Below are 72,089 nucleotides of genomic sequence, written 5' to 3' on the forward strand. Positions count from 1 at the left end.
CCGGCAGAAGAATTATTCTTACCGACAATGCTTCTATGTGAACAAGGGCAAGAACAGCAAGCTGATCAGGCTTCACCTGATATTTTGACGGGAGCAGATAGATGTGACCTGATGCAACCACACACTGATTACCCGAAGCCTAGCACTGTTGTCTCATCGGATCCAGTGAGAGTGGCTCCGGCTATTGCCGGGAACCTTCCCCAGCTATTTACCTATCAGCGACACCAAGAGGCTCTCTTACCTTTTCTCTTCAAGTCTCCAGGAGGCACAGGCGGCTTTGGCAGACAAGTCATGGAGATCTTATACTCCCCTCTCAAGGCCGTTCTTAAAGAATATAGATGCCTGCCGATACTCGCCGAGGTAACACTGATGCCACAGCAGGAGTCTCAGCACGGACTTGGTGAGTCTCGGTTCCCTTCTGATGAACGGCCAGGCAGCTACTCGCCGCCTAAACTGAAGCGCTCTCCTCACATTTGAGACTGCATGTAAATTGATCTCTACAAGACATGGTGTGGGGTAATCTGCAGGAACCCTACAGGCTATCACTAAGAGCCCAATATAACGCTTGATGTAGAGAATCGGTCATTTATATCAACTAAAAGAGACTTGTTATTATTATGTACTTTGGTCCATCTAGCTCGCTGGGGACATGTCACTGGTTGACATACCCCAGTAAATACGAAGCCGTTCCATTTTTTCTCTCTGGCCACATGGCTCAAAATGTACTTTATTGTTAGGCAGTGCATGTTGTATTAAAGTTGTCAAGGCTCGAGTCAGTTCACCTGCTTTATTTAAGTGGTTCAGTAACAGAGCCTACTAGTTATTATGGGACTTTGATGAGGTAAACAAAAAGGCATAAATGTGAACAGATGGTCTCGTGGGTTACCTTTAACAATACAATAATGTGTAATATATAACCTCTTCAGTAGGTACTTCACTACATGTTAGCTGGGAAACATGGCAAGCTGACGAATACTAGATAAAATATTAGGTCTTTATATTATATTTGAGTCACTTATGTCACCATTATATTATATTGTAGTTCTTTATCTTTCACATACTCTGTTATATTTGGGTAACTATGTTTTTTCCCCATTTTGAATCCCTGAGCTACTTGGGATTAGACACCTCTTAATTTATGTATTTCTCAAGCTCTCCACTTAGGCTTCCCTGACCTCATAGATAATACTCTCCTATGTATTTTTGATTTTTGTCGAGTTAGAAAACTCACTATAGACTCGCCAACTGTATATTAGGACACTGTAATATCTATGTCCATTGAGTGTCTCTTTCGATGGGTTCAGCATGTTAATCTAAGCATGTCCCGCTGGTTGCGGCCGAGCCAGCGGATTTGGCATTGTTTATAGGTGTTATAGAACATTATGTAATAATAGAATTATACCCTCCTAACGCTACCTTTCCTCTGACTCATGGGATTCTATCTAGATATTCTTCTTTTATTATTTTTTTGTGATGGGAAAGCTGTGTGCTATTGATATGTGTGGGAAATTGTAATGCATGCATACTTTTATCTGCAAAATGTTATTTTCTATATGCTTAATGCTCTTCAGACATATATATTAAGTGTCCTTCCCTTGCAGAGAGAGCGACTCATTTCTTCTATTACCAAGTTAGTGACGGTATCTCAGGGGGTGTAGCTACTCCAAGTTTTCACAATTAGCGTCTTTAAAAGAATAACGTGAGGGTGCAGAACAAATGACGTAATAAATATAGAAAGGCCCCGCTAGTGCTTGCTACTTAGATGTAGAGTATGTATGGCAATAAGATATATATCAGTGTACATAGAGTCATTTTAGTAAAAAAGCAGTTCATAGATCTACACTGCTTATATTCAATTCACCCCCCCCCCCCCTCCGGGTTAACGTGAGTTCCTGGGGGGGCTATGTTAACCATTCACCCAACGTGGTGAATTTTTTTTTGCGGTATTAACCCGCTTCCTCACATTAACCTAGATTTATAATTCATGCCTATAAGTGGCTATATATCACACTATTTACCTCCAGCATCATAAGATATCGGAGATAGGTTCGAGAGTGACCTATAGCATTGGATAGGGGGTACTTAAAAATGAAAAAACTGAGGTTCTTTAGCTAAATATGTTTTAGTGGATATATATCGCAACTTGCTCAAAATTATTTTACTGTATTTATATTCATATAAATGTTATGTTCATGTTGGAACATATTTCGCATTTCAATGTTATATGAACAAACCTCAATAAAAACTTTTGATTTAAAAAAAAACCAAAAAAAAAAAACCCTAATCTATAATAAACTGCCAAGGGCCCTTAAAAGGGCATTTTGTAGGCCCTTAAAAGGGCCTTTTGTAGGGCATTGCCCTAAAGAAATCAGCTATTTTCCTACAAAAGAAAAACAATCACCCCTAAGAGTATACAAACCCCCACCCCCCAAACCCACAAAATAAAAATAAAGTAAAACCTAATCTACCCATTGCCCTGAAAAGGGCATTTGTATGGGCAATATCCTTAAAGGGGCATTCAGCTCTTTTTCTTGCCCTTAAAAGGGCATTCAGCTATTTTAAGACAAGCCCAAACCCTAATCTAAAAAAAAACCCCACCCAAAAAAACCTTAAAAAAACCTAACACTAACCCCTCTTTAGGTGCTCACAGTTGCTGAAGTTCAGCTTGAATGATCTTCATCCCAGCGGCTCCATCTTCATCCAGGCAGCTCTATCTTCATTCAGACGGCTCCATCTTCATCCATCGAGGGACCGGCATCTTCTTCATCCCTGCGGAGGCGGAGCGGTCGATGCGCGGAGGCGGAGGTCCAGACGGAGGTCCATTGATCCGACGTGGAGGTCCTCTTCATGCGATCGTAAACCGCACACTGAGGATTCAAATGCAAGGTACCGCTTTTATACTAGGGGCGCCATTGCATTCCTATTGGCTGAAAAAATTAAATCAGACAATCGGAATTAGAGCTGCTAAAATCCTGTTGGCTGTTCAAATCATCCAATAGTATTTAAGCAGCTTCCTATTGGCTGATTCAAATTTGCAATCGGGCATGCTGTGATTAGACAGCACGCCCATGGCGCACTTTTGAAAAAAAACAGAGGGCAGAAGAGGCTGGTGAGGAAGGAAAGGTAAGTATAATTTTGGGGGTTTTTAATATTATTTTTTTTAAAGGTTGTGCTTGGTTAATTTTACATAGTTCTGCACACAGTGCAGAATTATGTAACATTATTTATTACATTTACTGTTCCTTTAAAGGGACAGTCAACACCAGATTTTTTGTTGTTTAAAAAGTTATATAATCCCTTTATTACCCATTCCCCAGTTTTGTATAACAAACAATTATAATAATACATGTTTCACCTCTGTAATTACCTTTTATCTAAGCCTCTGTAGACTGCCCCCTTATTTCAGTTCATTTGACAGACTTGCATTTTAGCCAACCAGAGCTGTCTCCATTGTAAATTCACGAGCATGATCTCAATGTTATCTATGTGAAACACATGAACTAATGCCCTCTAGTGGTGAAAAACTGTCAAAATGCTTTCAGATAAGAGGCGGCCTTCAAGGTCTAAGAAATTAGCCATAGCACTAAGTGCAGCTCGCTCCTGCTCTGTCAGACAGCAGGAGTGAGCTGCACTTAGTGCTATGGCGCGGTCGGGCCAGGCTGTGACTATACATCTGGCCCGATGCGCTGTTTGAAAAAAACAGACCCGCTCAGCAGATCACAGAGAGCGGGTCTGTAAAACAGCAGGTTTTTTTTAAAATTCAAAGGGGAAATTTTGTTTTATAAAGGTTGCGCTAATATAATGTTATATAATTCTGCACTATGTGCAGAATTATATAACATTATTTTTAATGTTTACTGACACTTGAAGACATGGGTGAGTCAATGACAATCGGTATATATATGCAGTGACCAAAAAAATGTTTGGTTTCATGTCCCATTAACACACAGTTATAGGCAAGAAATGGTGCAATAATCATTATCTTACAAATAAAAAAATATATATTTTTTTTATTTATTTTTTTTAAAATAATTTTTATTGAGGTAATGAGCAATAACAACAGAACATGCAATACGTCCAGATATATGTCCAACTTGGAAAGAATATCTTTACAATTCTCATCTAGAAAGTAGGTTAGTTCCAAAACATCAAGGTATAAATGTTACAATTGTAAACATTGTGTCTACTGGTTACATGTAAAAAGGGCTTTAGCCAGATTGAATAACAAGTTTACCAATGAAAGTGTTCTTTCTGAGAAGGGTTATAAAAATATGTCTGACATGTGAACCATAGAATGAATAATATGTAGGATTAAAATAAAATAGAAATAAAAACCTTGTGTGCAGGAGAAATGGGTAGCCGGAACATATAACATTGATACCTCTTTTCATAACTCTTGGTACAGTAAATATAATGATAACCCACAATTTACTATAGGAATCATAACGTAAGCTATCAAATCTGAGTATAATGGAGTAAAATGGGGGATGGTGTGATAGTTTTATTTGGGGGAAAGGAAATTCAGCGGGCAAGAGCCGCTCTTATTTGAAAAAGGGGAGAGAGAGGGGGAGGGGGGGTGGAGTCTGTTAGGGTGAGAATCTGGGCTAGCTTTTGGGTCTTTAGGTATAATGAATATAAAACATAGGAAGGGGCTTCCTAAAGAGATTGTGTATAGGGGGAGTAATCTGATATGTGCTATATGTTGCTTGGTATGAAAGGATATATGATGAGTAGCTGCCAGCCATCCTATACTTTGAATCTCTCAGTAAGGTTTACAATAGTTACCTCAGGAATATGTGTCACTAAATATCTTTGGTAACTCATGTAGCTTAGTAGCTAGTCTTGCTAACAATATGGGGAGTCCCTAATCTAGATGACAGGGAAGAGTAGCGGTGTACATATTATGTGAGCCAACTTCATAAACTGAGGGGGGTGAGGGCCGAATGCAAACTAGGAGAGGAGTTATTTAAATTTAGATGTGGCTACTAGGTATATCTCAGGAAAAATATCAAACATAGATCTCATATAACTGGACTCTCTTTCAGAGCCAAAGTACATTGTTTTATGACATGTCATATAAAGATATATGTGTAGAGTAAATCTTAACCGAGGATCGACATGTGTATATCAGCATACAAAAGCAATATATAAGAACATACCCCAGAAACAATAAAAGGTGGCATCATTTACCATATATATGAGTTTGGCGTATGTGGCCAGCATTAGCATCTACCTTAACAAAACCATGTAACACAGGAGACTGATACAGTATGTAAACAGTAATAAGCCTGTGGGCTAATATGTATACTACCTACAATACGTGTCCTATATGAGATGCATCTGGATAGATCAGTTCTTTAATCTGCTTTAAGCCATGGCGGAGGTTAGAAGCTGTGTGCAATTACATGTTATTAATAAGGTGTCTCCTTTAGTATAGGGACGGCTTATAGAGCAGCAAAACACTGTTATATCTAGTTGTGTGTGGCTAGGATAAAAAGTACCCATAAAGTATATACTTGTCTACAACCTATATCCCTGTCTCGGCCGCTGACAGAGGGTAGGCATGATGTTTAAGGGATAGTACTCCTTATCGTCAATAAATAGCTAAATTCAAAGGGTATCAAATTGCAACTATAACTCCTGAGATATAAAATAATGAAGTAAAATCTATGTATAGGCCTTACTTACTGCATTGATGACTACTTATATATTAGGCTAGATGTTACATTCAAATAGATATATGATTAATTAAACCCATTTGTGATAGCCAACTAACCTAGGTGGAGAGGTTGTTTTGCTTAGGGATTGTCTTCAGTCAATATAGCTCACAACTATATTCCAAGAAATGTATTATCCCCAAGCTAGCCCTCCAGTACTAATATCAAACAGAGGATTAGAAAGAATTAGTACTCACAGGCTCACTAGGTAAACCTCTTTAAAGTTAACCTAAGTGGAGAAGTGAAATATACCTACAGGGGATTAATGTGAAGCACCTCTGTGAAAGTGTGAATAACATCTGATATGCTGGTAATTAAGAGTTAAACAATAAATCAATATAACTGTATGTATTGAAAAGTAAACATAAAACAAAGGACTAGTCAACCTATCTAGCTTATCAAAAATATTAACGGTGGGGCAGTTTTTATCCCTATCTGAAAATAGAAATATGTGGGGTAGCCCCAAAAATCAAATGTAGGCCGTCAGGGTTTGCTGTATGAGTAATAACTTGACCCCTAAGAGAGTACAGTCATGTCCAGTTCTTTGACAAGATTGCTAGCATCACATTCAGAGGTTATAATCGATGCATGTTTGCCAAGGGGAACGTGTGCGTACAGTCCCTAAATATTGGCTTATATATGCAGTCAACCTCAAGAATATGAAGTAATGCTTCTCTAGAACTGGATGCAGAATAACATGTCTTGAGAGCGTTGTAAAGATAAGCCGGCAGCAGATAGAATGCAATGAGGATTAGTATCAGACCTGTTGGCTTCTTATTTAGACGACTCATAAGTGATAACGAAGATGTTAGAGTACTTGATTAACTCCATGTGCAGACTCAGTTGTAGGGCAATAAACAATCTATCTGTGGTACAAGCATTCAATCTAGCCCTGCTTATCAGCTAGGTTACTTTTAAAACTAGCCACCCGGATCAAAAGGACCCTGCAATAAGACAAAGCAATATATGGTGCCTCTTTTGGGAAGAACTTCTGTGTGATCCGGTGGTCGGGGAATCCAGTCTGATCGCAAGAATAGAGGAGTAAGCAGGGAGGTATTGGGAGTACCGGTGGACAAAAGCTGCGAGACTGACTTGTGGGGTGTGTGTATGATATAATCTTTAGTCTCTCTGTAGCCCAAAAATTTGCCTCAACACTCACCTTGTAGAAAAGGGGAATATAAGAACTCCCTGTGTGAGTGGTGGTCGGTCCATTTTTCTCTAGCTCTATCCCAATCGGTTGCCTCGGGTCTAGGTTTAAGTGCAATGTTGCGTTATACAGAGCTAGATCTGAAGGGATCCCTGGGGCTAGGGTGGTTGTGGGCCGTGAGTGCACAAGAATAGTCTTTTCGGGAAAGGGAGATATAGTGCCGCTGTCGTAGTCTGTGGACTCACCATGAAGACAGGAGAATTGCGGGTGGTATTCTTCCGCTGTTAGGCCCGCAGTCACGACAAAATCATCTCCCATAACGTCTGCTAAGTTCTCCCTGTCAGGAGAGAGGCATTGGATAAGTGAGTCAAACTGCATATCCATGCGGCACTCCAATTCGGCAAGCACAGCCCAAATCTGTGAAGCCATACTCTTCAGCGTCCAGGTAGTCGATATTGACCCTGTTAGGTAAGTATCGAGGAGAGAGATCAGAGTTGCAAGTACTAAAGAGCGACCATGGGGACTTGTACAAATGATGTCAGTGGGGATAGCGGGTCTTTCACTCTCTAAGGGATCGTAGCTTCTATGCGGCACTGCTAAAATGACGACCACACATCTCTTCAATGAATCGATTCTGCAGGCAGAATGAGAGGCTGGGTCAAAAAAACTATACTGTCCTCCATATTTTGCCGGGTAATTTCCCCTCTTGACAAGTTGTAAGGGTTTAGTCTGCGGTCTGTATATGAACCGGTACTCGGGAGGTCTGCTCCACTCTACCCTCTCAGAAACTGGATGTCGGTGTCTAGAGGAAGCTCTCACATGGACAGTAAGTCATAAGTCCAGTTAAATTATTGGAAACTTAAATTTTGGAGCCCTGTGATAAGTTTTAAACTATTATAAGCAGGAGCTCTCGATACCTGCGTCTGCCTCAATATTTTTAATAATAATAATAATATTTTGTTTATCCCTACTAATCCTCACAAGCTGATGCAGCGGAACACACATTTTCAAATAAGAAAAATATTATTACCATTATTATGATTATGAGTGGAGCGCTGGAGCCCAATTTAGCGATCTTACTCGAGCTTAAACTACGCTAGATGAAGGCATTTTGCGCATGTGGGGTTGCGCCCATATTACAAGTTGAAACAAAAAAGATTTGTATGGAGTACAGAAACTGTAAAAAAAAAATAATACCCATACTTGCGCGCTAACCAGATCGTGTTTATTTAAGTGCGCTCAACCCTTCATGAATTATGAATATTTCACATACTTAGAGCATATTCCCCTAAGTGAAGGACATTGGAATGTCAAATATTTATGCTACACACACAGTTAAACACATTATTAAATATTAATAGTAAATAACAATGATTTTCTTCATATTCTCAGGTATTTAACTGCAAAGGGCTCCAATGTACATATATATATATACACATATGTATCTATGTATTTATGTGTTTTACTCTATATCACTCTAAAATCTGGCCTGTTAGGGAGGCCTGAGAACAGGTTTTAAAGCCAGTGCTCTATATGTACTGTACATATTTCACATTTCAATGTTCTTCACTTACAGGAAAATGTCAAATATGTGTTTTGCACATCAGGTTTCACAATTTAGATTTAAAGTGCACTTGAAAATTTAGTAACGTAAGGCATGTTATTGAAACATTAAATATAAAATATTAAAAATTTTAAATTAAAATATTTAAAAGTATTAAACATACTGTAAAACATAGATATGTTTTATGGATCATTTAGAAAACTTTACAGTATGTAAAATAATTGGAATGTTAAATATGTATAGTACATATACAGTAAAACAGATACATATTTAAATACGTATGTACACACACACACATATACTGTATATATATATATATAGTCACACACATATTTAGACAGGTATATGTATACACATGTATGTTAAAGCCCTTTACCTGCCTTTTTTTTCTAACACCTTAGACCCCTTATAACGTTTTCATGCATTTTTTTACAATCATTTTTATTAGGGTGTTATTATGAATGTAACTGTTAAATGTATTTTTGATGTGTTTTTGTAACTTTTTTGTGTTGTGTAACAGTTAACTAGAGCTCTGAAGTTGTACTAGCTCAGCGTATATTTAATTAGATTGCGCTAATGCAAATGTGTTTACTTTCTGCTCATAATACATGCACTGTTTGCGCTGTGCATAAAGAGCCACCAAATACTTCAAATTACTTGCATGCTTCAGTTAGTGCCCCACTGGTAATCTAGCGCTTATTTGTTTACTAAGGACAAAAAAGTGAAAAACAATTGGAAATCCACTCTTTTAGATAAAAAAATGGTAAAATACCACTCTCATTTGAAAAATAATTTAATATGTTTCAATCTTGCTTATTCATATGCTTGATAGCAATGTTTTGAGATTAACATCCCCATTAAAGGAGCTGAGCAATATAGAGGTATCTGTAATAATCAAAGCAAATGTATAAGAAATTGTACTTTTCTACAGCCTGCGGTGAACTTTCTGAAATATACACAAATGGTACACAGGGTATATACTGATATACTGGACAAGGAAGGGAAGTTTTGTCTATTTTAAGTCTGTGCTGGTCATTTCAAAATATAGAGGGGTGACTTTTACTTTGACATTGTTGGGTTTTTGGGGTGTCTGTACTGGTGGAAAATGCAGCCAGAAGATTCAATGTATGTGGGATGTTTATTCCCAGCTTATGTGGGTTTCCATGCTCACTAAAGATCCATAACAATGGTCCTTAATCTAAACCCCTTAAAAACAATATAGGTGTTGATCACAATCAAATGATTTATCTACAAATATCCCCATAGACTTTAATGAAAACCATTAGATACGTTTCTCGAAAGGATTGTAATCAACCCTAAAGTTGGGTACTAAATATTTTAAAAAATTATTTTAAAAAATGTGTTACTAATGTAACATTAAAAGTCCAGAGTAGTACATTATAGTAATGTTGTATGCGTATATGATAAAAAATAGACCTGGAAAAATAGAATAAAATCATGCATATATCAATATATTTTTCAATATGGGATCATCATAACATGATTTTTGGGGTATATCACTTTACCAGTTATTATTAAAGGGAAACTGTACCCAAATTTTTTCTTTTGTAATTCAGAAAGAGCATGCAATTTTAAGCAACTTTCTAATTTACTCCTATTATCAATTTTTCTTCGTTCTCTTGCTATCATTATTTGAAAAAGAAGGCATCTAAGTTTTTTTTTGGTTTCAGTACTCTGGACAGCACTTTTTTATTGGTGGATGAATTTATCCACCAATCAGAAAGGACAACCCAGGTTGTTCACCAAAAATGGTACATTCTTGCATTTCAAATAAAGATACCAAGAGAATGAAGAACATTTGATAATAGGAGTAAATTAGAAAGTTACTTCAAATTTCATGCTCAATCTGAATCACGAAAGAAATTTTTTGGGTACAGTGTCCCTTTAATTAGGATACAACAACATTTGATGAGTCTTTTAAAGATTTTTGGAAGTAATAGCTCCTTTAATTTTTCTTTGTCACATCGGGATATTTATTTTGGAAGAATAATTTCAGCATGACCAGAGCATACCAGATAAACAAAATGCAATTTAATGTATTGATTTATATAGCCTGTGTTAGAGACAGTCTACGGCCTTTATGTAATAAATTATTCATATAGCTTGTGTTGTGTCTAGGGCATTTATGTAATTTTAATTAAAAACTCTTACTTTAAAATAGGGAATTAAAGTATAAGAATAAACAGCAGATTTAAAAAAAAGATTTTTATGCATTATTTAAACAGAAAAAATATCTATGGGATATCATTTGTACAGAGAGCTTATTTGTGAACTCAATTCTTTGTCTGTGATGGGTCCGATATATATGTAATGCCTCTGTGAAAAATAAGAGTCAGGAAATAAAAATTTTCACTGCAATGATGAGGTTCACAGGTTAAAAAGGAAACAGTCATTCATTAGAACAGTTAAGTGGCTGTCTGAATAGTGTGTACCTTCATCTGCTTGGTTGTTCTGAATTGCATAATTATGGGTTGTAGACAAGAGGTTAAAGGGACAGTAAACACAGATTGCAATATAAAATTATTAACCATGCATAGTAAAACAATACAATATACTTTCATTTTTTTCTGATGACACCCAAGTAATGTAAGTTAACAAAATGGCATAAACAGACTCAAGTCCTAATTTTCTCCTTTAAATAAGTAAAGTTGTGGGTGAAGCATTACCATAAAAAATAACAAGTGCAGAAAACAAGGTGTTAACTGTTCTGATATGTTTTATAAGGTGTTTACTGTCCTTTTAAGTATCTATAAAAAAAAAGGAACTGCCAAACTGTCAGACCCCTTCTGTGAACTGAGGCTAAATCTACAGGAAATAAAATCTCACATTTGCTGCAACATTAATTGAAGAAAATAAGTGAAGTTGTAGCAAATGGAAAGGTCAAAAGAACATAATTAAACTGTTACCTAAACTCAATTCCTACAAGGACTTGTCGTTTATTGTGTAGGAGAGGAAGTTGTCCCATCATAAATCCCACTCCTCTTTAGTGTACCAATGATACATAGCTCTGGATAACAAGCTGAGCGCAATCAATAGCACAGGGTGCGCTATCTTTTGTGTGACCTTGAAGAAAGAATAACGCACGTTGGTGGTTAAATATTTTAACCAATGCAGCTTAATGTGCCCATAATTTTTAGCGCCCCATACTTTTAATAGATAGCGAAGGAAGCATTATTAGCTCGCTTGTATTACAAGCGGTGACTTAAGTGTTGAACTCACGCACAATCCAAAATACCGCTGTAAAATGTAGCTCTTTTTTTAGACATGATGTAAACCATTATTATTAATAGTATACCATAGAACTACATGAACAACTTGAATTCGTGCCCACTATCTACCTAGCGCACCTTCAGCTTAGCATTCAAGAGAAATCCGAGATGAATTTTACTGTGCACCCCCTTAGAAGTCAACTATGTAAGGGATTTAGCCCACATGAGCTATCCGATAGATGTTATCACACTCTAAACTATTGCTCAAACAAAAAAAAATAACTTTGGACTTGTAATATGAGTGCAAAAATAGAAGCACTATTAATTGCTCTCAAGAGACATTGACGCCCATAGCAGTAAGATTTTTGTGCTCCATTCGAGCATTTCCACATGTACAGTATTTCATGCTTTGTTTTTTGGCTTTTGAAAAACACGTTTCTATCCTAATTAAACCATGTTTTCTTATCACATTTGCCCAGACATGTCCCTCTCCACCAGTAAAGCTGAGGCAGCTGTTCTCATCAGCCAGTGATGATTAGTAGAAAACCAATACTGCAGTATTCATTTTAATTTAGATTTAAATAGTATTTATGGTACCATTTTTTTAGGCAAACAAAATATTTTTGCCATGTGTGAATACTGATCCTTCATGTCAATGAGGTTTCACTACAAAAATATGTCAACTTATATTTTTCTTATATATTCCTGTAATTATTGTGTTCAATTTTTATTTTCAAAATACAAATATGTGTGGGTGATTAGCTTAAAAGGATGTTTACTTGAAACTCTATGGTCTGTATTACCTTTTATATAATAAAATATTTTTCTGAGAAGTTACAAAACTTCAATATTACAAAATTGCCTTTACAAATATAGGGCTAGATTACAAGTGGAGTGCTAAATTATTGAGCAAATTTACCCGTTTGCGTGAGTGAGATAATTAACCAGCCATTACAAGTTTCTGGTTATTGCTACAGTGAGCTCGTGGTAGCAATTAGCGCTCAGAAAATTTACCAGAGATCCGATCTCTGTTTAAGTTTAGAAGCCATTATAGTTTGTTTGTTTTTTAAAAATCTAGCATTTTTTAAAAAAATAAAAAAAAACTGCACAAGCCAGTTTTGGGGCTTTAAAGTTGGTGGGAGTGGGGTGTTAGAAAAAAAAGTCACAGAAAAGTACATATATTTATGCGCTGGTATTAAAATGTGGAGCGCTAATATCGCTTGCACGCGAGCAATATTTAGCACTCCAGTTGTAATATAGCCCATAATATTATAGGAATTAATATGATTACCTATGTAAACGCTATAAACCCCCCTACTTGGGTTAAAACCAAATATTTATTTCACAACATTAAAGAAATAAAAGAGAAGAGGACACAGAGGCGCCAAGCATGGCCTAATAACGTCAGGACACCAGACAACATAGGACCAAAACAGATGGAAATATACTCACAAGTGGGGCGCACCCTAGTGGTGCAATTGGCACAGACTGGAACTATATACGTGGTCCAGCTCACGTCACAACCAGTTAGAGCACCGACTCCAGATGATCCTTCGGATGGCCTACTAGTGGAATCCTGGAGATGGAAAAAGGCACAGAAACATAGCCCAGTACCGTTTAGACCAGAGGAATAGAATTATAAAAGTTACACTTACAAGAGGTGGAGCACCCCCAGGTGCAGTATCAGCGTTACTGGGACCTATCAGCCGCCCAGTGGCCTATGGATTCCAGCCAGCAAGATGAGGAGATCCCAATCAGAATGTGATAATCCAGTAAACGAAAAAAAATATAGCAGCCAAAGGAAGTCCGCCCCCACCAATAGGGAATGAAATAGTAGCAAGTGTATGATAAAAAGTTCTTTATTTAAAAACAAGCGACGCGTTTCTCAGCCACTGCAGGGCTGTTTCATCAGGCTTTAAAACAATGTTACAAACACTTGCTACATATAAAGGGTAAAAACAAAAAAGGGGCTTGGTCCTAGGGAGCAATTAATTCTTCATTAAAGTGTTAGCACCTGTGTTGGTAATCAGTTGGTATAGCAACCTCTATAAACACAACATACTCAGGGAAGGTTTCAAAACATTTGACAGCATTGATCATATGTAACATTCAAATCATTCAAAGTTAACATACATCTCTAAGCATTAACCATCTAAGTTTATACCATAATATGTACAAATACATTTTTACTTATAGAGTGCGACAGTTTAGGCCAATAGTATAATCCTGTGTATAGATATCATGATGATTTTTATTTGTTTTGTATTTATAAAGGTCAATTCTCTCTCTCCATGTTGGGTCCCTAGAAACATTTAAGTCGTGTTACCTGTGATTGTATTCACCAGACAAAAAAAAATATATTAACAACTACAAATATATATCCATTGTGATGGTAGGATGTTAACCTTGATAGTGTGAAACATTAGCTTTCTAGCTAATCTGTAATCTCAAGGTATCTATACCGTTCTGAATTCATCAGTTTGAGATCGTTATATTTATAACATGTGGTGACTAATTTCTAATTCAATAACAATGATCGCTATATTAATATTTTTATTTGTTGGGGAAACAGCTTACCCTAAATCTGCTGGACTGGCGTTATTTCTTTTTTCTCTCTCTCATAGTTACGTTCGTGAGTTACGCCCACTTGCCAGGCCTAAAGTTACCTCCTATTTGTCAGTTCCTACGTGTGCCTACGTGCCCTCTGACGTATCTGTAAGGGAGTGTATGTCACGTAAACTGCTCTTAGGTCCATCCCAGTGGAACATATTACCATAGGAAGACCAGAGATAGGTGGACCGTACCTTGCCCCTGCACCTATCCTAGAGTAGAACGTATGGTAGAGGGCGGGATCAAGATAGGAGGTCTATTACTGACGTTATGATCATCATTTGCTTCAAAAATTCTTCCTATATATATATTTTGAAATGGCAACTGTGATCGCGGACCACATAAATGCAACTCAAGAACCCTCATTTGTCATATGATGTGTGCAATAAAAAAACAAAAAGAAAATATTAAATGCAAATGTTAAATACCAAGCAGATATTAACTGATGCAATGCCATATTAGACACTCGTGTAAGAGAATTCATTATTAGGAAACTGTATTGTTCAGGAGATCCTTACTACGAACCAAAATAGTATTCGTGCGTGATTATACTAAAAAAACAAAAATATTGTATATAGTGTGTCTGGATACATTATCACAACTGACATGTTAGTGAAGTGGTGTAATTCAATAATTGTACTAATTCATACTTTGAGTGTGATGTTCTATATAACATAAACATAAATTTATTCATAGCTTTGTGAAAAATAGGGTGCCCTACATGGTGATATTAATAGGGTGACGTTAAATGTGTATTTGAAATAAAAAGAGCAAATTCCTTTGTTATTGTTAATCTAAAAAAATATTAAGCATAACTCAATCAAGGTGTTAGGAAGTGTTGTTATATTACATATAATTAAATTGGGTGCTATATTTCAATACCTTTGTAGTGGGGGACCTTATCTAAGTGTTGAAGTGTAACTAAAACGGCCTTAAAATATTGAATCCAATTGAACATTAAATGTTAAGCAACCACTGCGTAGAGAGTGTTGCCATATTTCATTAAATTTAAAACATACCTCCCTTTGCACCTAATTGTGAGATTATAATGAAATATAAAATAAAATAATCATGACCACAAAAAGCAGTTAGTGGTCAAACTAATATAGTTATATTAGTGTTTTAGGTAGTGAGAAGCTACTATATAGAGTAGTGTGCAAAAAAATGGTGAGTGCACTTTATATTAATTGAATCTATAAAAAGGTTCCTGGATATTAGATTTCCTGGAATATTTTATCTAATTAATGTTTATTACTATAAAATTATAGAACAATCACTGTGTAAAAATAATACACAAAGTGATTAAACAATGTATATTGGTATAATTTATGAAACTACTAATGAGTATGTTCTGCAGTGATGCCTATTATTTGATATAGTTGTAATGTGGTATTAGGACCAATACTAAAAATCCTCATCTATTCTGCAAATGGCACCCTTTCAGCTTTTGTTGGCTACATATCAGAAAGCTGCCATATCAACATTTTCGTTGAGCCCATCTGGTTGGAGAGTTCTTAGTTTTTTTATCCAAAATGTTTCTCTCCTCCTGAGAGTCATGAAAGCATTAGTGCAAGATTTAGAGATTGCTTCAATAGGTGTTATTCTCATAGGATTTTTTTGTTTTTTGTGATGAATCAGACAGTGTCTGGAGACACTATGGGATTTTGCATTCTTCTTGATGTTATGAGCGTGTTCCCCCCATCGTTTTTTGATCTTTCTGCAAGTGCGACCTACATACTGGGCCCCACATTTGCAGTTTAGAAGATAGATGACGAAGGTGGTTTCACATGTCATGTGGCTTCTGATATTGAAAGTTTCCCCTGTAGTAGAGGAACTAAAGGTGGAAGTTCTGTGGGATATAAAACTGCACATCCCACAGCGTTTCCTAAAGCATTTAGAAACTGTGGCCTAGATTTGGAGTTTGGCGGTAGATGGGCTGTTAACGCTCCGCGGGCTTTTTTCTGGCCGCACCATAAAATTAACTCTGGTATCGAGAGTTCAAACAAATGCTGCGTTAGGCTCCAAAAAAGGAGCGTAGAGCATTTTTACCGCAAATGCAACTCTCGATACCAGAGTTGCTTACGGACGCGGCCAGCCTCAAAAACGTGCTCGTGCACGATTCCCCCATAGGAAACAATGGGGCTGTTTGAGCTGAAAAAAAACCTAACACCTGCAAAAAAGCAGCGTTCAGCTCCTAACGCAGCCCCATTGTTTCCTATGGGGAAACACTTCCTACGTCTGCACTCTAACATGTACCCCGAGTCTAAACACCCCTAACCTTACACTTATTAACCCCTAATCTGCCGCCCCCACTATCGCTGACCCCTGCATATTATTATTAACCCCTAATCTGCCGCTCCGTACACCGCCCCAACCTACGTTATCCCTATGTACCCCTAATCTGCTGCCCCTAACACCGCCGAGCCCTGTATTATATTTATTAACCCCTAATCTGCCCCCCTCAACGTCGCCGACACCTAACTTCAATTATTAACCCCTAATCTGACGACCGGAGCTCATCGCTATTCTAATAAATGTATTAACCCCTAAAGCTAAGTCTAACCCTAACACTAACACCCCCCTAACTTAAATATAATTTAAATCTTACGAAATTAATTAACTCTTATTAAATAAATTATTCCTATTTAAAGCTAAATACTTACCTGTAAAATACATCCTAATATAGCTACAATATAAATTATAATTATATTGTAGCTATTTTAGGATTAATATTTATTTTACAGGCAACTTGGTAATTATTTTAACCAGGTACAATAGCTATTAAATAGTTAAGAACTATTTAATAGTTACCTAGTTAAAATAATAACAAAATTACCTGTAAAATAAGTCCTAACCTAAGTTATAATTAAACCTAACACTACCCTATCAATAAATTAATTAAATAAAATACCTACAATTACCTACAATTAACCTAACACTACACTATCAATAAATAAATTAAATACAATTGCTACAAATAACTACAATTACATAAACTAACTAAAGTACAAAAAATAAAAAAGAACTAAGTTACAAAAAATAAAAAAATATTTACCAACATTAGAAAAATATTACAAGAATTTTAAACTAATTACACCTACTCTAAGCCCCCTAATAAAATAACAAAGACCCCCAAAATAAAAAAATGCCCTACCCTATTCTAAATTAATAAATGTAAAAGCTCTTTTACCTTACCAGCCCTGAACAGGGCCCTTTGCGGGGCATGCCCCAAGAAAATCAGCTCTTTTGCCTGTAAAAAAAAACATACAATACCCCCCCCAACATTACAACCCACCACCCACATACCCCTAATCTAACCCAAACCCCCCTTAAATAAACCTATCACTAAGCCTCTGAAGATCTTCCTACCTTGTCTTCACCTCAACAGGTATCACCGATCCGTCCTGGCATCCGGTGCTGAAGAGGTCCAGAAGAGGGTCCAAAGTCTTCCTCCTATCCGGCAAGAAGAGGACATCCGGACCGGCAAACATCTTCTCCAAGCGGCATCTTCGATCTTCTTCCATCCGGTGCGGAGCGGGTCCATCTTGAAGCAGCCGACGCGGATCCATCCTCTTCTTCCGTTGTCTCCCGACGAATGACGGTTCCTTTAAGGGACGTCATCCAAGATGGTGTCCCTCGAATTCCGATTGGCTGATAGGATTCTATCAGCCAATCGGAATTAAGGTAGGAATATTCTGATTGGCTGATGGAATCAGCCAATCAGAATCAAGTTCAATCCGATTGGCTGATCCAATCAGCCAATCAGATTGAGCTTGCATTCTATTGGCTGATCGGAACAGCCAATAGAATACGAGGTCAATCTGATTGGCTGATTGGATCAGCCAATAGGATTGAACTTGATTCTGATTGGCTGATTCCATCAGCCAATCAGAATATTCCTACCTTAATTCCGATTGGCTGATAGAATCCTATCAGCCAATCGGAATTCGAGGGACGCCATCTTGGATGACGTCCCTTAAAGGAACCGTCATTCGTCTGGAGACAACGGAAGAAGAGGATGGATCCGCGTCGGCTGCTTCAAGATGGACCCGCTCCGCACCGGATGGAAGAAGATCGAAGATGCCGCTTGGAGAAGATGTTTGCCGGTCCGGATGTCCTCTTCTTGCCGGATAGGAGGAAGACTTTGGACCCTCTTCTGGACCTCTTCAGCACCGGATGCCAGGACGGATCGGTGATACCTGGATGGTGAAGACAAGGTAGGAAGATCTTCAGGGGCTTAGTGTTAGGTTTATTTAAGGGGGGTTTGGGTTAGATTAGGGGTATGTGGGTGGTGGGTTGTAATGTTGGGGGGGGGTATTGTATGTTTTTTTTTACAGGCAAAGGAGCTGATTTTCTTGGGGCATGCCCCGCAAAGGGCCCTGTTCAGGGCTGGTAAGGTAAAAGAGCTTTTACATTTATTAATTTAGAATAGGGTAGGGAATTTTTTATTTTGGGGGTCTTTGTTATTTTATTAGGGGGCTTAGAGTAGGTGTAATTAGTTTAAAATTGTTGTAATATTTTTCTAATGTTGGTAAATATTTTTTTATTTTTTGTAACTTAGTTCTTTTTTATTTTTTGTACTTTAGTTAGTTTATGTAATTGTAGTTATTTGTAGAAATTGTATTTAATTTATTTATTGATAGTGTAGTGTTAGGTTTTATTGTAGGTAATTGTAGGTATTTTATTTAATTAATTTATTGATAGGGTAGTGTTAGGTTTAATTATAACTTAGGTTAGGACTTATTTTACAGGTAATTTTGTTATTATTTTAACTAGGTAACTATTAAATAGTTCTTAACTATTTAATAGCTATTGTACCTGGTTAAAATAATTACCAAGTTGCCTGTAAAATAAATATTAATCCTAAAATAGCTACAATATAATTATAATTTATATTGTAGCTATATTAGGATGTATTTTACAGGTAAGTATTTAGCTTTAAATAGGAATAATTTATTTAATAAGAGTTAATTAATTTCGTAAGATTTAAATTTTATTTAAGTTAGGGGGGTGTTAGTGTTAGGGTTAGACTTAGCTTTAGGGGTTAATACATTTATTAGAATAGCGATGATCTCCGGTCGTCAGATTAGGGGTTAATAATTGAAGTTAGGTGTCGGCGATGTTAGGGAGGGCAGATTAGAGGTTAATACTATTTATGATAGGGTTAGTGAGGCGGATTAGGGGTTAATAACTTTATTATAGTAGCGCTCAGGTCCGCTCGGCAGATTAGGGGTTAATAAGTGTAGGTAGCTGGCGGCGACATTGAGGGGGGCAGGTTAGGGGTTAATAAATATAATATAGGGGTCGGCGGTGTTAGGGGCAGCAGATTAGGGGTACATAAGGATAACGTAGGTGGCGGCGCTTTGCGGTCGGCAGAATAGGGGTTAATTATTGTAAGTAGCTGGCGGCGATGTTGTGGGGTGCAGGTTAGGGGTTAATAAATGTAATACAGGGGTCGGCGGGGTTAGGGGCAGCAGATTAGGGGTACATAAGTATAACGTAGGTGGCGGTCGGAAGATTAGGGGTTAAAAAATTTTAATCGAGTGGCGGCGATGTGGGGGGACCTCGGTTTAGGGGTACATAGGTAGTTTATGGGTGTTAGTGTACTTTAGGGTACAGTAGTTAAGAGCTTTATGAACCGGCGTTAGCCCAGAAAGCTCTTAACTCCTGCTATTTTCCGGCGGCTGGAGTTTTGTCGTTAGAGCTCTAACGCTCACTTCAGAAACGACTCTAAATACCGGCGTTAGAAAGATCCCATTGAAAAGATAGGATACGCAATTGACGTAAGGGGATCTGCGGTATGGAAAAGTCGCGGCTGAAAAGTGAGCGTTAGACCCTTTAATCACTGACTCCAAATACCGGCGGTAGCCTAAAACCAGCGTTAGGAGCCTCTAACGCTGGTTTTCACGGCTACCGCCGAACTCTAAATCTAGGCCTATGTTCTTGTTTGGTGAGGGCCTAATGCCAAAAGCATTCACACCCATATTGTTGTTAACAGAATGTTTGTTTCTAACAATCTTACTTGGTGCTAATACAGTCTTGAGTGTGGGTGCTCTTCTGTACACCACTTTAGGTTTATTCCCTATTATATTCCTCAGTATAGGATCATTGGTTAGAATAGACCAATGTTTGTTTAAGATTTTATTCACAGCCAAGTAATGAGAGTTGTATCTAGTAATAAATAATGGAGGGTTTTGTTCTTTGAAAGTTGACTGATCTTTCTGTTTTTTATTATTTCCACTGGTTTTAAAATAGCTCGATCTGTCTTCCTTTCTCACTCTACTCATCTCATGATTGATTAGATCTATTGGATAGCCTTTTTCAAGGAATCTATCTCCGATCACTTTAGCCTGTACATCATAATCCTCCAAGTTAGAGCAATTTCTCCTGCTCCTTCTGAATTGTCCATATGGGACATTCAACTTCCAGCTCTTATAGTGGTTGCTTTCAAAGTGTAGGAAGCTATTGCAATCCACACTTTTGAAGTATGTTTTTGATCCCACTTTACCTTCAGTGGTTTTACTTAATACGAGGTCAAGAAAATCTATTTCTTCCTGTTTGATATTATAAGTAAAAGAGATACCGAAATTATTATTATTAAGATGTTCAATGAACCTATGTATTTCAGTCTCAGATCCCTTGAACACGAAGAGAAGATCATCTATGTACCGGCCATAGAACACCAGGTTCGCTGCGAATTCGGAATCGTAAATGTATATTTTTTCAAAGTTGCCCATAAATAAATTTGCATAACTCGGAGCGAACCTGGTGCCCATGGCCGTTCCTTTTGTCTGTAGGTAGTATCTGCTCTGATAGAGGAAGTAGTTGTGCTCAAGGATGAATTTTATTAATAGAATAATAAACTCAACTTGTTCATTAGGCATATAGATATCCTGTGCCAAATAAGATTGTACAGCTTTGATCCCCAATTAATGTTGAATATTTGAATATAAAGACCCCACATCACAAGTCACCCACCAACAGTTATCGTCAAGGACACAGTTGTTCAATTTAGTTATTAAATCTGACAAATCTTTTATAAAAGATGGTAACGAAATCACAAATTTCTATAGGAAATGGTCTATATATGCAGATAGAGAGTCGGTAAGGCTCCCTATCCCTGCAATAATAGGTCTACCTTGTGGTCTAAGTGGGTCCTTGTGGACCTTAGGCAAGTGATAGTAGAAGGCAGTACATGGGTATTTGGGAAAACAGTAATCCCTTTCATGTTTGTTTAAGATCCCCAAATCTAGGCCTTTCTGTAAAAGTTCCTGTAACGATTTCTGAAAACTAGGAGTGGGATCTCCAAGTAGAACTTTGTAGTATTCTTTATTGTTCAGAATACGATCAGCCTCTGAAAGGTAATCCTGTATATTTTGCAGGACTATGCCCCCACCCTTATCCGCCTGTCTTATGACCAGGTCAGATTTACTCATAAGGTTGGTGATGGCTTGCCGTTCCTTACGATTGAGATTATTTTTGTATCTCATCTTTTTTTGTTTTTTAGCCAATTTTTCTAGGTCCTCCATGACTAGATTAGCAAAAATATCGATATGGTCCCCACTACTCCTAGGAGGCACGAAACTAGATTTCGGCTTAAAGTTGGTATGTATATACTCATCAAATAGATCTTCCATGAGCATGCAAGGTTCATAAGTGTAACAACCCTCGCTCAAATGGGAGTCCATAGAGTCAGTGGTAATAGGTCTCATATTACCATTTTTGAGTTTTTTTCCCGCAAAGTATTTTTGTAAGGCTAGTTTACATCCACGAAAACATCGTAGATATTAAAGTTGTTAGAAGGGCTGAATGATAGACCCCTCCCTAGAACCCTAATCTCATCATCACTGAGATGGTGTGATGAGAGATTGAAGATCCCTTTTTTATGTTTCTCTAATTTCTCTTTTTTGCTGGAGAGGGATTTACCTCTAGCTCCTCGTTTCCGAGTTGTCTTTTTTGTCTTTGGGGGTATGCAGGTCCTGTTGGACCATACCACACAGGAGGGTCCTGATGGGACCGGCTCGCCCCTAAAAAAGGCATGCTGGATGTGTTGGTACTAGTGGTTGGTTCATTATCAATGCTTTGTAGTGCCTGGTACCTATTCTGATGTGAAAAATTAGGGACTTGTGATCTCTGATCAGTATCTTGCAGTGCTACTGTCCTATTAGATGTTCTATTTATATGCGGGTGATGGGAGGAACTAGTGTGGGTGGACCTATCATTGGATTTGTTGTAATGCATATTGGAAATGTGAGAGGAGTCTCTATATCCATAATTGTACTGATTATAATAACTAGAATTACAATGTTTATAGTTTTTTTCTGAAAACTTTCTACTTGATACATTGATATATTTGTACTAGGTATTATTATTATTATTATTATTATTATTATTATTATTATTAATCGTGTACTGCTTTGTAAAACTGCCATTTGCTTATAACATCTATAAAGTAGGAGACATATTCTTAAAAACTACACTAAATATATTTTAAATTATATGTTATGTTAGGTATTAGATAATAAAAAAAATCATAAGACATCAAATTATTGGTATTTAGTTACATCCAAATCCCAAGATGCAAATTTATGATATAAACTTTGGAAAGGTTTTTTTTGGGGTTTGCATTTTCCTGCAGAAGAATACACTTTTTTTGACCAATCCCAAGATTCCAAAAATATAAAGAATCAGTAAAGTACTGGCACTCACTTAATTTGTTTGAGGAAGAGTTGGACTCTAAAGAAGACACTCGGGGTCATTCACTAACAGTCTGAAGTCTCTTCAATATATCTAATCTCACCAATTTCCTTGCTATTCTGTGGTGTCCATTAACTGAAGCTCATGTTTCGGAGACCACATTAAAATGTTTTAAAGCTACAGTTACATTCATAGCTCAGATAGTTCAAGAGTTAGTGTATATAGCTTATGTTGTCAAGGTTTCTGGCTGAAATTCCCTTAACCCCTTGGTTGTAACTCACTGCCACAGGATTAAGCAAGTTTGTATTAATTATATACTTTATGTATTCTAAGAAAAGTATTGAGACTGATTGTAAATAATACTTACTTTATTCACAGAGTTGAATTTCTTACTTAAAGTGATGGTAATCTCTCCCCTTTATAAAATCAGATCCGGAATGTTAGTGATATTTTATATGGAGTTAAATTCATGAGTTGTAATGAAGATGCGCTATAACTAACTTTTTTAATATAGATATGAAATTCAAATACCCTGCGCTCTTCAAAAGTAAATTTTTCTGTGAGTTAATGGTTTGAATTGTTCTCCAATCAGTGCTCTAGCTACAACAAAAGCGTTGGGTAAAGTGTTGATTGGAGAACAATTCAAACTGTTAGCTCACAGAAAAATTTACTTTTGAGGCGGGAGCGGTGAAGTGCAGAGTATTTGAATTTCATATCAATATTAAAAAGTAAGTTATAGCGCATCTTTATTACATCTGATTAATTAAACTCCATCTAAAAAATCACTAACATTCTAGATCTGATTTTAAAAAGGGGAGAGTTTACCATCAGTAGGACAATTCCTGGCTTAATGACTAAATAAATGCAATTTCAAACTTAATTGCTGTGTTTCCCCACTGTAGTATTTTTAATCAACCTCTGTAGGTAAATTAAAAGCTTGTAGAGAGATTTTAAACTTGAAATTACATATATCCTAAACTCTGCTGTGAATCTATAGAATAAATTACTATACTATAAGGCACTGCTGACAATGTGTATGACATTGTTTTATGAATAGCAAGCAGTGTTGATAATCCGCATATTAGCTGACAGCAAAATAATGTTGTGCCGCAAGGTGGTATTTTTTACCCAACTATTGACCTCTCTTCCTTTCTTTTAGACTTGAAAACAAATAGGCCTAGATTACAAGCAGAGGGAAATAGATATCTAGAAATGTACCTCCACCAGATAACACACAATCTAGTATTACAAGTGGATGGTAAAAAAATAAAAAGGTTAACCAGAGAATCTTAACACAGCTGACATTTTTCTAGCACTCCCTATACTTTTAATGGAAAACACAGTGAGTACTATATTGTGGCAAGTTAAGAGTCGCTCTCCAGCACAATAGAAAATATTGTGTTTTTGGAGATCTTAACTAAACCATTATGGCTTGATAGTTTGCATAACAAAAAAACATGTGTATATATATATAATTATTATTATTTTATTTATTTTTTTACTTTCTTTTTTCTTCAACAAAGGAGAATACAGTTCCAAAAAAATAGAACCAAGAAATTACCTTAGCCAGCACTGATTGTAAATCAAAATTATAGATAATTCACAGTGGAGAAACAAGAGTCACCCAGGAAAGGCTTACAAAATATAATTATAATTAACACAATATCATATCAAAGATCAAAATAGATTTATTAAAACAAAAAAACGCAACAAAAGTAATTGGTATTTGGACCGGTCAATTAAAAAATCAAATTGTGTGGAAAACCATCCTGGGAGGTTATGAGTTAACAAGACTGTCCTGAAATATAGCCCAATCGGCTCACAGACAGTCACTGCTAGTTGAGTGTACACATTCTCCCATGTCTGGGGATTGGATTATAAAATATTCAAAAAAGCCGGGCATGCCATAATTTTTTTCCCACAGTAGAAGAAGTGAGGGAGCTATTGTCTTCCTGAGGCACCCTGTGTGTTTTAATATCTCTCTCTCAAAAGTGGTGTGTCCCAGTGTATTGGAAGAGCAATCCACGGATCCCTGTATCAGATATTAACATCATACCTGACCCATCCTTAGACAGTCCATGACGATCCTCCTAAATGTTACACAGCTTAAACGGGAACACACACTCACTGGAAATATGTTCCTTTAAGAAATGGGACAAACACAGGGGCCAAATAGCTACCACCTCAAAATTGTTTCAAACGCCAAAAGCCAATAGATATGGGGGTGCAGCTGCAACCCCCTCTTCAGTAGAACTCCACTACGGGCGTTTCACCCGCACTACAAACTTTTACTCGGGCTTCATCTGGCATGTATAATCCAAGATGATTGGTCAAACCTTTTATTCAGGTCATCCCTTATGACGTATGGGTGAAATAACTTTATTTAGATACATTGTTGCACCAGTATTTTGCAACTAAATAATTATCAATAATCAAAGTACAAATCTTTAGTGTTAAAGAGACACTAAACCCCCAAGATATTCTACCTGCAATCACAATATCAATATATTATCATTTACTTTGTAATGTACATGTACTTTTCAAAGAAGTACCATTTATGTGAAATCCTAGTCCGAAAATCGAACGATTTTCCAAACCCACCGCTGGCTATACATTTCCATCCTCCAATCTTGACCGATAACCAAGGTTATCATAATAGATTTACGCATGCACATGGTGACGAAATAGTCACTTAATTATATGCAAAAAATCGAGATCAGATTGGAAATGGATTTAGTGCACAGCCTATTTTAGAGGGTTGTCTTGAACGACGTCATCTGACAAAATTAAAAATTCATTTTATATGGCAGAGAAAGATTGTGGGAATATAAAAGTGCATAATTTATAATATATGCATGTTTGGTAATTTAAATTTGTGGTCACGGTGTAGACAAAAAAAGAAAGTTTTGGAATCCTTTAATGACATTGTGTATTATTTCTCTAATCGAATTTAAACACTAATAATTATTATTTTCTATAATGTACATTGAATAATAGTAATAGCAGACTTCAATACACATAAAGATAGAGTATTTATATATACACATAAACGACTGATAGAACCATACAATTCACCAGAGGGGGTAATCTCAGTGTAATCAAAACAGACTCATCAATTATACTAAAAATAAATCATTTTTACTTTCTTCAATGGTGTCGCTATATTTTTAACCAAAACATTTATGCGATTTTAATGGTTATTTTGTCCAATTCATATGTAATACTTCATGGCCTAGACTCCGTAAAAGTTGTTACCAATAAGTAACATACTAACAATTGGCTAATATTTGAAGAAGAGGAGACTTTGTTTGATTTTTATAATTTTTCACAAGAAGGGTGCATAATTAATTTCTTCATACAAACCACTAAATTTTAGATGGTTTCTATTGCTGTCATGAAATATTTTAAAATGACGTGCCACACTGCTGGTTTCAATTTCATTTTTAATGTCTCTCTTATGTTCCTTAACGCATTAAGGAACATAAGAGAGACATTAAAAATTAAATTGAAACCAGCAGTGTGGCACGTCATTTTAAAATATTTAATGACAGCAATAGAAACCATCTAAAATTTATGGGTTTGGAGAAACTTGATTTAAAGGAGATGACTTTGATAAGTTGTTGTTGCAAAAGGAATGCAGATGGATCTTTAACTTACAAACACTAACCCCTAGTGGTTTGAATGAAGAAATTAATTATGCACCCTTTTTGTGAAAAATTAAAAAAAATCAAACAAAGTCTCCTCTTCTTCCAATAATAGCCAATTGATAGTATGTTACTTATTGGTAACCACTTTTACGGTGTGTAAACCATAAAGTGTTACAAATGAATTGGACAAAATAACCCTTAAACTTGCATAAATGTTTTGGTTAAAAATATAGCGACACCATGGAAGAAAGTAAAAATGTTTTATTTTTAATATAATTGATTAGTCTGTTTTGAGTACACTGTGATTACCCCCTCTGGTTAATTGTATAGTTCTATGAGTCATTTATGTGTATATATAAATAATTTAACTTTATGTGTATTGAAGTCTGCCATTACTATTATTCAATGTACACTATAGGAAATAATAATTAAGTATTAGTGTTTAAATTTGATTAGAGAAAAAATACACAATGACATTAACACTAAAGATTCGTAATTTGATTATTGATGATTATTTTGTTGCAAAATACTGCTGCAACAATGTATCTAAATAAAGTTGTTTCACCCATACGTCATAAGGGATGACGTCAATAAAAGGTTTGACTAATCATCGTGGATTATACAGGCCAGATGAAGCCAAAGTAAAAGTTTGTAGTGCGGGTGAAACGTGCGTAGCGGAGTTCTACTGAAGAGGGGGTTTCAGTTACACCCCCACGTCTATTGGCTTTTGGCATTTGAAACAATTTTGAGGTGGTAGCTATTCGGCCCCTGTGTTTATCCCATTACTTAAAGGAACTTCATCTTTCCGGTGAGTGTGTTTTCCCATTGAAGCTGTGTAACTGTGTAGCTCCCTCACGTCTTCTACTGTGGGAAAAAAATAATGGTATGCCCGGCTTTTTTGAATATCTTATAAACCAATCCCCAGACAGGGGAGAATGTGTACACTCAACTAGCAGTGACTGTCTGTGAGCCTATTGGGCTATATTTCAGGACAGTCTTGTTAACTCATAACCTCCCGGGATGGTTTTCCACAGAATTTGATTTTTTAATTGACCGGTCCAAATACCAATTGCTTTTGTCGCGTTTTTTTGTTTTAATAAATCTATTTTGATCTTTGATATGATATTGTGTCAATTATAATTATATTTTGTAAGCCTTTCCTGGAAGACTCTTGTTTCTCTACTTTTAATTATCTATCATTTTGATTTACAATCAGTGCTGGCTAAGATAGTTTCTTGGTTCTCATTTTTTGGAACTGTATTCTCCTTTGTTGAATATAAATACAATTCACTATTGCCTGGCACCTTTAGTCTGCTACATACTGATATACAGCAGATTGAAGTTGATTACCATTTTTTTAACAATTGGTGCTGTGAGTTTCTCCTTTTTATCATAAATCTGTCAATCCCGAGTTCAGATAGGGATTTTCTATAATCTCACGTGCACAATTGACATTTCCCAGTGGAGCAAGTGTCGAACATGGTGGTTAGGATAATGGCAGGCTTCAATGAAACAGAGTGGGAATATGATATGAATGACACATTCTTTATAACCTCTAAAGAAGGTGAAAATACCAACACACTAACAGGACAACTTGGTAATGATAATATATACAAATGTTTTAAAGATTATAAACTAAAAGTTTACACAGTAATTAAAGATATTAATCTTTTTTGCAAGGAAATGAATCCTTAAGAAAACCTTGCAACATAAAACTAAGGATGTTATTTAGGATATTAATGATAGAGTGGTCCTATGTGATTTGGAATTGATGAGTGATGATAATACACAAGTTTTGGATACTTTGCGTATAGGCCATACAAATTTAAAAAAGAATAATTCTACCTTTATGCCAGCTTTATCTGTAGTTCCTAGTGTCCATAATTTTGTAAAGCTATTTGAGAAAGATATACTAGACTTGGACACTAAAACAGGCTTTAAGGATAATTTAAATGCAAAAAAAAGAAAAGCCATTACATGCCTTAAAAGCGATAGTTCCGTTACCATCAAGCCCTCAGATAAGGGTGGAAATATTGTGATTCTCAACACAAGTGATTATGTCTTTGAATGTAAAAAAAAATTGGCTGATTCTAAACAATACAAATTATTAAAGTCAGAACCTACAATACATATACGATGATCAGGTTGATGATATATTGAAAAAGGCTTTTGAAAAAGATATTCTAAACAAAAAAGAGTTTGATGATTTAACAACTAAGTACCAAAAAATGCCCACATTTTATAAAATACCTAAACTTCATAAAAATAGGGTCCCACCACCTGGCAGACCTATTTCTGGTCAAGGTAGCCTCACAGAGAGTACTTCAGTTTACGTTGATTATTGTTTAAGACCTTCTCTTGCTACATTGATATCCTATATAAAAGATACTCAAGACATTCTGAGAAAGATTGATGGTATATCAGTAAATGACAATACGCTACTGGTTGCCATCGATGTAGAGGCTCTCTACTCCTTGATTCTTCATCACAAAGGAGTACAAGCAAATAAAATGAACATACAGAATTTGTGGAAACTTTATTGTTATTTATTTTGGAGCAAAATTATTTTATGTTTGATAATAAATATTACAAAAAAATATTAGGGACGGCCATGGGGACATGTTGTGCCCTCACTTATGCATGATTGTACCTTGGAAAATGGAAGAATGGTTATATATTTGACAATGATGAGATTTATGGAAACAGGATAGATCTCTGGTTAAAATTTATCGATGACATCTTCATTTTATGGCAAGTTTCTGAAAATTAACTTGATGTCTTTATGAAAAATCTCAATGAGAATAATTTAAATTTAAAATTCACTTACACTTGTAGCAGAAACACAAAGGAATTATTGGCCTTACCCATCAATATTAGAAACAACCAATTAGTGACTAGCACATATAGGAAACCAACAGCTGGTAATGCCCTCCTGATGGCAGATAGCCATCATCCCCAATCTTTAATAAAGAATATACCAAAGGGGCAATACCTAAGACATAGGCGTAATTGCTCTGAACTGTCCATTTTCAGATATGAAGCAAAACAATTGAAAGAAAGGTTTGCCAATAGGGGATATTCTCAAACCAATCTTACAAAAGCATACTGGTCAGCCAGACAACAAACAAGAGATGAGCTGCTATATACAGAAAAATTAAAAACCACAGAGACTGTAATAAGATTCATTAGTCTATATAACAATAAATGGAATTATATCAGAGCAATTATGCAGAAACATAGGGATGTCTAAACTTTGGATACTGATATTAAATTAATAGTAGGGGACAGACCACGTATGACACAGAGGAAAGCACCACATTTAAAAGAAAAATGAGTATCTAGCCATTTTACTAGAAAGGAAGGACAAAACTGGTTAAGAGAAATAACCTTGAAAGATGGTAACACAAAGTGTAGAAAATGCTCAGTATTTAGAAACTTACAACATGGAGCCCATTTTGTTGATAAATGGGGTAACATTCATAACATTGTTGGTAAGATACATTGCAAATCAGAAGGAATAATATACATAGTATTTTGTAACTGTCCTATGTACTATATAGGTAAAACCTATAGGGAGGTAAAAGAATGCATTAAGGAACATAAGAGAGACATTAAAAATGAAATTGAAACCAGCAGTGTGGCACGTCAATTTAGAAATTTTCATGACAGCAATAGAAACCATCTAAAATTTATGGGTATGGAGAAACTTGATTTAAAGGAGATGACTTTGATAAGTTATTGTTGCAAAAGGAATGCAGATGGATCTTTAACTTAAAAGCACTAAACCCTAGTGGTTTGAATGAAGAAATTAATTATGCACCCTTTTTGTGAAAAATTATAAAAATCAAACAAAGTCTCCTCTTATTCAAATATTAGCCAATTGTTAGTATGTTACTTACTGGTAACCACATTTACGGTGTCTAGACCATAAAGTGTTACATATGATTTGGACAAAATAAACCTTACACTCGCATAAATGTTTTGGTTAAAAATATAGCGACACCATTGAAGAATGTAAAAAAGTTTTATTTTTAATATAATTGATGTCTCTTTTGAGTACACTGATATTACCCCCTCTTGTGAATTGTATAGTTCTATGAGTCGTTTATGTGTATATATAAATACTGTATCTTTTTGTTTATTGAAGTCTGCCATTACTATTATTCAATGTACACTATAGGAAATAATAATTATTAGTGTTTAAATTCAATTAGAGAATTAGAATTAGATTACGAGTTTTCAGCGAACTAGATTATGAGTTTTCAGCAAACTAGATTACGAGTTTTCAGCGATATTGGGAAATTAATGACACCACAAAAGTGTGGCGTTAATTCACCTCCCTATATCGCTGCTATTACAAGTTTGTAAAAAGCAAGCTTGTGCGGGTGATATGGTGGCATTGAGCTCCATACTGCACCGAAATACAAGCACTGCTTTGATGTGCTCATGCACGATTTCCCCATAGACATTAATGGGGAGAACCTGCAAAAAAGAAGCCTAACACCTGCGATCACAGGAACAAAAGCTCCGTAATGCAGCCCCATTAATGTCTATGTGGAAAGAAAAAGTTATGTTTAAACCTAACACCCTAACATAAAAACCACATCTAAACACTGCCACCTACATTACAGTTATTAACCCATAATCTGCCTCCCCTAACATCGCCGCCTCCTACATTACATTTATTAACCCCTAATCTGCCGCCCCTAACATGGCTGCCACCTACCTACACTTATTAACCCCTAATCTGCTGCCCCAATGTCGCTGCCACTATACTTAAGTTATTAACCTCTAAACCTCTGGCCTCCCACATCACTAACACTACATAAATATATTAACCCCAAAACCTAACCCTAACGTAACCCTAAGCATAAGTCTAACCCTAACCCTAACACTGCCTAACTTAAATATAATTAAAATAAATATAAATAAACCTTACAATTATTACCTAAATAATTCCTATTTAAAACTAAATACATACTTACCTCTAAAAAAAACCTAAGCAAGCTAAAATACAACTATAGTTATATTGTAAATATCTTAGGTTTTATTTTTATTTCACAGGTAAGTTTGTATTTATTTTAACTAGTTAGACTAGTTAGTAAATAGTTATTAACTATTTACTAACTACCTAGTTAAAATAAATATAAATTTACCTGTAAAATAAAACCTAACCTGCCTTACAATAAAGTCTAACATTACAATCAAATCAAATAAATTAAATTAATCAAATACAATTATCTAAATTACAAAAAACAACATTACATTACACAAAGTAAAAAACGAAATTATCAAATAAAAAAATGAATTACTCCTAATCTAATAGCCCTATCAAAATAAAAAAGCCCCCCCCACCACCAATAATAAAACCCCTAGCATATACTAAACTGCTAATAGCCCTTAAAAGGGCCTTTTGTGGGGCATTTCCCCAAAGATAACAGCTTTTTTACCTGGCAATAAAAATTACAAGCACCACTCCAACAGTAAAACCCACCACCCACCCAACCAATAAAACGCTATCAAAATAAGCCTAAGCTAACCATTGCCCTGAAAAGGGCATTTGGATGGGAATTGCCCTTAAAAGGGCATTTAGCTCTTTTACGGTGCCCAAACCCTAAGCTAAAAATAAAACCCACCCAATAAACCCTTAAAAAAACCTAACACTAACCCCCGATGATCCACTTACTGTTTTCAAAGACCGGACATCCATCCTCATCCAGCCGGCGAAGTCCGCATCCAAGCGAGCAGAAGTCCTCATTGAAGCTGGCAGAAGTCTTCATCCAAGCGGGCAGAAGTCTTAATTGAAGCAGCCAGAAGTCTTCATCCAAGCGGGCAGAAGTCTTCATCCAAGCAGGCAGAAGTCTTCATCCAGACGGCATCTTCTATCTTCATCCATCTAGCGCAGAGCAGGTCCATCTTCAAGACATCCGACGCGGAGCATCCTCTTCTTTCGATCGTCACTGGAAAATGAAGTTCACTTTAAGTGACGTCGTCCAAGATTACATCCCTTACATTCCGATTGGCTAATAGAATTCTATCAGCCATTAGGAATTAAAGGAGAAAAGATCCTATTGGCTGATACAATCAGCTAATAGGATTGAGCTTTAATCCTATTGGCTGATCCAATCAGCCAATAGGATTGAGCTTGCATTCTATTGGCTAATTGGAATAGCCAATAGAATGCGAGCTCAATCCTATTGACTGGCCACTTGGATGAAGACTTCTGCCCGCTTGGATGAAGACTTCTGCCGGCTTCGATGAGGACTTCGCCAGCTGGATGAGGATGGATGTCTGGTCTTCGAAAACTGTTAGTGGATCATCGGGGGTTAGTGTTAGATTTTTTTAAGGGTTTATTGGGTGGGTTTTATTTTTAGCTTAGGGTTTGGGCACCGTAAAAGAGCTAAATGCCCTTTTAAGGGCAATGCCCATCCAAATGCCCATTTAAGGGCACTGGTTAGCTTAGGTTTATTTAGATAGAGTTTTATTTAGAAGAGTTTGGTTGGGTGGGTGGTGGGTTTTACTGTTGGGGGGGCGTTTGTAATTTTTTTTGCCAGGTAATAAAGCTGTTATCTTTGGGGCAATGCCCCCCAAAAGGCCCTTTCAAGGGCTATTGGCAGTTTAGTGTAGGCTATGGGTTTTATTATTTTGGGGGGCTTTTTTATTTTGATAGGGCTATTAGATTAGTAGTAATTCATTTTTTTTATTTAATAATTTCGTTTTTTATTTTGTGTAATTTAGTGGGGTTTTTTGTAATTTAGATAATTGTATTTGATTAATTTAATTTATTTGATTTGATTGTAATGTTAGGTTTTATTGTAATGCAGGTTAGGTTTTATTTTACAGGTAAATTTGTATTTATTTTAACTAAGTAGTTAGTAAATAGTTAATAACTATTTACTAACTAGTCTACCTAGTTAAAATAAATACAAACTTACCTGTGAAATAAAAAGAAAACCTGAGCTAGCTGCAATATAACTAATAGTTATATTGTAGCTCGCTTAGGTTTTTTCTACAGGTAAGTATGTAGTTAGTTCTAACAAGGAATTATTTAGTTAATAATTGTAAGGTTTATTTAGCTTGATTTTAATTATATTTAAGTTAGGGGGTGTTAGGTTTAGGGTTAGACTTATGCTTAGGGTTACGTTAGGGTTAGGTTTAGGGGTTAATATATTTATGTAGTGATGTGGGAGGCCCAAAGATTTAGGGGTTAATAGTTTAATTTAGTATATTTCGTTGTGGGGGCATGCGGTTTAGTGGTTAATAGGTTTATTATAGCGGCGTTGTGGGCGGACGGCAGATTAGGGGTTAATAATATTTAGATAGTGTTTGCGATGCAGGAGGGCGGTGGTTTAGGGGTTAATAGGTTTATTATAGTGGCGAAGATGTCTGGGAGCGGCAGAAGAGTGGTTAATACATTTTAATAGTGGCGGCGATGTCCGGAGCGGCAGATTAACGGTTAATACATTTATTTTTGTATTTGCGATGCGGGAGGGCCTCGGTTTAGGGGTTAATAGGTAGTTTATGGGTGTTAGTGTACTTTTTAACACTTAGTTATGAGTTTTATGCTACAGCTTTGTAACGTAAAACTCATAACTACTGACTTTAGATGGTGGTACAGATCTTGTGGTTATAGGATGTACCGCTCACTTTTTGGCTTCCCAGGCAAACTCGCAATACCGGCACTATGGAAGTCCCATTGAAAAAGGACTTTTTTAAAAGTGCGGTACTGACGTTGCGTGGCGGCCAAAAAGGTGTGCAGTACATCTATACCTACAAGACTTGTAATAGCAGTGTTCGGGAAAAAGCAGCGTTATGAAGTTTAATGTCATAAACACTAAAAGATTTGTACTTTGATTATTGATGATGATTTAGTTGCAAAATACTGCTGCAACAATTTATCTACTGTAAATAAAGTTATTTTACCCATACGTCATAAGGGATGACGTGAATAAAAGGTTTGACCAATCATCTTGGATTATACAGGCCAGATGAAGCCAGAGTAAAAGTTTGTAGTGCGGGTGAAATGCACATAGCGGAGTTCTACTGAAGAGGGGGTTGTAGCTGCACCCCCACGTCTATTGGCTTTTGGCGTTTGAAACTATTTTGAGGTGGTAGCTATACGGCCCCTGTGTTTGTCCCATTACTTAAAGGAACTTCATCTTTCCGGTGAGTGTGTTTTTCCGTTGAAGCTGTGTAACATTTAAGAGGATCGTCACGGACTGTCTAAGGATGGGTCAGGTATGATGTTAATATCTGATATGGGGATCCGTGAATTGCTCTTCCAATACACTGGGACACACCACTTTTGAGAGAGAGATATTAAAACACGCAGGGTGCCTAAGGAAGACAATAGCTCCCTCACTTCTTCTACTGTGGGAAATAAATGATGGCATGCCCGGCTTTTTTGAATATCTTATAATCCAATCCCCAGACAGGGGAGAATGTGTACACTCAACTAGCAGTGACTGTGAGCCGATTGGGCTATATTTCAGGACAGTCTTGTTAACTCATTACCTCCCGGGATGGTATTTCACACAATTTGATTTTTTAATTGACCGGTCCAAATACCAATTGCTTTTGTTGCGTTTTTTTGTTTTAATAAATCTATTTTGATCTTTGATATGATATTGTGTTAATTATAATTATATTTTGAAAGCCTTTCCTGGGTGACTCTTGTTTCTCCACTGTGAATTATCTATAATTTTGATTTACAATCAGTGCTGGCTAAGGTAGTTTCTTGGTTCTAATTTTTTGAAACTGTATTATTCTTTGTTGAATATAAATACAATTCACTATCGTCTGGCACCTTTAGTCTGCTACATACTGATATACAGCAGATTGAAGTTGATTACCATTTGTTTTAACTATTGATGTTGTGAGTTTCTCCTTTTTATCATAAATCTGTCAATCCCGAGTTCAGATAGGGATTTTTCTATAATCTCAAGTGTACAATTGACAATTCCCAGTGGAGCAAGTGTCGCACAGAGTGGTTAGGATAATGACAGGCTTCAATGAAATTGATCCCCTGACAGAGAATTTTAAAACAAAATGGGAGGATTATTATAGTAAATGTTCTTTAGGCTGAATGAACCTAATGTTAGAGGAAAATAAACTAAGGAGAGACAAAATCAAGGAGGATGTAGAGACATTAGAACAAAATCTAAAAGTTTGGGAAGATTAAGAGGAACATAAAAGACTTATGGATCTAACCAAAATGGAAATTAGAAAAATGCATGAAAATATTAAATACAGAAAAAAATGTAAGTTTCAACGTGACTGGGGGGATTATCAAGATGGTAAAATATATGATTACTCACTGGGATTAACAAGTAGCTCAGAATCTGAATTGTCAGGGGAAGAGAATTTACATTTAAAAAATAATCAAAGGGGGCAAAACTGTGGAAGGGGTTTTTCAAGTCACAGATGCTCAGGAAAGCTAAAAAGATGCGAGGGGGCAGAAAACACAGGACTAAATACAGGGGAGAAAAACAGATACCCCTTGAGAAATCAGCAACAACAATCCCCCAACCCCTAGATACAAAACCCAATGTAGATGATAAACAAATAGTGAACCTATCTAATATAAGCCTATCTCAATCAGAAACTGAAGTTTTTTTCAAAGGGCTTAAACTTTGCCCCAGTGAACAACATTGATAAAGTCACAGTAATTAAAGCTATTAATCTTTTTGCAAGGAAATTAATCCTTAAGAAAACCTTGCAACATAAAACTAAGGATGTTATTTTGGATATTAATGATAAACTGGTCCTTTGTGATTTGGAATTGATGAGTGATAAAAATACACAAGATTTGGATAATTTGGGTATAGGCCATACACATTTAAAGAAGAATTTTACCTTTATGCCAGCTTTATCTGTAGTTCCTAGTGTCCATAATTCTGTAAAGCTAGTTGAGAAAGATATACTAGACTTGGACACTAAAACAGGCTTTAAGGATAATTTAAACAAAGAAAAGCCATTAAATGCCTTAAAGACAATAGTTCCATTACCATAAAGCCCTCAGATAAGGGATATTGTGATTTTCAACACAAGGGATTATGTCTTTGAATGTAAAAAACAATTAGCTGATTCTAAACAATACAAATTATTAAAGTCAGACCCTACAGATACATATACGAATCAGATTGATGATATATTGAAAAAGGCTTGCGAAAAAGATATTCTAAACAAAAAAGAGTTTGATGATTTAACAACTAAGTACCCAAAAACGCCCACATTTTATAAAATACCTAAACTTCATAAAAATAGGGTCCCACCACCTGGTAGACCTATTATTTCTCGTCAAGGCAGCCTCACAGAAAGTACTTCAGTTTACATTGATTATTGTTTAAGATCTTCTCTTGTGACATTGATATCCTATATAAAAGATACTCAAGACACTCTGAAAAAGACTGATGGTATATCAGTAAATGACAATACCCTACTGGTTGCCATCGATGTAAAGGTTCTCTACTCCTTTATTTCCTCATCACAAAGGAGTAAAAGCATCAGTTGAATTCCTCAAACAGAGAGGACCAAAATACAATGAATATACAGAATTTGTGGAAACTTTATTGTTATTTATTTTGGAGCACAATTATTTTATGTTTGATAATAAATATTACAAACAAATATTAGGGACGGCCATGGGGATATGTTGTGCCCTCACTTATGCATGATTGTACCTTGGAAAATGGGAGAAAGATTATATATTTGACAATGATGAGATTTATGGCAAAATGATAGATCTCTGGTTAAAATTTATCGATGACATCTTTATTTTATGGCAAGGTTCTAAAAACGAACTTGATGTATTTATGAAAAATCTCAATAAGAATGATTTAAATTTAAAATTCACTTACACTTGTAGCAGAAACACAAAGGAATTTTTGGACTTATCCATCAATATTTGAAACAACCAATTATTGACTAGCACCTATAGGAAACCAACAGCTGGTAATGCCCTCCTGATGGCAGATAGCCATCATCCCCAATCTTTAATAAAGAATATACCAAAGGGGCAATATCTAAGACATAGACGTAATTGCTCTGAACTATCCATTTTCAGATATGAAGCAAGACAATTGAAAGAAAGGTTTGCAAATAGGGACTATTCTCAAACCAATCTTAAAAAAGCATACTGGTCAGCCAGACAACAAACAAGAGATGAGCTGCTATATACAGAAAAATTAAAAACCACAGAGACTGTAATAAGATTCATTAGTCTATATAACAATAAATGGAATGATATCAGAGCAATTATGCAGAAACATTGGGATGTCTTAACTTTGGATACTGATATTAAACTAATAGTAGGGGACAGACCACGTATGACACAGAGGAAAGCACCGAATTTAAAAGAAAAATTAGTATCTAGCCATTTTACTAGAAAGGAAGGACAAAACTGGTTAAGAGAAATAGCTTTGAAAGATGGTAACACAAAGTGTAGAAAATGCTCAGTATGTAGAAATTTACAACATGGAGCCCATTTTGCTAATAAATGGGGTAAAATTCATAACATTGTTGGTAAGATAAATTGCAAATCAGAAGGAATAATATACATAGGCCTAGATTTAGAGTTGGGCGGTAGCCGTCAAAACCAGCGTTAGAGGCTCCTAACGCTGGTTTTAGGCTACCGCCAGTATTTGGAGTCAGTCAGGAAAGGGTCTAACGCTCACTTTCCAGCCGCGACTTTTCCATACCGCAGATCCCCTTACGTCAATTGCGTATCCTATCTTTTCAATGGGATCTTTCTAACTCCGGTATTTAGAGTCGTGGCTGAAGTGAGCGTTAGAAATCTAACGACAAAACTCCAGCCGCAGAAAAAAGTCAGTAGTTAAGAGCTTTCTGGGCTAACGCCGGTTTATAATGCTCTTAACTACTGTGCTCTAAAGTACACTAACACCCATAAACTACCTATGTACCCCTAAACCGAGGTCCCCCCACATCGCCGACACTCAATTAAATTTTTTTAACCCCTAATCTGCCGACCGCCACCTACGTTATACTTATGTACCCCTAATCTGCTGCCCCTAACACCGCCGACCCCTATATTATATTTATTAACCCCTAACCTGCCCCCACAACGTCGCCGCCAGCTACCTACAATAATTAACCCCTAATCTGCCGACCGCAAAGCGCCGCCACCTACATTATAGCTATGTACCCCTAATCTGCTGCCCCTAACACCGCCGACCCCTATATTATATTTATTAACCCCTAATCTGCCCCCCTCAACGTCGCCTCCACCTGCCTACACTTATTAACCCCTAATCTGCCTCACTCCCGCCTCAATAACCCTATAATAAATAGTATTAACCCCTAATCTGCCCTCCCTAACATCGCCGACACCTAACTTCAATTATTAACCCCTAATCTGCCGACCGAATCTCGCCGCTACTGTAATAAATGGATTAACCCCTAAAGCTAAGTCTAACCCTAACACTAACACCCCCCTAAATTAAATATAATTTAAATCTAACGAAATAAATTAACTCTTATTAAATAAATTATTCCTATTTAAAGCTAAATACTTACCTGTAAAATAAACCCTAATATAGCTACAATATAAATTATAATTATATTATAGCTATTTTAGGATTTATATTGGAACAGCCAATAGAATGCGAGCTCAATCTGATTGGCTGATTGAATCAGCCAATCGGATTGAACTTGATTCTGATTGGCTGATTCCATCAGCCAATCAGATTTTTCCTACCTTAATTCCGATTGGCTGATAGAATCCTATCAGCCAATTGGAATTCGAGGGACGCCATCTTGGATGACGTCCCTTAAAGGAACCGTCATTCGTCGGGAAGTCGTCGGTGAAGATGGATGTTCCGCGTCGGCGGGATGAACATGGATCCGGAAGAAAGAAGATTAAAGATGCCGTTGATAGAAGACTTCAGCCGGATCATGGACCTCTTCAGCTCCCGCTTGGATGAAGACTTCAGCCGGATCATGGACATCTTCAGCCCCCCGCTTGGGCTTGGATCAAGACATCGGAGGAGCTCTTCTGGATCGATCGGTGAACCTGGTATGGTAAAGATAAGGTAGGAAGATCTTCAGGGGCTTAGTGTTAGGTTTGTTTAAGGGGGGTTTGGGTTAGATTAGGGGTATGTGGGTGGTGGGTTGTAATGTTGGGGGGGGGTATTGTATGTGTTTTTTTTACAGGCAAAAGAGCTGAATTCTTTGGGGCATGCCCCGCAAAGGGCCCTGTTCAGGGCTGGTAAGGTAAAAGAGCTTTGAACTTTTGTAATTTAGAATAGGGTAGGGCATTTTTTTATTTTGGGGGTCTTTGTTATTTTATTAGGGGGCTTAGAGTAGGTGTAATTAGTTTAAAATTGTTGTAATTTTTTTCTAATGTTTGTAAATATTTTTTTATTTTTTGTAGCTTAGTTCTTTTTTATTTTTTGTACTTTAGTTAGTTTATTTAATTGTATTTATTTGTAGGAATTGTATTTAATTTATTTATTGATAGTGTAGTGTTAGGTTAATTGTAGGTAATTGTAGGTAGTTTATTTAATTAATTTATTGATAGTGTAGTGTTAGGTTTAATTGTAACTTAGGTTAGTATTTATTTTACAGGTAATTTTGTAATTATTTTAACTATTTTAGCTATTAAATAGTTATTAACTATTTAATAGCTATTGTACCTGTTTAAAATAATTACAAAGTTGCCTGTAAAATAAATATTAATCCTAAAATAGCTACAATATAATTATAATTTATATTGTAGCTATATTAGGATTTATTTTACAGGTAAGTATTTATCTTTAAATCGGAATAATTTATTTAATAAGAGTTAATTAATTTCGTTAGATGTAAATTATATTTAACTTAGGGGGGTGTTAGTGTTAGGGTTAGACTTAGCTTTAGGGGTTAATACATTTATTAGAATAGCGGTGAGCTCCAGTCGGCAGATTAGGGGTTAATAAGTGTAGGCAGGTGGAGGCGACGTTGTGGGGGGCAGATTAGGGGTTAATAAATATAATATAGGGGTCGGCGGTGTTAGGGGCAGCAGATTAGGGGTACATAAGGATAACTTTGTTGGCGGCGCTTTGCGGTCGGCAGATTAGGGGTTAATAAGTGTAGGCAGATGGAGGCGATGTTGAGGGGGGCAGATTAGGGGTTAATAAATATAATACAGGGGTCGGCGGTGTTAGGGGGAGCAGATTAGGGGTACATAAGGATAACGTAGGTGGCGGTCGGCAGATTAGGGGTTAAAAAAATGTATTTGAGTGTCGGCGATGTGGGGGGACCTCGGTTTAGGGGTACATAGGTAGTTTATGGGTGTTAGTGTACTTTAGAGTACAGTAGTTAAGAGCTTTAGAAACCGGCGTTAGCCCAGAAAGCTCTTAACTACTGACTTTTTTCCTGCGGCTGGAGTTTTGTCGTTAGATGTCTAACGCTCACTTCAGAAACGACTCTAAATACCGGAGTTATAAAAATCCCATTGAAAAGATAGGATACGCAATTTACGTAAGGGGATCTGCGGTATGGAAAAGTCGCGGCTGAAAAGTGAGCGTTAGACCCTATTTTGAGTGACTCCAAATACCGGCGGTAGCCTAAAACCAGCGTTAGGAGCCTCTAACGCTGGTTTTCACGGCTACCGCCAAACTCCAAATCTAGGTCTATGTGAGCTACAATACAATAATAGTTATATTGTAGCTATCTTAAGTTTTATTTTTATTTCACAGGTAAGTTTCTATTTATTTTAACTAGTTAGACTAGTTAGTAAATAGTTATTAACTATTTACTAACTACCAAGTTAAAATAAATATAAATTTACCTGCAAAATAAAACCTAACCTGCCATATAATAAAATCTAACATTTCAATCAAATCAATTAAATTAATCAAATACAGTTATCTAAATTACAAAAAATCCTACTACATTACACAAAATACAAAGCTAAATGATCAAATAAAAAAACAAATTTCTCCTAATCTAATAGCCCTATCAAAATAACCCCCCCCCCCAATAATAAAACCCCTAGCCTACACTAAACTGCCAATAGCCCTTAAAAGGGCCTTTTGTGGTGCATTTCCCCAAAGATAACAGCTTTTTTACCTGGCAATAAAAAATACAAACACCACCCCAACGGTAAAACTCACCACCCACCCAACCAAACCCCCCAAATAAAACTAAATAAACCTAAGCTCCCCATTGCCCTGAAAATGATATTTGGATGGGAATTGCCCTTAAAAGGGCATTTAGCTTTTTTACGGTGCCCAAACCCTAACCTAAAATTAAAACCCACCCAATAAACCCTTAAAAAAACCTAACACTAACCCCTGATGATCCACTTACTGTTTTTGAAGACCGGACATCTATCCTCATCCAGACAGCGAAGTCCTCATCCAAGCGGACAGAAGGGCAATGCCTATTCAAATGCCCTTTTCAGGGCACTGGTTAGCTTAGGTTTATTTAGATAGAGTTTTATTTGGAAGGGGTTGGTTGGGTGGGAGATGGGTTTTACTGTTGGGGGGTGTTTGTAATTTTTGTTGCCAGGTAAAAAAACTGTTATCTTTGGGGCAATGCCACGCAAAAGGCCCTTTCAAGGGCTATTGGCAGTTTGGTGTAGGCTATGGGTTTTATTATTTTGGGGGGACATTTTATTTTGATAGGGCTATAAGATTAGGAGTAGTGATGTTGCGAATAGTTCGCCAGCAAATAGTTCCCGGTGAACATAGCTTGTTCGCGTTCGCCGTGGCGGGCGAACATATGCAATGTTCGATCCGCCCCCTAGTCATCATAATTGAGTAAACTTTGACCCTGTACCTCACAGTCAGCAGACACATTCCAGCCAATCAGCAGCAGACCCTCCCTCCCAGACCCTCCCACATCCTGGAAATCATCCATTTTAGATTCATTTGGAAGCTGCATTCTTAGTGAGAGAAGGGACAGTGTAGCTGCTGCTGATTTAATAGGGAAATCGATAGCTAGGCTAGTGTATTCAGTGTCCACTACAGTCCTGAAGGACTCATCTGATCTCTGCTGTAAGGACAGCACCCCAAAAAGTCCTTTTTAGGGTTAGAACATCAGTCTGCTTTTTTTTTTTTTTGTTCCTGTGTAATCTAATTGCAGTTGTCTGCCTGCCAGCGTGTGTGTCAGGTTCACAGCGTATACTGTGCCCACTTGCCCAGTGCCACCACTCATATCTGTTGTAACAGTAGTGTACATTTAAAAAAACAACAACACTTTTTTGACTGTGAAATAATAGCAGTCAGTTTCCTTCACACGTGTGCGTTTCAGTGCCTGCCTGCCAGGGCACAGTGTCACACCAGTGCCACCACTCATATCTGTTGTAACAGTAGTGTACATTTAAAAAAACAACAATACTTTTTTGACTGTGTTAAATAATAGCAGTCAGTTTCCTTCACACGTGTGCGTTTCAGTGCCTGCCTGCCAGGGCACAGTGTCACCCCAGTGCAACTCATAACTGGTGTAACAGTAGTGTAGATTTTAAAAAAAACAACACTTTTTTGACTGTGTTAAATAATAGCAGTCAGTTTCCTTCACACGTGTGCGTTTCAGTGCCTGCCTGCCAGGGCACAGTGTCACACCAGTGCCACCACTCATATCTGTTGTAACAGTAGTGTACATTTAAAAAAAAATAACACTTTTTTGAATGTGATATAATAGCAGTCAGTTTCCTTCACACGTGTGCGTTTCAGTGCCTGCCTGCCAGGGCACAGTGTCACCCCAGTGCAACTCATATCTGGTGTAACAGTAGTGTACATTTAAAAAAACAACACTTTTTTGACTGTGAAATAATAGCAGTCAGTTTCCTTCACACGTGTGCGTTTCAGTGCCTGCCTGCCAGGGCACAGTGTCACCCTAGTGCAACTCATATCTGGTGTAACAGTAGTGTACATTTAAAAAAAAAAACACTTTTTTTACTGTGAATAATAGCAGTCAGTTTCCTTCACACGTGTGCGTTTCAGTGCCTGCCAGGGCACAGTGTCACCCCAGTGCAACTCATATCTGGTGTAACAGTAGTGTACATTTAAAAAAAAACCACTTTTTTTACTGTGAATAATAGCAGTCAGTTTCCTTCACACGTGTGCGTTTCAGTGCCTGCCAGGGCACAGTGTCACCCCAGTGCAACTCATATCTGGTGTAACAGTAGTGTACATTTAAAAAAAAACAACACTTTTTTGACTGTGAAATAATAGCAGTCAGTTTCCTTCACACATGTGCGTTTCAGTGCTTGCTAGGGCACAGTGTCAACCTAGTGCAACTCATATCTGGTGTAACAGTAGTGTACATTTAAAAAAAACAACACTTTTTGACTGTGAAATAATAGCAGTCAGTTTCCTTCACACATGTGCGTTTCAGTGCCTGCCCGGGCACAGTGTCACCCCAGTGCAACTCATATCTGGTGTAACAGTAGTGTACATTTAAAAAACAACAACACTTTTTTGACTGTGAAATAATAGCAGTTTCCTTCACACGTGTGCGTTTCAGTGCCTGCCAGGGCACAGTGTCACCCCAGTGCAACTCATATCTGGTGTAACAGTAGTGTACATTTAAAAAAAACAACCCTTTTTTGACTGTGAAATAATAGCAGTCAGTTTCCTTCACACGTATGCATTTCAGTGCCTGCCAGGGCACAGTGTTACCCCAGTGCAACTCATATCTGGTGTAACAGTAGTGTAGATTTAAAAAAAACAACACTTTTTTGACTGTGAAATAATAGCAGTAAGTTTACTTCACACATGTGCGTTTTAGTGCCTGCCAGGGCACAGTGTCACCCCAGTGCAAATCATATCTGGTGTAACAGTAGTGTAAATTTAAAAAAAAAAAAAAGTTTTTTGACTGTGAAATAATAGCAGTCAGTTTCCTTCACACGTGTGCGTTTCAGTGCCTGCCCGGGCACATTGTCAACCCAGTTCAACTCATATCTGGTGTAACAGTAGTGTACATTTAAAAAAACAACACTTTTTTGACTGTGAAATAATAGCAGTCAGTTTCCTTCAAACGTGTGCGTTTCAGTGCCTGCCAGGGCACAGTGTCACCCCAGTGCAACTCATATCTGGTGTAACAGTAGTGTACATTTAAAAAAAAACAACACTTTTTTGACTGTGAAATAATAGCAGTCAGTTTCCTTCACACGTGTGCGTTTCAGTGCCTGCCAGGGCACAGTGTCACCCCAGTGCAACTCATATCTGGTTTAACAGTAGTGTACATTTAAAAAAAAAAAAACAACACTTTTATGACTGTGAAATAATAGCAGTCAGTTTCCTTCACACGTGTGCGTTTTAGTGCCTGCCAGGGCACAGTGTCACCCCAGTGCAAATCATATCTGGTGTAACAGTAGTGTAAATTTAAAAAAAAAAAAAAGTTTTTTGACTGTGAAATAATAGCAGTCAGTTTCCTTCACACGTGTGCGTTTCAGTGCCTGCCCGGGCACATTGTCAACCCAGTTCAACTCATATCTGGTGTAACAGTAGTGTACATTTAAAAAAAACAACACTTTTTTGACTGTGAAATAATAGCAGTAAGTTTACTTCACACATGTGCGTTTTAGTGCCTGCCAGGGCACAGTGTCACCCCAGTGCAAATCATATCTGGTGTAACAGTAGTGTAAATTTAAAAAAAAAAAAAAGTTTTTTGACTGTGAAATAATAGCAGTCAGTTTCCTTCACACGTGTGCGTTTCAGTGCCTGCCCGGGCACATTGTCAACCCAGTTCAACTCATATCTGGTGTAACAGTAGTGTACATTTAAAAAAACAACACTTTTTTGACTGTGAAATAATAGCAGTCAGTTTCCTTCAAACGTGTGCGTTTCAGTGCCTGCCAGGGCACAGTGTCACCCCAGTGCAACTCATATCTGGTGTAACAGTAGTGTACATTTAAAAAAAAACAACACTTTTTTGACTGTGAAATAATAGCAGTCAGTTTCCTTCACACGTGTGCGTTTCAGTGCCTGCCAGGGCACAGTGTCACCCCAGTGCAACTCATATCTGGTTTAACAGTAGTGTACATTTAAAAAAAAAAAAAACACTTTTATGACTGTGAAATAATAGCAGTCAGTTTCCTTCACACGTGTGCGTTTCAGTGCCTGCCCGGGCACAGTGTCACCCCAATGCAACTCATATCTGGTGTAACAGTAGTGTACATTTAAAGAAAACAACACTTTTTTGACTGTGAAATAATAGCAGTCAGTTTCCTTCACACGTGTGCGTTTCAGTGCCTGCCCGGGCACAGTGTCACCCCAGTGCAACTCATATCTGGTGTTACAGTAGTGTACATTTAAAAAAAAAAAAAAACTTTTTTGACTGTGAAATAATAGCAGTCAGTTTCCTTCACACGTGTGCGTTTCAGTGCCTGCCTGCCAGGGCAAAGTGTCACACCAGTGCCACCACTCATATCTGTTGTAACAGTAGTGTACATTTAAAGAAAACAACACTTTTTTGACTGTGAAATAATAGCAGTCAGTTTCCTTCACACGTGTGCATATCAGTGCCTGCCAGGGCACAGTGTCACCCCAGTGCAAATCATATCAGGTGTAACAGTAGTCTACATTTAAAAAAAAAAACACTTTTTTTACTGTGAAATAATAGCAGTCAGTTTCCTTCACACATGTGCGTTTCAGTGCCTGCCAGGGCACAGTGTCACCCCAGTGCAACTCATATCTGGTGTAACAGTAGTGTACATTTAAAAAAAAACAACACTTTTTTGACTGTGAAATAATAGCAGTCAGTTTCCTTCACACATGTGTGTTTCAGTGCCTGCCAGGCCACAGTGTCACACCAGTGCAACTCATATTTGGTGTAACAATAGTGTACATTTTTAAAAAAAATACAATTTTGACTGTAATAAATTGAATAGCAGTTAGTTGTCTGCAAGCGTGTGTGTCAGGCCTACAGCGTCTACTCTGCCAACGTCTGCCAGTGCACAGTGCCACTCATATCTGTTACACATCAGTTGGAAGAAATGAGTGATAGTGATGCGCAACCATTATTGCCAGAGGATGTAGATAACAGGATATGTCTCAGTCAGGCAGCATTACACACATGGACGTACAGTGTGATGATGATGATGTTGTCAGATACAAGTGAAGCGGTTGATGATGTCACGTGGGTGCCCGCTAGAAGAGAAGAAGAACAGGGGGAAAGTTCAGATGGGGAGACAGAGAGGAGGAGGAGACGAGTTGGAAGCAGGGGGAGGTCGTCGCAAGGAGCTAGTGGCACAGTCAAACAGCATGCATCGGCACCCGGGGTCAGCCAGACAACACGCCAATCAACGCCTGCTGTTGCCACCACCAGAATGCCATGATTGCAGAGCTCAGCAGTGTGGCATTTTTTTCTGTGTCTGCCTCTGACAACAGCGATGCCATTTGCAACCTGTGCCAAAAGAAACTGAGTCGTGGGTAGTCCAACACCCACCTAGGTACAACTGCTTTGCGAAGGCACATGATCGCACATCACAAACGCCTATGGGATCAACACATGAGTACAAGAAGCACACAAACTCAAAGCCGCCATCCTCCTCCTGGTCCAGCATCTTCAGCCACGTCAACCACTGTTGTTCTCCTTGCCCCCTCTCAACCATCCGCCACTTCGTCTCTCGCCTTGAGCAGTTCCTGCTCATCTGCCCACAGTCAGGTGTCTGTCAAGGACATGTTTGAGCGTAAGAAGCCAATGTTACAAAGTCATCCCCTTGCCCGGCATCTGACAGCTGGCTTGTCTGAACTCTTAGCCCGCCAGTACAAGCTGGTGGAGTCTGAGGCATTCAAAAAATTTGTAGCTATTGGGACACCTCAGTGGAAGGTACCCAGCCGAAATTTCTTTGCACAAAAGGCAATCCTCAAATGTACTCGATTGTGCAAAAGGAAGAAATGGCATGTCTGGCACACAGTGTTGGGGCAAGGGTCAATCTGACTACTGATACCTGGTCTGCAAAGCATGGTCAGGGCAGGTATATCACCTACACTGTGCATTGGGTAAACCTGCTGACGGCTGCCAAGCATGGAATGCGTGGCTCTGCAGTGGAGTTGGTGACACCGCCACGACTTGCAGGCAGGCCTGCTGCCACCTCCTCTACTCCTCCTACTCCATCCTCTTCCATAACCTCCTCGGCTGAGTCCTCTTCTGCTGCTGCATCTTGCTCCACAGCAACGGCAACCCCCAGCTCCCCAGGTACTATTCCACATCCCGAATAAGGCAGTGTCACGCCGTCTTGGGGTTGACTTGCCTGAAAGCAGAGAGTCACACCGGACCAGCACTCCTGTCTGCCCTGAACGCACAGGTGGATCAGTGGCTGACTCCGCACCAACTGGAGATTGGCAAAGTGGCTTGTGACAACGGAAGAAATTTGTTGGCGGCATTGAATTTGGGCAAGTTGACACATGTGCCGTGCATGGCACATGTGTGTAATCTGATCGTACAACGCTTTGTTCATAAGTACCCAGGCTTACAGGACGTCCTGAAGCAGGCCAGGAAGGTGTGGCCATTTTAGGCATTCCTACACGGCCATGGCGCACTTTTCAGATATCCAGCGGCGAAACAACATGCCAGTGAGGCGCTTGATTTGCGACAGCCCGACACGTTGGAATTCAACACTCCTAATGTTCGACGGCCTGCTCCAACAAGAAAAAGCCGTTAACGACTATTTGTATGACCGGGGTGCTAGGACAGCCTCTGCGGAGCTGGGAATTTTTTTGCCACGTTACTGGACGCTCATGCGCAATGCCTGTAGGCTCATGCATCCTTTTGAGGAGGTGACAAACCTAGTCAGTCGCACCGAAGGCACCATCAGCGACATCATACCATTTGTTTTCTTCCTGGAGCGTGCCCTGTGAAGAGTGCTGGATCAGGCCATAGATGAGCGTGAAGAGGAAGAGTTGTGGTCACCATCACCACCAGAAACAGCCTTATCAGCATTGCTTGCTGGACCTGCGGCAACGCTGGAAGAGGATTGTGAGGAAGAGGAGTCAGAGGAGAAATGTGGCTTTGAGGAGGAAGACCAACCACAACAGGCATCCCAGGGTGCTCGTTGTCACCTATCTGGTACCCGTGGTGTTGTATGTGGCTGGGGGGAAGAACATACCTTCAGTGAGATCACTGAGGACGAGGAACGGGACATGAGTAGCTCGGCATCCAACCTTGTGCAAATGGGGTCTTTCATGCTGTCGTGCCTGTTGAGGGACCCTTGTATAAAAAGGCTGTAGGAGAATGACCTGTACTGGGTGTCTACGCTACTAGACCCCCGGTATATGCATAAAGTGCCTGAAATGTTGCTGAATTACCGCAAGTCGGAAAGGATGCAGCAGTTCCAAAATAAATTAAAAAGTATGTTTTACACAGCGTATAAGGGTGATGTCACAGCACAACGGGAATCTAACAGGGGAAGAGGTGAAAGTAATCCTCCTCCCATAACCATGCCTGCAAGGACAGGACACTTTACAGACATGTTGTTGATGGTGGACATACAGAGCTTTTTAAGTCCTACGCATCGCCACAGCCCTTCGGGGTCCACCCTCAGAGAACGACTCGACTGACGGGTAGCAGACTACCTCGCCTTAACTGCAGATCTCGACACTCTGAGGAGCGATGAACCCCTTGACTACTGGGTGTGCAGGCTTGACCTGTGGCCTGAGCTATCCCAATTTGCGATAGAACTTCTGGCCTGCCCCACTTCAAGTGTCCTGTCAGAAAGGACCTTCAGTGCAGCAGGAGGTATTGTCACTGAGAAGAGAAGTCGCCTAGGTCAAAAAAGTCTAGATTACCTCACCTTTATTAAGATGAATGAGGGATGGATCCCGAAGGGACTGACAGTGGGCGATACATTCGACTAAAAAAGGCCTGATGAGATGCGCTGCCTTGGGCTAAAAATGGTCCACATGCTGCTGTATTTTATCTCTGAATGCCGGATGACTTGCCTGACTTATCCGCCACCAACTAGGGTTCAAGCCGCAATGTTTTAGGGCACTTTTTTGCAGCAGCGGCTGCAACAATACCTAATTTTTCAGGCATGTGCACATGCCTAATTTTTCTGGCCTCTGGTGCTGCACTGTGGCTTCAAAAACCAAACAAAAAAAAAGGCACATAACAAGGATTAAACTGATAGGAATAGTACTACTTAACACACCACTCCTATCTGGTGGCACATTAGATTGCACGCGCAGTGCCCCAAATTTGAAGTAGGAGGTCCGACCAAGCATCTTTTTCCATCTCCCTGTTCCTAAAATCGATGCCATATACACGTCCCCTGATAGGGGACGTAACAGGGATTAAACTGATAAGAATAGAACTACTTAACACACCACTCCTATCTGGTGGCACATTAGATTGCATGCACAGTGCCCCAAATTTGAAGTAGGAGGACCGACCAAGCATCTTTTTCCATCTCCCGGTTCCTTAAATCGATGCCCTATACACGTCCCCTGATAGGGGACGTAACAGGGATTAAACTGATAAGAATAGTACTACTTAACACACCACTCCTATCTGGTGGCACATTAGATTGCACGCGCAGTGCCCCAAATTTGAAGTAGGAGGACCGACCAAGCATCTTTTTCCATCTCCCGATTCCTAAAATCGATGCCATATACACGTTCCCTGATAGGGGCCGTAACAGGGATTAAACTGATGGGAATAGTACTACTTAACACACCACTCCTATCTGGTGGCACATTAGATTGCACACACAGTGCCCCAAATTTGAAGTAGGAGGACCGACTAAGCATCTTTTTCCATCTCCCGGTTCCTAAAATAGATGCCATATACACGTCCCCTGATAGGGGACGTAACAGGGATTAAACTGATAAGAATAGTACTACTTAACACACCACTCCTATCTGGTGGCACATTAGATTGCACGCGCAGTGCCCCAAATTTGAAGTAGGAGGACCGACCAAGCATCTTTTTCCATCTCTCGGTTCCTAAAATCCATGCCATATACACGTCCCCTGATAGGCGACGTAACAGGGATTAAACTTATAAGAATAGTACTACTTAACACACCACTCCTATCTGGTGGCACATTAGATTGCACGCGCAGTGCCCCAAATTTGAAGTAGGAGGTCCGACCAAGCATCTTTTTCCATCTCCCGGTTCCTAAAATAGATGCCATATACACGTCCCCTGATAGGGGACGTAACAGGGATTAAACTGATAAGAATAGTACTACTTAACACACCACTCCTATCTGGTGGCACATTAGATTGCACGCGCAGTGCCCCAAATTTGAAGTAGGATGTCCGACCAAGCATCTTTTTCCATCTCCCGTTTCCTAAAATCGATGCTATATACACGTCCCCTGATAGGGGCCGTAACGGGGATTAAACTGATAAGAATAGCACTACTTAACACACCACTTCTATCTGGTGCCACATTAGATTGCACGCGCAGTGCCCCAAATTTGAAGTAAGAGGACCGACCAAGCATCTTTTTCCATCTCCCGGTTCCTAAAATCGATGCCATATACACGTCCCCTGATAGGGGACGTAACAGGGATTAAACTGATAAGAATAGTACTACTTAACACACCACTCCTATCTGGTGGCACATTAGATTGCATGCGCAGTGCCCCAAATTTGAAGTAGGAGGACCGACCAAGCATCTTTTTCCATCTCCTGGTTCCTAAAATCCATGCCATATACACGTCCCCTGATAAAGGACGTAACAGGAATTAAACTGATAAGAACAGAACTACTTAACACACCACTCCTATCTGGTGGCACATTAGATTAGACGTGCAGTGCCCCAAATTTGAAGTAGGAGGACCGACCAAGCATCTTATTCCATCTCCCGGTTCCTAAAATTGATGCCATATACACGTCCCCTGATAGGGGACGTAACAGGGATTAAACTGATAAGAATAGTACTACTTAACACACCACTCCTATCTGGTGGCACATTAGATTGCATGCGCAGTGTTAAAAATATTTGAAGTAGGAGGACAGACCAAGCATCTTTTTCCATCTCCCGGTTCCTAAAATCGATGCCATATACACGTCCCCTGATAGGGGACGTAACAGGGATTAAACTGATAAGAATAGTACTACTTAACACACCACTCCTATCTGGTGGCACATTAGATTGCATGCGCAGTGCCCCAAATTTGAAGTAGGAGGTCCGACCAAGCATCTTTTTCTATCTCCCGGTCCCTAAAATCGATGCCATATACGCGTCCCCTGATAGGGGACGTAACAGGGATTAAACTGATAAGAATAGAACTACTTAACACACCACTCCTATCTGGTGGCACATTAGATTGCATGCGCAGTACCCCAAATTTGAAGTAGGAGGTCCGACCAAGCATCTTTTTCTATCTCCCGGTCCCTAAAATCAATGCCATATACGCGTCCCCTGATAGGGGACGTAACAGGGATTAAACTGATAAGAATAGAACTACTTGACACACCACTCCTATCTGGTGGCACATTAGATTGCACGCGCAGTGCCCCAAATTTGAAGTAGGAGGTCCGACCAAGCATCTTTTTCCATCTCCCGGTTCCTAAAATCGATGCCATATACATGTCCCCTGATAGGGGACGTAACAGGAATTAAACTGATAAGAACAGAGCTACTTAACACACCACTCCTATCTGGTGGCACATTAGATTGCACGTGCAGTGCCCCAAATTTGAAGTAGGAGGACCGACCAAGCATCTTATTCCATCTCCCGGTTCCTAAAATTGATGCCATATACACGTCCCCTGATAGGGGACGTAACAGGGATTAAACTGATAAGAATAGTACTACTTAACACACCACTCCTATCTGGTGGCACATTAGATTGCATGCGCAGTGCCAAAAAATTTGAAGTAGGAGGACAAACCAAGCATCTTTTTCCATCTCCCGGTTCCTAAAATCGATGCCATATACACTTCCCCTGATAGGGGACGTAACAGGGATTAAACTGATAAGAATAGTACTACTTAACACACCACTCCTATCTGGTGGTACATTAGATTGCATGTGCAGTGCCCCAAATTTGAAGTAGGAGGTCCGACCAAGCATCTTTTTCTATCTCCCGGTCCCTAAAAATCGATGCCATAAACACGTCCCCTGATAGGGGACGTAACAGGGATTAAACTGATAAGAATAGAACTACTTAACACACCACTCCTATCTGGTGGCACATTAGATTGCATGCGCAGTGCCAAAAAATTTGAAGTAGGAGGACAGACCAAGCATCTTTTTTCCATCTCCCGGTTCCTAAAATCGATGCCATATACACTTCCCCTGATAGGGGACGTAACAGGGATTAAACTGATAAGAATAGTACTACTTAACACACCACTCCTATCTGGTGGCACATTAGATTGCACGTGCAGTGCCCCAAATTTGAAGTAGGAGGTCCGACCAAGCATCTTTTCCATCTCCCGGTTCCTAAAATCGATGCTGTATACACGTCCCCTGATAGGGGCCGTAACAGGGATTAAACTGACAAGAATAGAACTAGTTAACACACCACTTCTATCTGGTGGCACATTAGATTGCACGCGCAGTGCCCCAAATTTGAAGTAGGAGGACCGACCAAGCATCTTTTTCCATCTCTCGGTTCCTAAAATCCATGCCATATACACGTCCCCTGATAGGGGACGTAACAGGGATTAAACTTATAAGAATAGTACTACTTAACACACCACTCCTATCTGGTGGCACATTAGATTGCACGCGCAGTGCCCCAAATTTGAAGTAGGAGGTCCGACCAAGCATCTTTTTCCATCTCCCGGTTCCTAAAATCGATATCATATATACGTCCCCTGATAGGGGACGTAACAGGGATTAAACTGATAAGAACTGAACTACTTAACACACCACTCCTATCTGGTGGCACATTAGATTGCACGCACAGTGCCAAAAAATTTGAAGTAGGAGGACAGACCAAGCATCTTTTTCCATCTCCCGGTTCCTAAAATTGATGCCATATACACGTCCCCTGATAGGGGACGTAACAGGGATTAAACTGATAAGAATAGTACTACTTAACACACCACTCCTATCTGGTGGCACATTAGATTGCATGCGCAGTGCCAAAAAATTTGAAGTAGGAGGACAGACCAAGCATCTTTTTCCATCTCCCGGTTCCTAAAATCGATGCCATATACACTTCCCCTGATAGGGGACGTAACAGGGATTAAACTGATAAGAATAGTACTACTTAACACACCACTCCTATCTGGTGGTACATTAGATTGCATGTGCAGTGCCCCAAATTTGAAGTAGGAGGTCCGACCAAGCATCTTTTTCTATCTCCCGGTCCCTAAAAATCGATGCCATAAACACGTCCCCTGATAGGGGACGTAACAGGGATTAAACTGATAAGAATAGAACTACTTAACACACCACTCCTATCTGGTGGCACATTAGATTGCATGCGCAGTGCCAAAAAATTTGAAGTAGGAGGACAGACCAAGCATCTTTTTTCCATCTCCCGGTTCCTAAAATCGATGCCATATACACTTCCCCTGATAGGGGACGTAACAGGGATTAAACTGATAAGAATAGTACTACTTAACACACCACTCCTATCTGGTGGCACATTAGATTGCACGTGCAGTGCCCCAAATTTGAAGTAGGAGGTCCGACCAAGCATCTTTTCCATCTCCCGGTTCCTAAAATCGATGCTGTATACACGTCCCCTGATAGGGGCCGTAACAGGGATTAAACTGACAAGAATAGAACTAGTTAACACACCACTTCTATCTGGTGGCACATTAGATTGCACGCGCAGTGCCCCAAATTTGAAGTAGGAGGACCGACCAAGCATCTTTTTCCATCTCTCGGTTCCTAAAATCCATGCCATATACACGTCCCCTGATAGGGGACGTAACAGGGATTAAACTTATAAGAATAGTACTACTTAACACACCACTCCTATCTGGTGGCACATTAGATTGCACGCGCAGTGCCCCAAATTTGAAGTAGGAGGTCCGACCAAGCATCTTTTTCCATCTCCCGGTTCCTAAAATCGATATCATATATACGTCCCCTGATAGGGGACGTAACAGGGATTAAACTGATAAGAACTGAACTACTTAACACACCACTCCTATCTGGTGGCACATTAGATTGCACGCACAGTGCCAAAAAATTTGAAGTAGGAGGACAGACCAAGCATCTTTTTCCATCTCCCGGTTCCTAAAATCGATGCCATATACACGTCCCCTGATAGGGGACGTAACAGGGATTAAACTGATAAGAATAGTACTACTTAACACACCACTCCTATCTGGTGGCACATTAGATTGCATGTGCAGTGCCCCAAATTTGAAGTAGGAGGTCCGACCAAGCATCTTTTTCTATCTCCCGGTCCCTAAAATCGATGCCATAAACACGTCCCCTGATAGGGGACGTAACAGGGATTAAACTGATAAGAATAGAACTACTTAACACACCACTCCTATCTGGTGGCACATTAGATTGCATGCGCAGTGCCCCAAATTTGAAGTAGGAGGACCGACCAAGCATCTTATTCCATCTCCCGGTTTCTAAAATCGATGCCATATACACGTCCCCTGATAGGGGGCGTAACAGGGATTAAACTGATAAGAATAGTACTACTTAACACACCACTCCTATCTGGTGGCACATTAGATTGCACGCGCAGTGCCCCAAATTTGAAGTAGGAGGTCCGACCAAGCATCTTTTCCATCTCCCGGTTCCTAAAATCGATGCTGTATACACGTCCCCTGATAGGGGCCGTAACAGGGATTAAACTGACAAGAATAGAACTAGTTAACACACCACTTCTATCTGGTGGCACATTAGATTGCACGCGCAGTGCCCCAAATTTGAAGTAGGAGGACCGACCAAGCATCTTTTTCCATCTCTCGGTTCCTAAAATCCATGCCATATACACGTCCCCTGATAGGGGACGTAACAGGGATTAAACTTATAAGAATAGTACTACTTAACACACCACTCCTATCTGGTGGCACATTAGATTGCACGCGCAGTGCCCCAAATTTGAAGTAGGAGGTCCGACCAAGCATCTTTTTCCATCTCCCGGTTCCTAAAATCGATGCCATATATACGTCCCCTGATAGGGGACGTAACAGGGATTAAACTGATAAGAACAGAACTACTTAACACACCACTCCTATCTGGTGGCACATTAGATTGCACGTGCAGTGCCCCAAATTTGAAGTAGGAGGACCGACCAAGCATCTTTTTCCATCTCCCGGTTCCTAAAATTGATGCCATATACACGTCCCCTGATAGGGGGCGTAACAGGGATTAAACTGATAAGAATAGTACTACTTAACACACCACTCCTATCTGCTGGCACATTAGATTGCATGCGCAGTGCCCCAAATTTGTAGTAGGAGGACAGACCAAGCATCTTTTTCCATCTCCCGGTTCCTAAAATCGATGCCATATACACGTCCCCTGATAGGGGACGTAACAGGGATTAAACTGATAAGAATAGAACTACTTAACACACCACTCCTATCTGGTGGCACATTAGATTGCATGCGCAGTGCCCCAAATTTGAGGTAGGAGGACCGACCAAGCATCTTATTCCATCTCCTGGTTCCTAAAATCGATGCCATATACACGTCCCCTGATAGGGGACGTAACAGGGATTAAACTGATAAGAATAGTACTACTTAACACACCACTCCTATCTGGTGGCACATTAGATTGCACACGCAGTGCCCCAAATTTGAAGTAGGAGGACCGACCAAGCCTCTTTTTCCATCTCCCGGGTTCCTAAAATCGATGCCATATACATGTCCCCTGATAGGGGCCGTAACAGGGATTAAACTGATGGGAATAGTACTACTTAACACACCACTCCTATCTGGTGGCACATTAGATTGCATGCACAGTGCCCCAAATTTGAAGTAGGAGGTCCGACCAAGCATCTTTTTCCATCTCCCGGTTCCTAAAATCGATGCCATATACACGTCCCCTGATAGGGGACGTAACAGGGATTAAACTGATAAGAATAGTACTACTTAACACACCACTCCTATCTGGTGGCACATTAGATTGCATGCGCAGTGCCCCAAATTTGAAGTAGGAGGACCGACCAAGCATCTTTTTCCATCTCCCGGTTCCTAAAATCGATGCCATATACACGTCCCCTGATAGGGGACGTAACAGGGATTAAACTGATAGGAATAGTACTACTTAACACACCTTATAATAACGCAGAAAGAGGCAACGCAGAGAGAGAAGTCTGAAGAAGAGGAGTCAGAGGAGGAAGGTGGCTTTGAGGAGGTGGAAGACCAAACACAGCAGGCGTCCCAGGGGGCTTGTTGTCACCTTTCGGGGACCCTTGGTGTTGTACGTGGCTGGGTGGAGGAAGAGACCTTCAATGACAACAGTGAGGACAAGGAACGGGACATGGCTAGCTTGGTATCCAACCTTGTGCAAATGGGGAGTTTGCGGTTGTGCAAATGGACTGTTTGCGGTTGTTTGCGGTGCGTTAAACAGGGAGTTTGGTCTGTCACTGTGAAGCGGGCGTAACCCTTACACTACCTGATCGATACAACGTCATACCTGATGTTTTAAAGCACGTTATTCCAAACAATTTAGGAATGTTAGGTGATTTATGCCCTTTATGGGTTAAAACCAGACTCTGCATCAACTATGTAATTTTCCATGGGAGTTTAGCCATGGATCCCCCTCCGGCATGCCACAGTCCAGGTGTTAGTCCCCTTGAAAAAACTTTTCCATCACTATTGTGGCCAGAAAGAGTCCCTGTGGGTTTTAAAATTCGCCTGCTTATTGAAGTCTATGGCGGTTCGCCCGGTTCGCCCTTTCCCGAACATTCGGGGAAGTTCGTGTCCGCCGTTTGCGAACGGAAAATTTTAGGTTCGCAACATCACTAATTAGTAGTAATTCATTTTTTTATTTGATAATTTCGTTTTTTATTTTGTGTACTTTAGTGGGGTTTTTTTGTAATTTAGATAATTGTATTTGATTAATTTAATTTATTTGATTTGATTGTAATGTTAGGTTTTATTGTAATGCAGGTTAGGTTTTATTTTTTAGGAAAATTTGTATTTATTTTAACTAAGTAGTTAGTAAATAGTTAATAACTATTTACTAACTAGTCTACCTAGTTAAAAAAGTACAAACTTACCTGTGAAATAAAAATAAAACCTAAGATTGCTACAATATAACTATTAGTTATATTGTAGCTCGCTTAGGTTTTTTTTATTAGGTTTTTTTTACAGGTAAGTATGTAGTTAGTTTTAAATAGGAATTATTTAGTTAATAATTGTGAGTTTTATTTAGATTGACTGTAATTATATTTAAGTTAGGGGGTGTTAGGGTTAGACTTATGCTTAGGGTTACATTAGGGTTAGGTTTAGGGGTTAATATATTTATGTAGTGATGTGGGAGGCCAGAGGTTTAGGGGTTAATAGTTTAATTTAGTATATTTCGTTGTGGGGGCATGCGGTTTAGTGGTTAATAGGTTTATTATAGCGGCGGTGTGGGCGGACGGCAGATTAGGGGTTAATAATATTTAGATAGTGTTTGCGATGCAGGAGGGCGGCGGTTTAGGGGTTAATAGGTTTATTATAGTGGCGACAATGTCTGGGAGCGGCGGAAGAGGGGTTAATACATTTTAATAGTGGCGGCGATGTTCGGAGAGGCAGATTAGGGGTTAATACATTTATTTTAGTATTTGCAACACGGGAGGGCCTCGGTTTAGGGGTTAATAGGTAGTTTATGGGTGTTAGTGTACTTTCTAACACTTAGTTATGAGTTTTATGCTACAGCTTCGTAACGTAAAACTCATAACTACTGACTTTAGATGGTGGTACGGATCTTGTGGTTATAGGATGTACCGCTCACTTTTTGGCTTCCCAGGCAAACTCGCAATACCGGCACTATGGAAGTCCCATTGAAAAAGGACTTTTTTAAAAGTGCGGTACTGGCGTTTCGTGACGGCCAAAAAGGTGTGCAATACACCTATACCTACAAGACTTGTAATAGCAGCGTTAGGGAAAAAGCAGCGTTATGAAGCTTAATGTCATTAACACTAAAGATTTGTACTTTGATTATTGATGATGATTTCGTTGCAAAATACTGCTGCAACAATGTATCTAAATAAAGTTATTTCACCCATACGTCATAAGGGATGACGTGAATAAAAGGTTTGACCAATAATTGTGGATTATACAGGCCAGATGAAGCCAGAGTAAAAGTTTGTAGTGCAGGTGAAATGCACATAGCGGAGTTCTACTGAAGAGGGGGTTGCAGCTGCACCCCCACATCTATTGGCTTTTGGCATTTGAAACGATTTTTGAGGTGGAAGCTATTCGGCCCCTGTGCTTGTCCCATTACTTAAAGGAACTTCTTCTTTCCGGTGAGTGTATTTTTCCGTTGAAGCTGTGTAACATTTAAGAGGATCGTCATGGACTGTCTAAGGATGGGTCAGGTATGATGTTAATATCTGATACGGGGATCCGTGGATTGCTCTTCCAATACACTGGGACACACCACTTTTGAGAGAGAGAGATATCAAAACACACAGGGTGCCTCAGGAAGACAATAGCTCCCTCACTTCTTCTACTGTGGGAAATAAATGATGGCATGCCCAGGTTTTTTGAATATCTTATAATCCAATCCCCAGACAGGGGAGAATGTGTACACTCAACTAGCAGTGACTGTCTGTGAGCCTATTGGGATATATTTCAGGACAGTCTTGTTAACTCATAACCTCCCAGAAAGGTTTTCAACACAATTTGATTTTTGAATTGACCTGTCCAAACACCAATTGCTTTTGTTGCATTTTTTTGTTTTAATAAATCTATTTTGATCTTTGATATGATATTGTGTTAATTACAATTATATTTTGTAAGCCTTTCCTGGGTGACTCTTGTTTCTCCACTGTGAATTATCTATAATTTTGATTTGCAATCAGTGCTGGCTAAGGTAGTTTCTTGGTTCTAATTTTTTGGAACTGTATTCTCCTTTGTTGAATATAAATACAATTCACTATTGCCCTGCACCGTTAGTCGGCTACATACTGATATACAGCAGATTGAAGTTGATTACCATTTTTTTAACAATTGGTGCTGTGAGTTTCTCCTTTTTATTATAAATCTGTTAATCCCGAGTTCAGATAGGGATTTTTCTATAATCTCACGTGCACAATTGACATTTCCCTTCTCTATACCCTCTAAAGAAGGTGAAAATACCAACACAACAAAAGGACAAGTTGGTAATGATAATAAATACAAATGTTCTAAAGATTATAAACTAAAATTATTTAAGGAACAAAAATTAAAGTGGGACATTTCCATTTTAGAAAATATTTAGAGACCAAAATGATCCCAAGGGGTCTTCGTATTAAAAAAAGACCAGAGGCTAACTTTAATGATCCCCTGACAGAGAATTTTAAAACAAAATGGGAGGATTATTATAGTAAATGCTCTTTAGGCTGGATGAACCTAATGTTAGAGGAAAATAAATAATGGAGAGACAAAATCAAGGAGAATTTAGAGACAATAGAACAAAATCTAAAATTTTGGGAAGATTAAGAGGAACATAAAAGACTTATGGGTCTAACCAAAATGGAACTTAGAAAAATGCATGAAAATATTAAATACAGAAAAAAACGTAAGTTTCAACGTGACTGGGGGGATTATCAAGATGGTAAAATATATGATTACTCACTGGGATTAACAAGTAGCTCAGAATCTGAATTGTCAGGGGTAGAGAATTTACATTTCAAAAATAATCAAAGGGGGCAAAACTATGGAAGGGGTTTTTCAAGTCACAGACGCTCAGGAAAGTGAAAAAGATGCAAGGGGGCAGAAAGCACAGGACTAAATACAGGGGAGAAAACAGATACCCTTTGAGAAATCAGAAACAACAATCCCCCCACCCCTAGATACAAAACCCAATGTAGATGATAAACAAATAGTGAACCTATCTAATAGAATCCTATCTTAATCAGAAACTGAAGTTTTTTTCAAGGAAAATTATCGTTAAGAAAACCTTGCAACATAAAACTAACGGCTAGATTTAGAGTTTGGCGTTAGCCGTGAAAACCAGCGTTAGAGGCTCCTAACGCTGGTTTTAGGCTACCGCCGGTATTTGGAGTCAGTGATTAAAGGGTCTAACGCTCACTTTTCAGCCGCGACTTTTCCATACCGCAGATCCCCTTACGTCAATTGCGTATCCTATCTTTTCAATGGGATCTTTCTAACTCCGGTATTTAGAGTCGTTTCTGAAGTGAGCGTTAGACATCTAACGACAAAACTCCAGCCGCCTGAAAAAAGCAGGAGTTAAGAGCTTTCTGGGCTAACGCCGGTTCATAAAGCTCTTAACTACTGTACTCTAAAATACACTAACACCCATAAACTACCTATGTACCCCTAAACCGAGGTCCCCCCACATCGCCGCCACTCGATTAAATTTTTTAACCCCTAATCTGCCGACCGCCACCTACGTTATACTTATGTACCCCTAATCTGCTGCCCCTTACCTCGCCGACCCCTGTATTATATTTATTAACCCCTAACCTGCCCCCCACAACGTCGCCGCCAGTTACTTACAATAATTAACCCCTAATCTGCCGACCGCAAAGCGCCGCCACCTACGTTATCCTTATGTACCCCTAATCTGCTGCCACTAACACCGCCGACCCCTATATTATATTTATTAACCCCTAATCTGCCCCCCTCAACGTCGCCTCCACCTGCCTACACTTATTAACCCCTAATCTGCCGAGCGGACCGCAGCGCTACTATAATAAAGTTATTAACCCCTAATCCGCCTCACTAACCCTATCATAAATAGTATTAACCCCTAATCTGCCCTCCCTAACATCGCCGACACCTAACTTCAATTATTAACCCCTAATCTGACGACCGGAGCTCATCGCTACTATAATAAATGGATTAACCCCTAAAGCTAAGTCTAACCCTAACACTAACACCCCCCTAAGTTAAATATAATTTAAATCTAACGAAATTAATTAACTCTTATTAAATAAATTATTCCTATTTAAAGCTAAATACTTACCTGTAAAATACATCCTAATATAGCTACAATATAAATTATAATTATATTGTAGCTATTTTAGGATTAATATTTATTTTACAGGCAACTTGGTAATTATTTTAACCAGGTACATTAGCTATTAAATAGTTAAGAACTATTTAATAGTTACCTAGTTAAAATAATAACAAAATTACCTGTAAAATAAATCCTAACCTAAGTTATAATTAAACCTAACACTACCCTATCAATAAATTAATTAAATACAATACCTACAATTACCTACAATTAACCTAACACTACACTATCAATAAATAAATTAAATACAATTGCTACAAATAACTACAATTACATAAACTAGCTAAAGTACCAAAAATAAAAAAGAACTAAGTTACAAAAAATAAAAAAATATTTACAAACATAAGAAAAATATTACAACAATTTTAAACTAATTACACCTACTCTAAGCCCCCTAATAAAATAACAAAGACCCCCAAAATAAAAAATTCCCTACCCTATTCTAAATTAATAGAGTTAAAAGCTCTTTTACCTTACCAGCCCTGAACAGGGCCCTTTGCGGGGCATGCCCCAAGAAAATCAGCTCTTTTGCCTGTAAACAAAAACATACAATACCCCCCCCCCAACATTACAACCCACCACCCACATACCCCTAATCTAACCCAAACCCCCCTTAAATAAACCTAACACTAAGCCCCTGAAGATCTTCCTACCTTGTCTTCACCATCCAGGTATCACCGATCCGTCCTGGCATCCGGTGCTGAAGAGGTCCAGAAGAGGCTCCAAAGTCTTCCTCCTATCCAGCAAGAAGAGGACATCCGGACCGGCAAACATCTTCTCCAAGCGGCATCTTCGATCTTCTTCCATCCGGTGCGGGTCCATCTTGAATCAGCCGACGCGGATCCATCCTCTTCTTCCGGCGTCTCCCGACGAATGACGGTTCCTTTAAGGGACGTCATCCAAGATGGCGTCCCTCGAATTCTGATTGGCTGATAGGATTCTATCAGCCAATCGGAATTAAGGTAGGAATATTCTGATTGGCTGATGGAATCAGCCAATCAGAATCAAGTTCAATCCGATTGGCTGATCCAATCAGCCAATCAGATTGAGCTCGCATTCTATTGGCTGATCGGTACAGCCAATAGAATGCGAGCTCAATCTGATTGGCTGATTGGATCAGCCAATCGGATTGAACTTGATTCTGATTGGCTGATTCCATCAGCCAATCAGAATATTCCTACCTTAATTCCGATTGGCTGATAGAATCCTATCAGCCAATCGGAATTCGAGGGACGCCATCTTGGATGACGTCCCTTAAAGGAACCGTCATTCGTCGGGAGACGCCGGAAGAAGAGGATGGATCCGCGTCGGCTGATTCAAGATGGACCCGCTCCGCACCGGATGGAAGAAGATCGAAGATGCCGCTTGGAGAAGATGTTTGCCGGTCCGGATGTCCTCTTCTTGCCAGATAGGAGGAAGACTTTGGAGCCTCTTCTGGACCTCTTCAGCACCGGATGCCAGGACGGATCGGTGATACCTGGATGGTGAAGACAAGGTAGGAAGATCTTCAGGGGCTTAGTGTTAGGTTTATTTAAGGGGGGTTTGGGTTAGATTAGGGGTATGTGGGTGGTGGGTTGTAATGTTGGGGGGGGGGGTATTGTATGTTTTTTTACAGGCAAAAGAGCTGAACTTCTTGGGGCATGCCCCGCAAAGGGCCCTGTTCAGGGCTGGTAAGGTAAAAGAGCTTTTAACTCTATTAATTTAGAATAGGGTAGGGAATTTTTTATTTTGGGGGTCTTTGTTATTTTATTAGAGGGCTTAGAGTAGGTGTAATTAGTTTAAAATTGTTGTAATATTTTTCTTATGTTTGTAAATATTTTTTTATTTTTTGTAACTTAGTTCTTTTTTATTTTTGGTACTTTAGCTAGTTTATGTAATTGTAGTTATTTGTAGCAATTGTATTTAATTTATTTATTGATAGTGTAGTGTTAGGTTAATTGTAGGTAATTGTAGGTATTTTATTTAATTAATTTATTGATAGGGTAGTGTTAGGTTTAATTATAACTTAGGTTAGGATTTATTTTACAGGTAATTTTGTTATTATTTTAACTAGGTAACTATTAAATAGTTCTTAACTATTTAATAGCTATTGTACCTGTTTAAAATAATTACCAAGTTGCCTGTAAAATAAATATTAATCCTAAAATAGCTACAATGTAATTATAATTTATATTGTAGCTATATTAGGATTTATTTTACAGGTAAGTATTTAGCTTTAAATAGGAATAATTTATTTAATAAGAGTTAATTAATTTCGTTAGATTTAAATTATATTTAAGTTAGGGGGGTGTTAGTGTTAGGGTTAGACTTAGCTTTAGGGGTTAATCCATTTATTATAGTAGCGATGATCTCCGGTCGTCAGATTAGGGGTTAATAATTGAAGTTAGGTGTCGGCGATGTTAGGGAGGGCAGATTAGGGGTTAATACTATTTATGATAGGGTTAGTGAGGCGGGTTAGGGGTTAATAACTTTATTATAGTAGCGCTCAGGTCCGCTCGGCAGATTAGGGGTTAATTATTGTAAGTAGCTGGCGGCGACGTTGTGGGGGGCAGGTTAGGGGTTAATAAATATAATATAGGGGTCGGCGGTGTTAGGGGCAGCAGATTAGGGGTACATAGGGATAATGTAAGTTGCGGCGGTTTACGGAGCGGAAGATTAGGGGTTAATAATATAATGCAGGGGTCAGCGGTAGCGGGGGCGGCAGATTAGGGGTTAATAAGTGTAAGGTTAGGGGTGTTTAGACTCAGGGTACATGTTAGAGTGTTAGGTGCAGACGTAGGAAGTATTTCCCATAGGAAACAATGGGGCTGCGTTAGGAGCTAAACGCTGCTTTTTTGCAGGTGTTAGGTTTTTTTTCAGCTTAAACAGCCCCATTGTTTCCTATGGGAGAATCGGGCACGAGCACGTTTTTGAGGCTGGCCGCGTCCGTAAGCAACTCTGGTATCGAGAGTTGCATTTGCGGTAAAAATGCTCTACGCTCCTTTTTTGGAGCCTAACGCAGCATTTTATTGAACTCTCGATACCAGAGTTAATTTTATGGTGCGGCCAGAAAAAAGCCCGCGGAGCGTTAACAGCCCATCTACCGCCAAACTCCAAATCTAGGCCTATGGATGTTATTTTGGATATTAATGATAGAGTGGTCCTTTGTGATTTGGAATTGGTGAGTGATAAAAATACACAAGATTTGGATACTTTGGGTACAGGCCATACAAATTTAAAGAAGAATTCTACCTTTATGCCAGCTTTATCTGTAGTTCCTTGTGTCCATAATTCTGTAAAGCTAGTTGAGAAAGATATACAAGACTTGGGCACTAAACAGGTTTTAAGGATCATTTAAATGCAAAACAAAGAAAAGCAATTAAATGCCTTAAAGATTATAGTTCCATTACCATCAAGCCCTTAGATAAGGGTGGAAATATTGTGATTCTCAACACAAGGGATTATGTCTTTGAATGTAAAAAACAATTGGCTGATTCTAAACAATACAAATTATTTAAGTCAGACCCTACAGATACATATATATACGAATCAGATTGATGATATATTGAAAAAGACTTTTGAAAAAGATATTCTAAACAAAAAAGGAGTTTAATGATTTAACAACTAAGTACCCAAAAATGCCCACATATTATACAATACCTAAACTTCATAAAAATAGGGTCCCACAACCTGGTAGACCTATTATTTCTGGTCAAGGCAGCCTCACAGAAAGTATTTCAGTTTACATTGATTATTTTTAAGACCGTCTCTTGTGACATTGATATCCTATATAAAAGATACTCAAGACACTCTGAGAAGGATTAATGGTATATCAGTAAATGACAATACGCTACTGGTTGCCATCAATGTAAAGGCTCTCTACCCCTCGATTCCTTAATCCAAAGGAGTACAAGCATCAGTTGAATTCCTCAAACAGAGAGGACCAAAATACAATGATTATACAGAATTTGTAGAAACTTTATTGTTATTTATTTTGGAGCACAATTATTTTATGTTTGATAATAAATATTACAAACAAATATTAGGGACAGCCATGGGGACATGTTGTGCCCTCACTTATGCATGATTGTACCTTGGAAAATAGAAGAAAGATTATATATTTGACAATGATGAGATTTATGGAAACAGGATAGATCTCTGGTTAAAATGTATCGATGACATCTTTATTTTATGGCAAGGTTCTGAAAATGAACTTGATGACTTTATGAAAAATATCAATGAGAATGATTTAAATTTAAAATTCACTTACACTTGTAGCAGAAACACAAAGGAATTCTTGGACTTATCCATCAATATCATAAATTACCAATTAGTGACTAGCACCAATAGGAAATCAACAGCTGGTAATGCCCTCCTGATGGCAGATAGCCATCATCCCCAATCTTTAATAAAGAATATACCAAAGGGGCAATACCTAAGACATAGGCGTAATTGCTCTGAACTATCCATTTTAAAATCTGAAGCAAAACAATTGAAAGAAAGGTTTGCCAATAGGGGATATTCTCAAACCAATCTTACAAAAGCATACTGGTCAGCCAGACAACAAACAAGAGATGAGCTGCTATATACAGAAAAATTAAAAACCACAGAGACTGTAATAAGATTCATTAGTCTATATAACAATAAATGGAATGATATCAGAACAATTATGCAGAAACATTGGGAATGGGATGTCTTAACTTTGGATACTGATATTAAATTAATAGTAGGGGACAGACCACATATGACACAGAGGAAAGCACCAAATTTAAAAGAAAAATGAGTATCTAGCCATTTTACTAGAAAGGAAGGACAAAACTGGTTAAGAGAAATAACTTTAAAAGATGGTAACACAAAATGTAGAAAATGCTCAGTATGTAGAAATATGCAACAGGGAGCCTATTTTGTTGATAAATGGGGTAAAATTCATAACATTGTTGGTAAGATAAATTTCAAATCAGAAGGAATAATATTTCATGACAGCAATAGAAACCATCTAAAATGTATGTTTGAAAAAACTTGATTTAAAGGGGAGAGGAGGTGACTTTGATAAGTTAATGTTGGAAAAGGAATGCAGATGGATCTTTAACTTAAAAGCACTAACCCCTAGTGGTTTGAATGAAGAAATTAATTATGCACCCTTCTTCTGAAAAATTAAAAAAAATCGTTTTCAAATATTAGCCACTTGTTAGTATGTTACTTATTGGTAACCACGTTTACGGTGTCTAGACCATAAAGTGTTACATATGATTTGGACAAAATAACCCTTAAACTCGCATAAATATTTTGGTTAAAAATATAGTGACACCATTGAAGAAAGTAAAAATGTTTTATTTTTAATATAATTGATTAGTCTCTTTTGAGTACACTGAGATTACCCCGTCTTGTGAATTGTATAGTTCTATGAGTCGTTGATGTGTATATATAAATACTGTGGGGGGTAGTTATCAAGCCGTCTACTTTTCTGGCTTCGCCGGCCCAATACGTCCGCCTAAGCTCGCCTACCTTCGCCGCCGCGGACCTTGAATACGTTCGCCTAAGTTATCAAATAAAGCTGTCAAAAAGCCGCGGGGCGATGAGCAGCGGACTGTGACAGTTATCACTCATCCGATCTCGCTGCCCTTCGGCTTTTTCCCAGCTTTATTGCTAGCCTGTCACTAAGCACTCACACTAAACTACACTGTTCTACCCCCTATACCGGCGCCCCCGGAGCCCCCCGCAACTAAATAAAGTAACTAACCCCTAAACCGCCGCTCCTAGACCCCGCCGCAACTCTTATAAATGTATTAACCCCTAAACCGCCGCTCCTAGACCCCGCCGCAAGTCTTATAAATGTATTAACCCCTAAACCGCCGCTCCCGGACACCGCTGCCAACTACAGTATACCTAGTAACCCCTATCCTGCCCCCCCTACACCGTAGCCACCTATAATAAATTTATTAACCCCTATCCTGCCCCCCACTACGCTGCCGCCACTGTAATAAAATTATTAACCCCTAAACCTAAGTCAAACCCTAACCCTAACGCCCCCCTAACTTAAATATTAATTAAATAAATCTAAATAAATTAACTCTTATTAACTAAATGAATCCTATTTAAAACTAAATACTTACCTTTAAAATAAACCCTAATATAGCTACAATATAACTAATAATTATATTCTAGCTATCTTAGGATTTATATTTATTTTACAGGTAACTTTCAATTTATTTTAACCATGTCCAATAGCTATTAAATAGTTATTAACTATTTAATAGCTTACCTAGCTAAAATAAAGAGAAATGTACCTGTGAAATAAATCCTAACCTAAGTTACAATTACACCTAACACTACACTATACTTTAATAAATTATTCCTATTTAAAAATAAATACTTACCTGTAAAATAAACCCTAAGATAGCTACAATGTAATTAATAATTATATTATAGCTATCTTAGGATTTATATTTATTTTACAGGTAACTTTGTATTTATTTTAGCTAGTTAGAATAGTTATTAAATAGTTATTAACTATTTAATAACTACCTAGCTAAAAGAAATACAAAATTACCTGTAAAATAAATCCTAACCTAAGTTACAATTAAACCTAATACTACACTTTCATTAAATTAACTAAATAAACTACATACAAATAACTACAATTAAATACAATTACATAAACTAACTAAAGTACAAAAAATAAAAAAAGCTAAGTTACAAAAAATAAAAAAAATAAGTTACAAACATGTTAAAAATATTACAACAATTTTAAGCTACTTACACCTAATCTAAGCCCCCTAATAAAATAACAAACCCCCCCAAAATAAAAAAAATCCCTACCCTATTCTAAATTAAATAAATTTCAAAGCTCTTTTACCTTACCAGCCCTTAAAAGGGCCTTTTGTGGGGGCATGCCCCAAAAAGTTCAGCTCTTTTGCCTGTAAAAGAAAAATACAACCCCCCCCAACATTAAAACCCACCACCCACATACCCCTAATCTAACCCAAACCCCCCTTACAAAAACCTAACACTAATCCCCTGAAGATCATCCTACCTTGAGTCGTCTTCACTCAGCCGAGCCACCGATGGAACTGAAGAGGACATCCGGAGCGGAAGAAGTTAATCCTCCAAGCCGGGTCTTGAATCTTCCTTCCGCCGACGCGGAACCACCTTCTTCACCGACGGACTACGACGAATGACGGCTCCTTTAAGGGACGTCATCCAAAATTGCGTCCCCTCAATTCCGATTGGCTGATAGGATTCTATCAGCCAATCGGAATTAAGGTAGGAAAATCTGATTGGCTGATGGAATCAGCCAATCAGATTCAAGTTCAATCCGATTGGCTGATCCAATCAGCCAATCAGATTGAGCTTGCATTCTATTGGCTGATCGGAACAGCCAATAGAATGCGAGCTCAATCTGATTGGCTGATTCCATCAGCCAATCAGATTTTTCCTACCTTAATTCCGATTGGCTGATAGAATCCTATCAGCCAATCGGAATTGAGGGGACGCCATCTTGGATGACGTCCCTTAAAGGAGCCGTCATTCGTCGTAGTCCGTCGGTGAAGAAGGTGGTTCCGCGTCGGCGGAAGGAAGATTCAAGACCCGGCTTGGAAGATGACTTCGCCCGGATAGAAGACCTCTTCAGCGCCTCTTTGAAGATGACATCGGCCGGATCGAAGACTTCTTCAGCGCCGCCTGGATGATGACTTCATCGGATGGAAGATTTCTTCAGCGCCGCTTGGAGGATTAACTTCTTCCGCTCCGGATGTCCTCTTCAGTTCCATCGGTGGCTCGGCTGAGTGAAGACGACTCAAGGTAGGATGATCTTCAGGGGATTAGTGTTAGGTTTTTGTAAGGGGGGTTTGGGTTAGATTAGGGGTATGTGGGTGGTGGGTTTTAATGTTGGGGGGGGGTGTATTTTTCTTTTACAGGCAAAAGAGCTGAACTTTTTGGGGCATGCCCCCACAAAAGGCCCTTTTAAGGGCTGGTAAGGTAAAAGAGCTTTGAAATGTATTTAATTTAGAATAGGGTAGGGATTTTTTTTATTTTGGGGGGGTTTGTTATTGTATTAGGGGGCTTAGATTAGGTGTAAGTAGCTTAAAATTGTTGTAATATTTTTAACATGTTTGTAACTTATTTTTTTATTTTTTGTAACTTAGCTTTTTTTATTTTTTGTACTTTAGTTAGTTTATGTAATTGTATTTAATTGTAGTTATTTGTATGTAGTTTATTTAGTTAATTTAATGATAGTGTAGTATTAGGTTTAATTGTAACTTAGGTTAGGATTTATTTTACAGGTAATTTTGTATTTCTTTTAGCTAGGTAGTTATTAAATAGTTAATAACTATTTAATAACTATTCTAACTAGCTAAAATAAATACAAAGTTTCCTGTAAAATAAATATAAATCCTAAGATAGCTAGAATATAATTATTATTTATATTGTAGCTATATTAGGGTTTATTTTAAAGGTAAGTATTTAGTTTTAAATAGGATTCATTTAGTTAATAAGAGTTAATTTATTTAGATTTATTTAATTAATATTTAAGTTAGGGGGGCGTTAGGGTTAGGGTTAGACTTAGGTTTAGGGGTTAATAATTTTATTACAGTGGCAGCGGCGTAGTGGGGGGCAGGATAGGGGTTAATAAATTTATTATAGGTGGCGACGGTGTAGGGGGGGCAGATTAGGGGTTAATAAATTTATTATAGGTGGCGACGGTGTAGGGGGGCAGGATAGGGGTTAATACATTTAATATAGGTTGCGGCGGGTTCAGGGAGCGGCGGTTTAGGGGTTAATACATTTATTATAGTTGCGGTGGGCTCCGGGAGCGGCGGTTTAGGGGTTAATATGTATAGAGTAGCTTGCGGTGGGCTCCGGGAGCGGCGGTTTAGGGGGTAATAACTTTATTTAGTTGCGGCGGTGTAGGGGGGGTCAGATTAGCGGTGTTTAGACTCGGGGTACATGTTAGGGTGTTAGGTGTAGACAGCTCCCATAGGAATCAATGGGATGTCTGTCAGCAGCGAACTTGTACTTTCGCTATGGTCAGACTCCCATTGATTCCTATGGGATCCGCCGCCTCCAGGCTGGCGCTTTGAAAACCAGGTACGCTGGGCCGTAAAAGTGCCGAGCGTACCTGCTAGTTTTTTGATAACTAGCAAAAGTAGTGAGATTGTGCCGCACTTGTGTGCGGAACATCTGGAGTGACGTAAGAATCGATCTGTGTCGGACTGAGTCCGGCGGATCGAAGTTTACGTCACAAAATTCTACTTTTGCCGGTCTCGAGCCTTTGATAACTAAGGCGAATCAGCCGCGCCACAAATACGCTGCGGAATTCCAGCGTATTTGAGGTTGACGGCTTGATAACTAGGCCCCTCTATCTTTATGTATATTGAAGTCTGCCATTTCTATTATTCAATGTACACTATAGGAAATAATAATTATTAGTATTTGAATTTGATTAGAAAAATAATACACAATGTCATTAACACTAAAGATCTGTACTTTGAATATTGATTATTATTTAGTTGCAAAATACTGCTGCAACAATGCATCTAAATACAGTTATTTCACCCATATGTCATAAGGGATGACATGAATAAAAGGTTTGACCAATCATCATGGATTATACAGGCCAGATGAAGCCTGAGTAAAAGTTTGTAGTGCAGGTGAAACGCGGGTGGTGGAGTTCTACTGAAGAGGGGGTTGCAGCTGCACCCCCAGGTCTATTGTTTTTTTGGCGTTTTAAACGATTTTCATCTGGTAGCTATTCGGCCCCTGTGTTTGTCCCATTACTTACAGAAACTACATCTTTCTGGTGAGTGTGTTTTCCTGTTGAAGCTGTGTAACATTTAAGAGGATCATCATGGACTGTCTAAGGATGGGTCAGGTATGATGTTAATATCTGATATGGGGATCCGTGTATTGCTCTTCCAATACACTGGGACACACCACTTTTGAGAGAGAGAGATATTAAAACACACAGGGTGCCTCAGGGAGACAATAGCTCCCTCACTTCTTCTACTGTGGTAAATAAATGATGGCATGCCCGGCTTTTTTGGATATCTTATAATCCAATCCCCAGACATGGGAGAATGTGTACACTCAACTAGCAGTGACTGTCTGTGAGCCTATTGGGCTATATTTCAGGACAATCTTGTTAACTCATAACCTCCCGGGATGGTTTTCCACACAATTTAATTTTGTAATTGACCGGTCCAAATATAAATTGCTTTTGTTTTGCGGTTTTTGTTTTAATAGATGTATTTTGATCTTTGATATGATATTGTGTTAATAATAATTATATTTTGTAAGCCTTTCCTGGGTGACTCTTGTTTCTCCACTGGGAATTATCTATAATTTTGATTTACAATCAGTGCTGGCTAAGGAAGTTGGTTCTAATTTTTTGGAACTGTATTCTCCTTTGTTGAATTTAAATACAATTCACTATCGCCTGCCAACTTTGATTACCATTTTCTTAACAATTGGTGCTGTGAGTTTCTCCTT

The sequence above is a fragment of the Bombina bombina genome, chromosome 1 (assembly GCF_027579735.1).
Source record: "Bombina bombina isolate aBomBom1 chromosome 1, aBomBom1.pri, whole genome shotgun sequence".
In the NCBI taxonomy this organism is placed as follows: Eukaryota; Metazoa; Chordata; class Amphibia; order Anura; family Bombinatoridae; genus Bombina; species Bombina bombina.